General features: G+C 32.8%; 1 protein-coding gene across 1 annotated transcript; it reads left to right on the forward strand.

Annotated features, from left to right (window-relative positions):
* The first annotated feature begins 13,526 nt into the window (after nucleotides 1–13,526).
* LOC140450186 (uncharacterized) lies at nucleotides 13,527–52,986 on the forward strand. The gene is made up of 7 exons (XM_072543646.1): nucleotides 13,527–13,708; nucleotides 36,787–36,933; nucleotides 40,101–40,196; nucleotides 48,041–48,514; nucleotides 48,738–49,068; nucleotides 50,785–51,107; nucleotides 52,178–52,986. The coding sequence occupies exons 2-7, from the start codon at nucleotides 36,790–36,792 to the stop codon at nucleotides 52,439–52,441; spliced, it is 1,632 nt and encodes a 543-aa protein (XP_072399747.1). The 5' UTR covers nucleotides 13,527–13,708; nucleotides 36,787–36,789; the 3' UTR covers nucleotides 52,442–52,986.
* The last annotated feature ends 7,962 nt before the right edge of the window (nucleotides 52,987–60,948 follow it).

Here is a 60,948-nt window from a genome sequence, read left to right on the forward strand (position 1 = left end):
TGAAAAGCGAAATCAAATTTCCGAACCTTGATTTTTTTATTAAGAAATAGACAGCGTGGGATTTTTAAGGATTTTAAGCGAGGTATATTATTTACAAGGATTGTCCATTCGTTCAAGGAAAAGTTTCTTAATGAAAAACTTTCCAAGAATCAGAGGAGTTATCAACCCTAAGTGGTCATACATTTTAGCTAGAGTGGATAAGGCAATTCTTTTTGTAATGTGAGTGTCAGTTGGAGCTTCACATACTGAAATTGAGAGTGTGTCTGGAAAAAGGTTCCATGAAAGTCTTAAAACTTTATTAGAGGCATTTTCGATTTGGATGTCATATGAAGTGGGTTGATCATGGTTACAATATTTTTCAATGAACCTTATGGAATTAGAAACCCATTTGCAAGTTGAAATGCAAGCACTGCCTAGAACGGTATCTATTATCAAAGATTATACAGAACTTTAAATATTCCAAGTTTTTTAATAACATTTAAAGCAAAGAAAACACTACTTACATAAACTTTATTGACATTTAATACAATTAAAGCGCAAGAAAACATAATCTAAATAATTTTTAACAATTCTCTCCCTAAAAACCCTTAATAACGAGTATTTCCACCTCTACATCTAATTACTTCTTCAGAGCGACGAGGCATACTAAAAATCAAGCGGAGTATTTGGTCTTGATCAATTGCATCCCAAACTTCTCTCACCATAACTTTTATGTCGTCAAGAGAGACAGGTGGTGGTTGTCAGCTCATTAGTTGGCAATCAATAATGTCCCACAAATTCTCTATGGGATTTAGATCAGGGCTGCATGGTGGCCAGTTCATAGGGCCAGGGTTCATAATTTTCAAAGAAAATTATTTCCTACGTAAGGTGCAATTGGAACTACATGGTTTAACGAAATGTCTTGGACTTTTAAGGAACTTGTTAAGGAACCTCTCGTAAAGCAGTTACAGATCCTCCATTGAATAAAGTAATAGGTCGTAAATTGCACTGTGCGTAGTGTTCTCTTTGGCCGTCGAATAACTCTCACACGTCCATCTCATGGTACAATGAATACACAAGGTATGATACATAATGTTCCAAAATCGGTTCGCTTTCGCGCATGACATAGTCAAGATCACTTATTCCCGCAACATTTGAATGTAGTTGTATAGGAAACACTTTTAATTTTAAGTTTTTTTATATAATTTGGCTAATTTAATTATAGTCATTATAACGAGATGATAAAATTATGTTATTATAATATTTATACTTTATAAAACATAGATATCCTTTATAAGCCAAGTTTTAATTATCTTTTATTACACGTAGGTACAGGTTAATTAACTTATACTCCAGAGTTCGATATTTCAGATGTTTAAAAAGATACAGAAAAGTGGTAATGGAGGTACACAAAATTTGTACGTATATATACCTACTGAACTAAACACAAAATCAAAATAAATAATGACAAAGTCAACTTTATTTATATCGAATGAGCTAGCTGGCCATCGAATATGAGTGTAGTGAGGGCACACAATATTGCACAACATTTAAAATGACATTTTTGTAATATTCACACATAAAATTATCTTGGTATTGTTTATAATAATGATAACATTGTATATTTTAATAATGATAACATGATTTAACAAAGAAAAAATCGGTTGCCTGTAAAGTCGGTTTTACGGGCGAAGATTTTACGTGACAACGTCTTTTTCTCGGTAGAATATTTATTGATATGAATATTATTAAATTGCACAATAGGAACAAGGAATTGAATGAAAATAAGAATTGCACAAATTTTAACTATAGAAATATATTTTGTTTACTAAAACATTGTACATGTAAACTTAAACTTAACGAATTTCTATTTGAGTGATTTTGTTGAGGATAGGACGATGATAGGAGAAATATGAAATGAAAGGAAGTGTTTCTGCTGTAATGTGTCTTGAACGCCAAGAACGCTCGAGAAAGACAGAGACACAAGCACGCACCGATTCAACGCGCCTAATTCTCTAGTGCTGCGCGCGCAGCGGACCGATCATGTTTGAGTGGGAGAGAGACGCAAGGCATTCGCCGGTCCGGCGGGCCTCTCTCTCGTTCGGTGACTCATCGTAACAGACGTGAGCGGGCGTTACACTTTTTCATGAATGACTCCGAGCCACAACCTAATTTAAGACGTTGTCACGTCAAAAATATGTTATTTTGGAAGATGCTAAATTGATTTACTCCGAAACAGTTCTTATTGCAAATTGCATAGCAGGCTGAGGCTAATTTCCTACTTAACAAATCGATATGAAAAAACCATTAAGGTTTCATGACTAATAATTAATAAAAATAAAGATTTAGACTTACGTCGTTGACCTAGAAGTAGTAAGAAGCTGCTCAATATACTTTTTGGACTCTCTGTGTTCGCCTCCTTGTACGCGTTTCTTTTGGTTGGTTAAAAGGGTAGCCGATGTTGATTTAGGCAAATAAAGACTAGGTACTGCCTCAAGTTTGAGTTTTAGACCCTTTTGAGAAACGTAATTTAAAAATTCCTGTTGTAGATTTCTTTGGTAATCTTCAGTTTTAAAATGTGTATAACAAATTCTTGCAGTATTACAATTAAAATTATCCTATCTACAACAAGATATAATCCACAGTTTTCTGATCACGCTATCTTTAGGAAATGTATGAAACCTAAAGAATTTATCTTCATTGTCACTAATGCAACAAGCAATTGCACAGCGTTCTTTGAAAAAGGTACAAAACCAGATATACAATGGCAAATAACTACTATATACTATATACTATACAGTATAAATAAATAGTAACTAAACACCATTTGTATAAAGACACATATATAAGCATATATCAAAATTATTTTTCTATTATAAAATAGATGACTCAGTCAGTATTAAGATACTTTAAAATATATTTATTATCTCATAACTTGCAATTTGCAATAGTCACCATTGATAACCGATATTATTGTTGAACTTTTGTTTTTATACAAGCTTTCTGTCTTGCCGGTGTAAAGTCGTCTGAAGTCGATATTTATTGTGTTTTGCGTTTGAACTAATTTGTGTCTTATATTCATATAATTATATTGTTTGATAAGTAAATTTTGCATATAATAATCGGTAGGTTAAAGTAATGTGTATATTTTTTATTTTACTAAATTTCATTATAACTCATCTAAAAAACCATATTGAATTGTAAAACAGATTTTTTCTCTATTGTACTCTATTTTGTTTTTATTTCAGTAAAACTGCTTGGAAGTGAGTGACAGTAAATCAGAATAAGCAAATCTACTACTATTTACCTATTCACAGTATTTCATCTGCAGAAAATTTATAAATTTCAAGGGATTTGCATACAAAAAGAGTACTTATATTATTACTATATGTATGAAAACAAAAATAAATATTTTGCCTGAATCTCTAAGAGAAGTAAAGGTTTTACGCTACTGAAAATATATTTTTTATTCAATTATAACCAAAACAAAACATTTAAAAAAAATTAGATCACTTTTTAACGATAATTTCAAAATTAATGTGTACGTTAAGCTGTAATAATGGGTTCGAGGTGGTTCAGGCGATCTTAACTACGTCACACTCCTGGGCCAGCTGTCAAATGTCATGCGCAATATCATACCTTGTGTATTCATTGTACCATGCGTCCATCTGATCTATATAAGCAATACCTCGATTCATTAGTGAACAACACGTGCTCCCAGTCATCAACATTCCAGTTATGGTACTCTCTGGCAGATATTAATTTACTTCTACGATGATTTACGTTTAAAGCTGGTGCTGGAAATGCCTTTGTATAGTGGTTTTACTAATTTGAATATTATAAATATTTGTAGGTATTTATAAATGTCTCATTGTGACAAAACGTTCTCTTATAGCACGAAGCCTGATAAACTGATCTTGGTGTGGTGTTGTGAGTCTTCCTGTCCACGCTGTTTCGTATGGTTGTTTGTTTCTCGAAAAACATCAAATGATTCGTGATATTGTAGTGTGAGATATCAAGCATTTCACGATAACTGAACCCAATATCAGCTAAAGTAATTGCCTGAACACATTCATCTCGGCTTAGATTACTTGAAATACGATCCATGTCAACTAACTCACATACTCAAAAGAATTTATTGAATACGACTTTTCATCAGCCGCCATGTTTTTCCTACAGACAGATTTGACAATGACGTATAATATAATATATTATACGCCATACGTTTATAAATTTATAATGAAATATTTATTAAATAAATATTTTTTATTTAATACAGAAATATCCATTGTTTATAAAGAAATAAAGGGTTTAAAAAATTTATAAAATAATATATGTAGGTATTATCTTTAAATGATTTAGAGCGTGTATGTGTTCGTTTTCATATAGGTACAATAATAATCGATTAAAAAAATTGATTTACTAATTATTGTGATACTTTATTTTTTCAATAACGAGACATCCGTTGGTACTTTTTATATTAATAATCTTTATTATTTATACAGTATACTCCCTTTATAACGAACACGGTTATTACGAGGTTTCGCTTATAACGAGGTACATTAGATGTCCCGTGAAATTTCTATTGAACTATAACCCTTTATAGCGAGGTGAATTTGCTTATAACGAGAGAAAATAAGATTGCAAAACGTGTTTTTTACGTTTTGGCCCGGCCGTAGCTATAAATAAATACCCTTTTTAACTGCGGGCCGCTTACAATTTATGATTCTTAGTCGGAAATGTAAAATTTATGATTCACAAGTGTCATTGTATTGGGTTGACCATTCACACCTAATAATATCGGTCCTAATAGACAAGATGTGGAAAGTGTTTTAAAGGTTGTCAGAAACTTTATCCAAGGACAAAACGCAAATGAAGAAGCATAAAACTTATTTCACATCTTTAGAAAATATGATAGATAGAATACTGGACAATTTAAAGCAGTCAAAAATGACAAGATAACTTTATACGCTTTATACATATTTACAGAATACAGATTTTCTGTTTTAACATATATCATTGACAGTAAAAGTAAACAACTCTTTTTTGTTTTAATGCATTTCATTGACAATAAAAGTAAACAACTTTGTTTTTAAAACGCACATTCAAACAATATTTATTAGCATCTTATATTGCTCCGAATGGCTTCACTATAGAAAGTTAATGTTTTAGAAAACTACATATTCATATGTATGCACAATATTATTGTTGTTGGATATAACGAGATCCGCTTATAACGAAGTAATTAGTCTGCCATTTCAGTTCTCGTTATAGAGGGAGTCTACTGTATTACTAACCTAACATCTTTGTTTACAAAATGTCTGTTCGAAAAAAATAGCTAATTGTAAACAATATTGACAGTCTAAAACTGTCCTGTCAAATTGTTTGATTTTTCATAATATTATGCTTTTGAATATACTTTTCCTTTTTGATGTTAAAATATGTTGAAATAAGCTATCCAGAAATAATAATAAGATATAATGTTTGCTTTTAATAAATTCCACAGAGTGTTGTAAAATAAGATAAAACAACTGTTACGATAAATAATGACGCATAATATCTAAACTGTAAACATCCTTTCTCATTCAAGTCTTTTCTAGATCATACACCAGCCGTCAGAAACCCCAGGTAATAACCGACGGGTCGAAGTTTCCAGAAGCAGGTCGGATGAGAACCAGTCCGGGTGACCTTCTCGTCTGGCATTTTATATTTAAAGAGGGAATTTTGTTGAGAACCGTTAGTCTGAAAATAACATCGCGTCGAGTTTTTCAAATGTAACGCACGTATTGTAATAAATGTAAATAAATTATATAATTATTAGTGTGAAATAAATTAGTTATATTGTACAAATAAAGACTTTAAATAAATTTGTTTATAAGTGTTTATAAGTGTTATAAGTGTAGAACCTTTGATAATAATTAAAGACAATAAATTAGATTATTAAAAATATTACAGTGGTATCAGAAAAGTGCAATATACAAAATAACTTATGAAAATGACTACGATTTATGAGCTCACAGTTACGAATTTAAGAAGACATCTCGAGGATAGAGAATTAGCTTTTACCGGAAAAAAGGCTAAGTTAGTCCAACGACTAAAGAACGCTTTGGAGGAAGAGGGTTTTGACCCGAAAACATATATATTTGAAGATGCTGTCATCTCGTCGATTTCGAAATTAAAGTTTCTGGTGACATCGCATCATTAGAGAACAAAGTCTCCGGCGGCATTGCTTCTTTACAAGAAAAAGTTTCTAACGAGATTTCTTCTCTAGAAAGCAAATTTTCTGCTAACATCTCTTCGGAAATCTCTAAAGTCACTTCTGAGATGTCTGCCCTCGACGATAGAATGTCTTCGTTAAAACACCAAGTTGCTGCCGATATGTTGGCCTTCGAAGAAAAAAAGAGGAAACAATCCAATAACAGTATAGACAAAAGAAGACGAGACGAAATGTAAGTTGGAAATACGACCGAAATTTGAAGGAAGTGGAGGTTCTGTTCATGTGAAAGTCCCAACTTTCGACGGAAAATCGTCATGGAACGTCAACTACATGAAACAGTTCGAATCAGCTGCAAGAGCGAATGAATGGTCTGAAAAAGAAAAGGCTGTAAACCTGATTATCGCTCTTCGAGGAAATGCCTTAGATGTGCTTTAGACCACAGCCGTAGATGAGACGGATGATTTGGAACAACTTAAGAAGAGGTTAAATGTGCGATATGGCCACGAACATTTGGACCATGTATATCAGTCGCAGCTTAAACATTGAAGACAGAAGAAAGATGAGGCTATTCAAGAATATGAGGTAGATATTGCCAGATTAGTACGATATACTTATCCAACTGCTTCCGAAGACATGATGGAAAAATTGGCCGTTCAAAAGTTTATTGATGGTCTTCGTGATCATGAAATGCAGAGAACACTGCGATTAGCTCGTTACAAGACGTTGGTTGATGTGTTATCCGTCGCCCTCGAATACGAGTCAGCTACGTAGGCCTCTGGCGGGTATAGTAAAGTTAGGACTGTAAAAGAGGAAGGAGATGAAGATAAAATTGACCAGCTCGTTAATATGATTAAAAATATTACATACAAGAAAACGAAGACCATAAAATCAAGAAACTCACCATCAGGAAAACTAGAACGAGTCGACCTTAGGGGGCAGCTTCGACTCGGAACTTTTCAAAAGACCCTCTCATACTTATAGCTTTTTTGAAATGTCGTGAATATAGTGTATATGTAGATGGAGAAATAAATGGTAAAAGGCATACGTTGTTGGTGGATACTGGAGCGACCAGAACCATTATACGCCCGACAGTTATAAACAGCCGTAAGAAACTGTTACCAATGAGGTTGCGACTTCGAACCACTACAGGTGAAAATACCAACATCCATGGAGAAATTCAGGTACAATTGGAAATTGGAGCAGAAAAGTTCGTCCATACTGTTATAGTTGCTGACATCGAAGAGAATGTTATATTAGGAATGGGCGTAATAAATATGCATGAATTTTAATTGGATTTTAAGAATAAGGTAATCAAAGTTGGTAACGAGGAGGTATTTCTTCATCTACATGATGACAACACTGTGCAAGCAGCCGTTAAAGAAGATACAGTCGTGCCTGCGAGAAGTGAAACGATCATAGTAGCGCGGTTACAGGTAATTGTAGACGAAGGGACACCTGTTATGATGGAGCCTTGCAACCATGACGACGAGGTTGGCCGAGGAATTATAATTGGAAAGGAATTGGTGACCTCGGCTAAAGAAATACCTGTGAGACTTATCAATGTCAATGACTACCCATCGACCATCAAAAAAGGGACAAAAGTAGGAACTTGTATACCTGTGACATCCATAATCCGTCAGACGACAACATCCGATAATTCCAATGACAAATTCGACCAACTAAGTCAGATGGAGAAAGGGAAATTAAGGGAATTTGTTCGGAAGTATCATGATATTTTTGTTTCGAAAGGAGGAAATACGGGAACCACTACCTTTGTTAAGCATAAAATTGATACTGGTAATGCTAAGCCAATTCGTCAAACAGCTCGACAATTACCAAAAGCGAAAAGAGAGGAAGCTGAAACGATTGTTCAGGAAATGAAGAAAGACGGGGTAATAGAACCTTCTACGAGCCCATGTGTCTCTCTGGTGGTCCTGGTTAAGAAGAAATACAAAACGACGAGGTTCTGTGTGGATTACCGTTTGCTGAACAACGTTACCAAGAAAGATACTTATCCTCTGCCTCGGATCGACGACACATTGGACACATTGGCTGAAAGTAAATTGTTTTCTACTTTGGATTTAAAGTCTGGATACTGGCAGGTAGAAATGGACCCAGTAGATAAAGAGAAGACAGCCTTCACCACAGGATCTAGATTGTAGCAATTCAACGTTATGCAATTTGAACTCTGTAGTGCTCCTGCGACATTTGAGAGGCTTATGGAAAATGTGTTGAGAGGGTTATCTTGAAAAATATGCCTGGTTTATCTAGATGACATAATCGTCTTGGGGGAGACATTTGAAGATCATCTGAAGAATTTAGAAAACGTTTTTAATCGGCTTAAAGCTGCCCAATTGATGTTAAACCCCAAGAAGTGCCATCTATTTCAAGGTAAAGTCAATTATCTGGGTCATATAGTCAGTAAAGAAGGAGTGGCCGTGGATAAGGAAAAAATCGATTCCATTAAGGAATGGCCAGAACCAACGGACAAACATCAAGTAAGAAGTTTTCTTAGACTATGTACTTACTTGTTGCCATGATGATCGCCAACATTCGTAACGAATAGGCACATCAAGAAGAAAAATGTACTTACTACCGCAGGTTTATTAAGAAGTTTGCAAATATCGCTAAGCCATTAACGCGACTTACAGAGAAAGGAAGGGATTAACGCTGGGATACAGACTGCCAAAATGCCTTTGAGACCTTAAAAAAGCATTTAATCACAGCACCAATTTTAGGATATGCACTGTCAGAACGAGATTTCATCTTAGATACAGATGCATGTAATGTGGGAATTAAAGGAGTGCTATCTCAGATTCAAGGAGGACAGGAACGAGTCCTTGGATATTTTACTAAAGTTCTTTTAAAACCTGAGCGGAATTATTGCGTCACGAGAAGAGAACTTTTAGCGTGAATGGTAACGTAGTGAAATCAGTAGAGCACTTCTATCAATACCTCTATGGAAGAAAGTTTTTAATCCGAACCGACCATGCCGCCCTTAAGTGGTTGATGCAGTTTAAAAATCCAGAAGGTCAGATAGCCAGATGGATCGAACGACTCCACGAATACGATTTCAAGATTGAGCACCGGGCCGGAGTTAGCCACAGAAACGCTGATTCTCTTTCCAGAAGGCCATGCCCATCAGAGTGTTCTCACTGCAACAAAACGGAATCCAAGGAAGCAGCAGTGCTAAGAACAACGATGGTCAACGACGACTGGACGCCTACCAAGATAAGGGAAGAATAAAAGAGAGATCCAGTTGTACAGGATCTTGGAAAATGATGACGGTTCAGAGAACAGAAGACAGTTTGTGATCCCAAAGAGCAGAGAAGCCTAAGTAATTCGTCAGTTACACGACAATCCATCAGGAAGGTATTTTAGTGTAAAGAAGACCCTTCAGCGAATTCGGGAACCGTTTTATTGGATGAACAGTTCCGACGACGTAAAAGACTGGTGTAAGAAATGTACTATTTGTGCTACGAGTAACGGGCCTTACCGAAAAAGGAGAGCTCCTATGAGACAATATAATGTTGGAAGCCCGTTTGAAAGAATAGCTTTGGACATTGCTGGGCCATTTCCAGAAAGTGAAAATGGAGGCAAGTACATGTTGGTAGTAATGGATTACTTCACCAAGTGGGTCGATATCTACGCACTTCCATACCAGAAGGCCACCACCGTTGCAGATAAGTTGATCCAAGAATATATCAGCCGATTTGGAGATCCATAGTGACAAAGGAAAGAACTTCGAAAGCGATCTATTTCAAGGAATATGTGATAGACTAGGCATGAAGAAAACAAGAACTACCGCGTATCATCCGCAATCGGATGGTATGGTATGAATGGGACAGTTGGCAACTATTTTACAAAGATTGTGTCCGATCGTCAGCGGGAGTGGGACCAATATCTTCCGTTCTTTACAATGGCCTACAGAACTGCTGTTAACGAATCAACAGGCCAGACAACAGCCAGTGTCCTATTCGAACGCGAGATGCGACTACCTTGTGATCTAGAGTTTAGGTGTCGACCTGGAGAAGATGTAGCAGGTGAAGATTATGTGATCGAATTACGAGGAAGAATGGACGATGTACAAAAGTTGGTCCGTTCCCACCTTCAGATCGCTAGCGATCGAATGAAGAAACGGTACGATACACAAGCCGAAAAGGGTTGCTTTAAGAAGAAGGACAAAGTCTGGCTCCATAATCCCAAAAAGCGAAATGGTTGTTCTCCCAAGTTGCAGCAGTTTTGGGAAGGTCCATACCTCATTATGAAGAAGATCAACGATGTCATCTACTGAATAAGCAAGATTCCGAGTGGAAAGCCGATAATAGTACACCATAACCGGCTGGCGTCTTTCGAAGGTGACCACGACGTAGATGAAGATGAAGAAGTAAACCAAGTCCAAGATGTGTCTGAGCTCACAGGTTTGAGGAATCCATGGGGGCCTATGGAGGTACCGGTAAAGCAAGACATGGTGTTACCACTGAAGAAAAGCAAGATCTACTCGCGCTTCCCGATGACTACTCGCTGGCCCTTATCATCCCGGCCAGTATCAAAGACTCACCAGGGTTGGAATCCGTCTTTCGAAGGAAGTTCTTCTGTTTGAAGGCTTTCTGAAGAAAGCCTTCAAACTTTAAAATGCATCACGTTACCTTTCCTACCTGGTAACAAAAGACACTGCCCGTGACCAACCTACATACTGAGATGTATGGAAGCTTTACTTCAATTGAGAGAGCACGTACTAGAGTCCGACGTGCAAAAGTTAGCTATGCCAAAGTTAGAGTGCCGCCAATTAGATTGGAGGGTTATCCGAAGTATGGTGGAGAAGATCTTTAAAGACACCGAAATCCAGGTGTTAGTCTGCTGCAATTCGCATATTTACTGGTGCGGAGAGAAAACCGTCCCTTGTCATTTTTATACAACTGGAAGTTGTAAAAGAGGGTCCAGTTGCCGATACTAGCATACCGTTCCAGTTCCAGTCCCGACAAGGTTCCAGGAGGAACCATCTTTTAAGAGGGGGGCAATGTTACGATAAATAATGACATATAATATCTAAATTGTAAACATCCTTTCTCATTCAAGTTTTATCTAGATCATACACCAGCCGGCAGAAACCCCAGGTAGTAACCGACGGGTCGAAGTTTCCAGAAGCAGGTCGGATGAGAACTAGTCCGGGTGACCTACTCGTCTGCTCGAAGAGAATCGGCGGAATTCTCGATTAACGGCGATTCTCGATTAATATAAAATATATTTAAAGACGGAATTTTGTTGAGAACAGTTAGTCTGAAAATAAAATCGTGTCGAGTTTTTAAAATGTAACGCGCGTATTGTAATAAATGTAAATAAATTATATAATTATTAGTGTGAAATAAATTAGTTATATTGTACAAATAAAGACTTTAAATAAACTTTTAAGTGTTGTAGAACCTTTGATAATAATTAAAGACAATAAATTAGATAAATAAAAATATTACACAACTTTATTTTTACACCCCACATATAGATAAAACGTTGACATTTCCTAGAAAAAAATAATACAGGTAATTACTAAGAAATATCTAAAAAATTATCGAAATAAAATTAAGGATTCAAAAGAAAATAGCCTAAAAACTAGCTGACCAACTCGACATCGAGTTTTGATGTAAGTTTTGCTGATATTTAAGTTTAAATTTATTATCATTATATTAATTTAGCTTTAGCTGTTCAGTTGGCTTTTGCAATGAGCATCAACCGTGCTCAAGGACAAAGTCTCAAGAAAGTTGGGATCTATCTTACGAATCCAATCTTCTCTCATGGACAACTGTACGTTGCAATGTCTCGATCTCGACCATTTGATGGCGTCAAAGTTTACATCACCCCGAATTCCAAGCAAAAATTCGACGAAGATGGATCCATCTGGACTAAAAACGTTGTATTTGACGAAATATTCCGTGATATTTAGTGATTTTCTTATTCTTATGTGATTGATTGTGATTGTATTGAACTAACTTTGATTGACTTTAATTTTTGAACTTAAATGAATTAATAAATATTTTGTACTTGAAATTCGAAGTTGGTTTTTTTGTTTGCAATTTGGTTAGTTTAGTTTAGGTTAGATTAGGTTAGGTTAGGCTGGGATATCTTACCGGAAGTAAATACTTCCGGTTTCATAATTCTGAATTCAATCAGTAAGTATAAGAAAAAAGTAGACGCGGGCATATTTTAAAAATACATTGAAAATTAGGACTTTAAATTTTGAAGAATGAAACCCGTAAAATTGCTATACTTTACTATAGGAAAAAGTTCATTTTATGGCCGCCATTTTTAAACCGGTTCGAATTTTTTAAATTTTATAGGTACCTTAGGGGGAATCTACTCAACAATCTGTTTAATTAATTGAAAAAATTATTCTCCTATCTATCACCGTTTAGGAGGAGTATTGCGCACAAGAAAAGGGCTTAGCCTTTTAGTATATAAGATTATGGTACAGTTGAGTACTCAACTAATAAGATGCGTTTGTTTCTAATACATTCCATAGGGAGTTGCAAAATTAGATCAAAAAACACATCTTTATTTTTACCCCGTATCTAGGTAAAACGTTGACATTTCTTAACAAATATTCATATAGTAATTAATGAGAAATATACCTACAATGTGAAAAAAAATCATTGAAATCCAATTAAGGGTTCAGAAGAAATATAGTTACAGAATCATGGTCCATTTGACATGGTGCGTTAATTTTGGAGACTAATGAGACTTGAAAACATGAACATGAACATTTGCAGAATGGATATTCTGGAGCGTTTATTCTACACTTAAAAGAATATTTTTTGAGTATGAAAACAGAGTTGTACAGCAGAATAGGAAATTAGGAAATAGGTATCAAAAAATATACCTACTGTATTTTTGTTTTTAATTTAAACTAAGACTTCTTCTCCTCTTCTTAAGGTTAAACTATAACAGGTATCGTAATATAATGACTGCATGAGTTAATTTTTCGGATGTTCCTTCATTTCTCCCCGTCTATCAATCTATCTGAGAAAGAGTTGAATGGTTATTGTATTCCCGAAGATACCTTACAAGTTCCATAGCCACAAAAGTAACATTCCGATTCCGACTCTGGTATAATACAGTAAACACATTACAATTGATTAAATTCTCAGGAACTTTACTCTTACTCATCAATAACAATATTAGAAAGAAAACCATTTCCACGCTATCTATCAACCTTTAATCTTTTTCAGCGCTTAAAATTGCAACGTAAAATATTTACCAACAGAATCACGATTCTGAAACGTGAACAGAACGCCTGTGGCCAATAAGAGACGAGCATCCAAGACCCTGCGTTTCAAGACCGTACATAAAATCCGTCTATCGTCTACAACAGGTCACACAAAAAGCCCCGCAAGTTTATTTCTGTAAAGCGAACCGAGCTGAACAGACGTGATTGTACTTAGTGCTAAAAACTAACTGTGATTATTTTCGAATATATTTCCAAAGAATTTTTGAAGCAACTACTCTCTAATTAACTAACCGGTAAGTGAAAAACTAAATTTTGTTATTCTAACCTCAACTTTTATGAGCTTTGAATTATGATCTGTTTTGGCTTCCGTATAAAGTTACTGACCTTCGGTGGCAAAAATTTATTTTCTATAAATAGTTGACACATTTCTTAACATAGGCGTACTACTACCTGCTACTACTGCGGCCAGGTGTACATATAGGTACTACTTGAATTTGAAATAATAATTCTACTTATTCGATCAATTCATTAACTTCGTAAATTAATCAATAAAACTACAAGTATTTAATACATTCGTTACATTATTGTACAAGTCCAGAAAATTCTAAAAATTGTAAAGCTATTAGATTGGTATCACTGTAAATAACGCAGCAGGCGGTCGATAACGGTTGTAAATTCTATAAGTATATGCATGTTCAAATTAAATATTCTCTTTGAGTTTACTTTTACCCACATAGAGACATTTGTGAAAGTGTGTTTCTATTTTTAGATATGAATTTTTGCATACCAAAGGTTTTGTGCTTTCAAATTACGGAATTTTAGATTAAAGTAGAGAAAACTTTGGTTTTCTTTTTTTGCCATGTATTTATCGTTATACTTAATAAACATACCAATTTCAAAAGAAATAAACGAAATTGTCTTTTCTTTATTTTTCTTGTCTTCATTCTTTATTTTCTTTCTTGATTGTATATGAGTACAGAGAAAACTTACCTATCTAAGTACCTATCTATCTAAGATTCTGTTCTGTACATGTTTTACTTTCATACTTTGCACTTCATATTAACTTTGCTGAAAAAATGTAGCTTATAGCTTATAAGTATTTTTATTATTGTGAATTGTTCTAATTTTTGCACATTTTTATAACTTCAATTATACTGCTGTACTCTGGCTTTTAATTTGTGTAATTTTTCGTTTTTGATCTCATTCTAGCGTTTTAATATTCTGTACTTGGTTGAATCGCATAAATTGTACATATAATTTATTATAATTTGTTGTGGGCTGCCGCAAATTTGGATCCTTATTTTGGTCTGCTTTCGGTTTCAGGTTTTTCTATAATGTAGCTTTTATCGTGGCCACCTTGACGAATCTTATACATCAAATCTTCAAATTACTAGATCTTCTGTGCTGTAATTTTAAACATTTTTCATGGAATAAGTTTCCACTTTTCTAGTCTGGAAATTTGGTTTTACTATTTCTTGCTTTTTTTAGTGTTTTTGTGTAAATCCACAATTCAAGCCTCATTAGTATTCCAGCAGCATTGATTGATCGAGTATGTTTTTCGTTCCGATTAGTAATAACCGATTGTATGAGCCTTTTATATGGTAGTTTTTATGAAAGAATAATGGGATATATCTACAATTACAGTCCAAATAAACCTGTACAAATTTGCATATACCCGCGTATTCAGGTCAAACTCTTATCTGAATATTTTTAAGCATTTTAAATTTTTATAAGCTAATATTATATAATGTTATGCAATATTCAAATCACAAATTCCTATAATCTCTGTTATAGATATTTTTTTAATGTAATGTAATTAATGTAATTTTTATTAAAATAATTGGGTTTTATTGTCATATATAAGATCTTCATCCAAATATAATTATAGGGTATCCACATAAAACTCTATAAGTACTATAAATTGTATAGTCAACAAAATGAAGAAAATAAAAAAAAACATTTAAGTAAATTAAAATAAGTTTAAAAAAGATAGGATTTTATTATTGTTAAATTGCTGAAAAATACGTTATTTAATATAAAGAAAAGGCAGCTAAGATTGATTTTACGTATAGTGTCTCTACTATTCGCTTATACGTACTCCTAGCAGTACTCATCAGAGCGTCTGTGCAGAAGCCCTGAATGTGAAATCAATTCTCTTCCGTCAAAAGGAAGTAATATTTAAATAATATATCCATACAGATGCTAAGTAGAAATTAGAAGATTTCTTAGTTCTAGAAACCAGAATTCAGATTATTGTCTAAATCTGTGCCTTCTACAATTTTCAAAGCAAAAGAGATGATGAATGGACCGACATGGTAATCTAAATTTGCATTCCACGACATATCGATTCATCTAAGCAAGAACTTTTCGTGAACTGAACTTAAGATTTAATTTCACGTATAGTACCTCTACTATTCGCTTATACGTATTTCGTCCTAGCAGGACTAGTCAGGGTCACTGTGCAGAAGACCTGAAGGTGCAGGAATCCTGCTAGAACGAATTACGTAAAAACGAATAGTAGAGACACTATACGTGAAAATCTTAACTGACTCTGCATCTTTATTTACTCATTTTGGGTATAAAAAACCAGTTCACAAAAAGTTTTTACTTAGACGAATCGATATATCGTGGAATGCAAATTTAGATTACCATGTCGGTCCATGTATCGTCTGTTTTGCTTTGAAATTGTAGAAGACTCAGATTTAGACAATAATCTGAATTTTGGTTTCAAAAACTAAGAAATCTTTGGATTTCCACTTTTTGATTTATTATAAGTTACGGAATTGGCTCAATATAGAATAAATCAAGATGTCTTATAAGAAGGAAACATAAAAACTTGTGTTGAAAAAGTAATGAACTAGATACTATTACTAAATGAAATTTAAATTAAAGATGGATGGAAAATTCGTTCGTGGTGTAGTAATTCCCCTGTTCCATCCGCTCTTTATCGCATCTATTATATAAAAGAACTTTATTACTGGGACCCTCTGGATGCATACTTCCCCGCTCTCCCCAGCTTTTATTTCTCTTTTATAATTCTAGCCAAAAAAGTTTCCAGTCTTCGCATCAAGTGTATAAGTAATGTTTTTTGGTTCTTTCTTGTTCAAGTTGAGTCTTAGACACAGCAGCAGTTTTTCTGGGTCTGTTTTATTAGAAAACAGATTAATAAATCATCTTTTTGCGCTTTGTTATTCAAATATATTCTAAATTAATTCCGTTTTGCCAAATATTTGCAAACCACTCGAGCTTTTTATTGAACTATATAAATAGAATCTCAAATATTGTCGGGTTGACTGCCAACATAATTGAAGTGCATACGTATTTACAGAACGTGTTTTGAGTTTGGAAAAGTGATAAACATGTCAAAAATAAACGCAGCTACATGTATTTGTATTTCGAAGCGAGTAGTCGCAGTTTTGAAAAGCAGTAGTAGAATCACAAATGAATTATAATTACGTAATATTAAATATCTTGCGATATTGCAAGCTGAGTCTACTACTACTTATTGCTTTAATACTTTGGTTGCTCATCATGCCCTCAGCGTGGTTGACAACCATGCACCAAATGCCGATCACTTCCAGCGACACTCCGTTTTAATAAATTATTTCAGCTGACTCAGACAAGTACTTTCCTGATATAAGTTTGGCGTGTATTGTACGTGTTAAGAAGCAAGCGTTGCGCTGAATACTGAATTTAGTTTAAATTTTTTTATACTAGCATTTAAAGAAATACCATATTAGATCGCTTAAATGGGCTATTTCTTTCTATACAACTTTGCCTAAAACAAAAGAAAAAGAGAAGTACCAGTAAAAATTAGCATGAAGAAGCATTTCGATTCTGGATTTCACAAAACATATGCCGTTCTTGATCTTATGCCAGATTGCGCTAATTACGATGGTAATGCTGAGGCCAATATCCGTGTTTTGTAAGTCGCTTTGAACTGTTCTTAAAGCAATTCTTTCTTCGTCGTCTATTTAACCACTTGAACAGAATTCATTCATTTTAAAAGTGCCACAAATCGCAATATCGCAAGTACAGTTCTTACAGGCCTATCATCTAAACAACACTTAGAGTAAGCATTACAATAACCAAATTTTTGAAATGATTAATTTGATTGTTAATTAATGATTTGATTAATTTGATAAGGCCTCTGCTGTATTTGCTACTCCTGGACGTACTGTAGTCATTGTTGCCAATATAAAATATTCTCTATCTCATTTGAAATCATAGCATACTTATATACTATATAAGTTTTATAATACATATATTCATATCTTCTGACTTCCTACGCTTAATATTATATAGTATACATATATATCTAATATATTTTATCGAATAGAGACCTTTAACTAACGCGACGTCTGTGGTAGGTCATATTTCATATGTAGTTGTTATAAAAAAAAGCCTAATCTACTCGATCGCCAGCCTCTTCTTTTTATCTCTCCCTATAACCTCTCTTTGTGGGCCATATTGTTCCTAGCACTTAAACTCTTATTCATTTTTCATACACACATTTATCAGTCTCAAAAATTAAAGTTTGGAATTGATTTCTGTTGAAATTTAAAATGTTGCTGTTAGTTTTGTACAGCCCAAAAAAGGGATCCAAAAAAGATGCAAAAAGTTTGCCACTCCTATCTCCAGGCTTCCCCCAAAACCTCCCCTCATAGGGGAGGAAAACAAAACATCGATGTACCAAGAATTTGTACGCCGTAGCAAAAAATTTTTCAAACAAGAAAATGTAGTCGAGTTTTGAACAAAAATATTTATTAGCAGTTGTTATGTCAGTTACGCGCGCGAAATCAATTTTAATTAAAATTTGTATCAACTTAACGGTAAAAATTCAATATCAATTTCGATTGTTAGAGCCTAATCTTTAAAACCTATAACATGAAATTTCGACTTTTGAGAAACAAACATTGAATTTTGTCAACAAATATGAAACATTTGACATATGCCTAAAAACGCTGAATTTAAACTTTTACTTTAGAAACAATCTCGCATCACGAAAATGCTTCCACGAAGACGGCATAGAATGGAATTTGTAGCTGGAGTTGTGTAGTTTTGAAAAACATACTTGTGCAGTCGAAAAGAAGGAGTTTTAAACGTTTTAGATCGTTTGTAGTGTAAAAGTTTAAATTCGGGTTTTTTTGGGCATATTTAAAATGCTTCATATATATGTTCTAAACTCAAAATAAAAATTACATGTTAGAGGTTTTGAAAATTATGCTCTAATAATTGAAATACCGTAGTAACCGATCAATGGAAGTGATAAACTTTATTAATCTCATAAGAATCCTACAAAATGAAAAAATCGCGCAACTCTGATCAAAAGATATCGAATTTTTAGCGTTAAGTGGATTAAAATTTTATGTAAAAAATTTATTTTACTCGCGTAAGTGACATTCAAAATCGCTGGTCGCTTCAAGCGTTGTTTATGAGAAAACTGTTCATTATACAGAAAAAGTGCTAATTAACGTTTTTGACGTGACAACGTCTTAAATTAGGTTGTGGCTCGGAGTCATTTAAGAAAAAGTGTAACGCCCGCTCACGTCTGTTACAGTGAGTCACCGAACGAGAGAGAGGCCCGCCGAACCGGCGAATGCCTTGCGTCTCTCTCCCACTAAAACATGATCGGTCCGCTGCGCGCGGCACTAGAGAATTAGGCGCGTTGAATCGCTAAAGTTGAAAATCGTTGAAAGTATCGTCAGCTGTGTCTGTAGTGAAAATGTGGAGTGCTTACAGTGTCCTATTTTAGGGGGAACCACCAGTATCAGATATAATTTTAGGAAATTACCTAGGGACCTATATTCTTTTATAATATTGCTATGGATTTATCTATTTAATATTGAGCAATGATTGTAAACATTCTTTATAGTTTAAACTTCAATGAAAATTATTAACTGTCTAAAGACATATATGATATGAGGTATTTTACCCAAGAGTATTAAGTATAATGAATATACATAAAAACATAATTTTGTTTTCTTAGGATTTAACATTTTGTCAGCAGATTATCTCAAATTCACACTTAAATCAATATGTTTTTACTATTAGGTCTGTTGAATGTTTGTTCTTTACACAAAATTTAGTCTATACTTCATATTTATTAAAGGCGGTAAAATATACATTACAATTCAGTTGTTTATAAACCACTTTCAAAGCATAAAGAACCTTTTAAGCTTTGTTTATATTATTTTGTGTATATTAATTGAGTTAATTGGAGTAGCCCACTTTGATACAAAAATACAGTCAATTTATGAATATTTCAAGGTGACAATCTAAAAAAAGCTGATTTCCTCCCATGCATTTTATTAGAAACACTTGAAATTTAAAAAAAATTTAAAAATCGTAAGATATAAGACCTTAATCGTGAGATCGTGAGATTTGTCTTCAATTCGTGAGTAGATTCGTCATTTACAACAACTACAACAATAAAGGTAAATAATTGAGGAGCAGACTTTCTATATGCATTTTGTCCATTTTTTGTAATTTTGGCAAATAGAGAAAAACTGCTATGCGTTTGACAAGAACTTGAACGAAAAACTGATATACCTAAAATATGGATGAAAAATCATTCAAATATTATACCTATATGCTAAAAATCTAGTATTGATAATATTCCAAAAAACTTGAAAAAACTGTTGGACAAACTGCATTTAGATTGTCATCCTTGAACAAAACGCATTTTGATTGTCTACACCAAGCGGTATGACAGACAAAAAACTCAAGTAGCTTCATAAAAATAGTATTTTATTTTTAAATACAAAATAATGTTTAAAAATGAATGGAACAATAATGGCATTTTACATATCATAAAGGTCCCCATGGTCATCATCATTGCAATCACAGTACTCAGCTCCTTCGATAACGTCATCATCCTCAGTTTCGCCAAGGTTAACTTGATTGTCATTTTGCTCACCAGTGTCAGAAAGAATTGGTTGTAACCATGTTAGCTCAGGATCGTTGATGCAATTCACCCCTGACAGTTCCACTAATAGTTTCGAGAGGCTCTGGAGTTTTTTTGGTTTAATTTTGTTTTTCTAGTTCTACAGCAGGTAAGTGTAAAGTCGAAAGCTTCTTTCCACGTTTCAATAATGTTTGGAATTTTTTGGATGGACCATCATTTCTGTAGAACAGTTCGGTCTTAAGCAAAATATTGTTGTTGTTTTGTGATCTCTTAATAATAATTCGTTTGGCTGCACTGATTCCTTCAATATTTTTTAAACAGGTTAACGCAGTTTTTATATCATAAACAGTCCAGTCTCTACCATGTTGTTTAACTTCTCCCTTCTTGGAGTAATTGTCATAATATTGTGTAGGGGTTTTTATTGTACTGTAGGATCGTGTAACTTTTTCTATTTGCCCGAAAACACGGTCCGCTGGCAAATATGAACCCCGCGTACCGGAAAAATAAGTACCACAAATTTAATATTTTGTGGGGCATCTCTGTATAACCATAGCATGAGCATATGCATCATGTGTGCATTTTTATTCTGCCCCGCACAACCATCTGCGAATAGTCTTAACTGTTTTATACCTGATCCAAATTCAGATTTATTAAGAAAATCACGTAGAGCAGAACTTGTTTCTGCAGATCCCCTTTTTGCTTGATGTTCCATCCAGGTGTAGAAAACTGGCTTTTTAATATCCACGTCGGTTACACAAAAACAATCAAAAGACAACTGCTGGGCGTAAAATGCATCTTGAATTGTCACTTTCGGTAAGACTTGAACCTGTTGAAGGTCAAAACAGTAGGAAACAGTGTGTTCCGGTTTTTCCTTTATTAGTTTAAAACATTGTTTGGCCCGTATTTTATGTACACGTAGAGAAGTTCTTAGTTTCTCTATTTCAGTTTTGTCTTTACAAAGGCTAATAGAAGTTTGGGTCCTGACACAAAAACCACATACGTCAGTAGCAGGGCTTCCAAATACAATATTAAAATGACTATTAAAGATCCTACTAAAATACTTGTAATTTACTTTCAAATTCTCAGCAGTACTTTGATTGTACAGATTCCATAAAATAGTAATATTATTTTCAGATGATAGATAAATGCGCCGAGATTTAGCACGCCCGTAATGACTTTCATGTCCTTTCAAACTGGCTATAAATTTTTTAACAGCTTCAAATTTTTCAACATTCTTGAAAGACCGTTTGTCTTCTCCACGGTTCTCAATAATACCACTGCCAGATTGCATTTTTCGAGCAATAGTATTTACGGGTCTCTGACTGACACTAAATATGGATAAGAAGAATTTCTGGCAAATGTAAATTTTTTTTCCATTCTTCCAAACCTAAAATAAAGAATAAAACCTTCATATTGTGTTTTTCACCGTGTTTTTAAAATATCTAAACAAAACCTTTTAATGCTAAATAAGATTTTTTTGTAAGTAAAACTTACATGATATCTTATAAAGAAATTGTGGGATTTTCTTTTTATTTTTCGGTTCCGACATCTATCTGGTTTTTCGACATCCATAAAATGCCCCAAATGATTATCCTGTAGATTTTTGTTTATTGCTTCATAAAACATACTTCTAATTGTCCTAATATCGTCTTCGGATACTTTATTACAGCAAAAATCTTTTCGATTAGCGTGATTACAGGAAAATCAACAAAATGTTAAAATTAGGATAATGATTTGAATGCCTTGAAAAGAGAATGATATTAAAATATTAACGACAACAACATAAGAACTTAAGATGCTATTGTGTAAACAATACCAAAATACAAAAGTAACCTATAAGTCATTAAAGCTTACCTAACATTGCTTTTACGCAATGTTAGGTAAGCTTTACTTTAGAAGTTAGATATCTTTTTCTTTTTCTGCTACCGTGGTCCGTATCACCAACTACATGATCTCCTGTCACAACTACATCCATTGTTATATATTGTTTTGTTTAAAATCGGAAAAACCAACGCACATAAAACAAACTTAACAGTATAGACACCAACTATACAACGACAACGGCCGCCAACGACAAACAAATCGCAATTAGTCCATAGCGCACGGACAAACTTCGTTTAGTTCGTCTACCGTCAATGGACATACAGCACATAGAAAGTCCAAGGTATTTTTTTCATTTAATTTGCAGACAATAGAATGCATTTAGAACGTCTTTCGTGACACAAAATGGTGGCTATATACATAAGTTTGCGATGCCATCTTTGGTTGAAAATTTGAAAAAATGGACAAAATGCATATAGAAAGTCTGCTCCTCAATTGTACACTAATATTTCATTATCGTAAACTATGATTGATTGATTAATTGTTAGATTGACACAAAAGTTGAGAAACTGAGTTTATAGCGGCAATTCCTTTTTCCTATTGTGCAATTTAATAATATTCATATCAATAAATATTCTACCGAGAAAAAGACGTTGTCACGTAAAATCTTCGCCCGTAAAACCGACTTTACAGGCAATCGATTTTTTGTTTAAAATTTTCTCAGGTATATAACTTGTTTGAAAAAATTTTTTCTACGGTGTATAGATTCTAAGTAAATCGATGTTTTCCGTTTCCGTCCCCCACTTTTTTGGGGTTTTAGGGGAAGCCCGGGGGTTGTAGTGGCAAACTTGTTCGCATCATTTTTAGGGACTAAAATTGATATTGTTAGCAAATTTCAGCCTGTTCCTATGATTTTTAGAGGTCAGTGGAATTTTCATCTCTGACGACTGGAGTTTAATCTCACGGTCTAAGTTCAAATTTCTCGGTACGGGACTTTGATATGGAGAACGGATGACCATGTGCGGTGATCTCAGTGTACGTTTGTGGGTGTAAAAAATGTTAATTAAAGTCATAAAGTGCCCAAATACCCATCCAAATATAGCTAGCTCGAAAATCTAAAAATTCAGGGCAAAGTCTCTTAACTTTGCTTCACATTTTGTATGCCATTTTTAAAACCAGTTTGTTTAATTTTTTGTAAAATGCAACTAGTTCCTGTTCCTACACACCCATTTCCATTTTTCAAGACATTATATTTAAGGTCAGTGGAACCCGTCTTCAATGTCAACGTACCCTTTGAGATATGTGACTACGTTGTACATTATAACAAATAAAAGGACTATGCAAGAAAGTGCCCAGGGTCGTATTAAGTGCCTTGTCCTTCCACTGCATTATCATCAAAATATTTTAATCATACACGTTTCATAAAATAATAGCATAACAATAGGTATCCGAAAATATAAATTTTATGGTCAAATTAGCAATATAAAAGGTAATGTAACGCCGAAAAGATAAACTGCCGATACGAAGAATGGCGTAGCTATTGGAAGGAATATGAGATGAAGACTAAGCAATTTTTATTTTTGTAGTTGGGACCCACATCATTTGCTATCAAGGCACGCTCACCTCTGAATTCACTACCCAGGCCGCAGGAATACCAAAGAAAACTAAAATTCCAAATTTGACATACATATTTGACATATTATGTACATCGAAAACTGGCATATTATCCTAAAGGCACACGAGAGAGAAACGATTGAAATTATCAGAAAATAAATTTATAGTAGGGAAAATAAAGTAATTGATAGCGAGAAAATACAGCAAATGATCATGTCTTGATTCGGTACTTTACGATAATTATTGTCATATTTATCAATGACCTATATCTTCTCATAGCGTAACAAATTCTACAACCTTCCAAAACACATTAAGTAATTGCAACTAGATTAGATTAAACGTCAACATATTTTTTGCAACAGATACTTAAAATCGTTAATTTTAAAATAATGAACGTATTACCTATGAATTTACTTACCGAGCAGAAATTGTTCTGTTCTATTTATAAATTTGTCTTCCATCCCTGTTTAGCTAAAATTTAATATTATCATATGCGAAAGGTGTTTCTTAAATCTTAGAGAAACACAAAATTTTTTTTATAAAGGATTTAATTTTTCCAATTTATTAACTTTTTATTCAATTAAATACAGGGATGACCCCTCAGAAAGCCCATCTTGGTATTTGGTAATGTTCATTATATTGTATGAAACGCTGAGGCAGTTCGATTTTTAATTCAAATGGGTCATCTTTTAAGGATATAGACATCTATCATTTGTCAACTCTCCCTTCCAGTACTTCACACCTTCAATTTTAAATAAGGAATATATTATGTGTGACACATCATTAGGCATATATGTATTTTGCTGGAGAAGTCAGGCATCTACGATGTTTCTTTTCATATTAACTCTGATCTTGCGAAAAAGTAATTTATTACAAATGTTACACCTCTTAAAAACTAAACGTAACTCCTATGTTTTGCTAGTGCTAATGACAATTTTTTTGCGTCTTGTCAAAAACTACATTTAAAGAAATTTGTAAAAAGTTTAGTTGTTTGAACTGTTGTTGATATGATTAGAAATGGTCTTTTCTATGACAGAACGCGTTGAAATTATTTCCATGTTTTTTTATAATTTCATCCAGATAAGCAACTTCATCACTTATACTTTTTTAAAGCCCTTCTCTCTATTCGGATTGCCGAATATAGGCCTCTCCTAATTCTCGTCATTCATCTCTGTTGTTTGTGAGGCGTTTCCACATTGGTCCTGCAATTCTTTTATAATCGTTGCTACAGCGCATTTGCGGTCTTCCTCGTGGTCTTTTGGCTTCATATGGCCGCCAATTCCTGATTTTTTTATTCCATCGGCCATCCTTAAGACGTTCGTTATGTCCAGCCCATCTCCATTTCAGTTTAGCTGCCTGTTCGACAGCATCTTTTACTTTTGTTCTATTACGAATGTCTTCATTGGTTTTATGGTCTTGAGTGAGATACCCAGCATCTGTCGTTCCATAGCTCTGTGAGTTTTTCTGATTTTCTCCATGTTTACTTTAGTGAATGTCCAGGTTTCAGCTCCATATATAAGTACAGGTAGGATACAGGAACACTTTGGTTCGCAGTCATTGAAGTACGTATGAGAGTCTTCCGAATGCTGCCCATCCCATTTTTACACGTCTGCTTTTCTCTGCTTACCTTGACATTTTGACCCAGTTATGTATATTCCTCTACGTGTTTATCTATGTCCTTTGGATGTTTATCATAGGTTTGTCATCTTTGTTTGACAATAGTTTATTTTTGCTGAAATTCATTTTCAGTCCTTTTTTGAGGGATTCTCTGCGTAGCTCCTCAATCATATTATTCAGTGCATTCCACGTGTCGGCTATTAGTACTACATCACTCATATAAAATATATTATACTTATTAAATTTTATTTAAAAAAATTTCTTGAAATGGGATCAGACTGCGACTGATAAAAAAGGGATTTTGAAAAACGTGTTATAGACGGGACTAATTTGCATATTCTGACGTATCTACCAGTTTTACGTTCAGTAAGCTAAAACTAAAGCTATTTGATGAGACAAAACAATAATACCTTCGTAATACGTTTTACCTGAACAGATAAACTATTTTCATTGTACAAAAGCAATATTTAGTTCTGGGTTCTGGGTATTGATCGATTTAATAAAATGGATTTTTAAATTATAAATAGTAGTAAGTGTAGTAAGAATAGTAGTAAGAAATAATTAAATCTAACAAATAGGCCTAATCTCATGTACCTAAAACTTCTACCTGATTTAAGACTTTTCTATGAAGCGTTTTAGCCATATAATAAAGACGGGTAAAGATAAATATTCCTGTCTCTCGGAATGCCTAATCTCATGCACTTACCCGGTTTAAGATTTTTCTTGGAAGCAGTTTAGCCATATAATAAAGACTGTCTTGTGTTTTAATCACATGATTACATCGTTTTTTCCGCTTATCTGGGATTATTCCAGAAACTAGTTGTACCACCAGCTCTCACATATATTCCAATTTAAATGTATTATTTTGGGCGATATTGTTTTTAAGGATACTTGCTTTTCCCATATTAGTTCTGTCGGATTTAAATCCGGATAGAATGAAGGTAGAGCAGTGTGACCATATTCACGTAATAAAAGTTCGTCAAACGTTCACGTCGTTATTGAAGGCATACAATTCGGGTTTAAAATTTTGAGGATAGCATAAACGTACGGCAATAACTTAATGAACAGTTTGCTAGGCAATGGATTGAACGAAGTTTTATTGAATGACTAGCAAGATCCTCGATTTAACTCCATTCTACTTCTTCTTCCTTTAAAAGCAAGATTTATAATATCATTCCTGCTTCATTGAAAGAACTAAGACGACGAATAGTGTATGAATGTAACCCAAAAAATCTGACATTTTATAAATTTATAAGAATTTTGTTTTCCGGTTTATTGGAGTTATAATAAATTGACAAAGTTATCATGTAATCAATAATTATCATTTTGTTGATTCTATTTTTTTTGGTCAATCTATTTGCACTGCTGATCTTCTTGTTAAAACCACAAATTTGTGCCGCTTCTTTAAATTTTTCTTTTATTCAAATATTTGTCTTATCCCGGTTGTTAGTCTAGCACTATATGGTTCATTCGCCTTCATGTTTATATATTATATTCGCTCATATTCAGCATGCAATTCATTGTTCTCTAACAAAACGCAGTGTTTTTCTAACTTTATTTCAACACACTTTCTATTCGATTTAGTGTGAAGAATTATTAGTTTAAATCTTTCCTTATTTTCCTGATTTAAATACTACTTGTGACCATATACCTCCTTTTTTCTTGTGGATCCTTTCTTATTTTCATGCTTCAATTAGATTTCTGCCATCCGTATCATTAAGGTAGCCTTATGTTTTACTTGCATTTCCTACCTGTTATCAATCATTGTCTTTAACGTAATTGTGGCTTATTCCGAGATATGTCTTCCATTTTCTGTTGCATTATACCGAAGTTCTTCTGAAGATTATATCATCCCGAAATTCTCTTTTTTATCTTATTATTTAAATAAAGTGAAATAGTTTTGTTAAGTATTTTTGTAGGTTACTTTTTGGTGTTTACTGCATTATATAGAACTTATTTATCTCATTTCGACATGCTTATTTTTGCAAGTCATATATATCTGCCTCCAACTTTTTCTAAATGTTTTGATTTCTAGTAATTTTTTAACCAACATTCTTGTTTATTTTCAATTTCCGTACTCCATTATCACAAACGTATGCATTTAACGTTTTTGTTAGAAAAATAAATTCGTCTTGACGCAATCAAAATATATTATATCTATATCGATTATTTTCTCCGAATTGTCACCCAAAAATAATTATTGTTAAGCCACATGTAATGTAAGTGCTTCTGTTTTCTGTCCTAAGATGCTAATGTCCAATGCTAAATATAAGATCTTTAAATAAAAATTATTGAAATAACCCTTTGCAATAAATTCAGCTCATCCCGTTGACTTTTGCATTGGTTTGTTATAAATACTAATATTTTTACATGATACGCCAATAAAATTAAATTTATCTTAAAATATATTTCGTCATAACAAAATCATCATTATCACAATTTTACTAAAACAGCAATCAGCGATAAATGATCTACTTCAACATGTCTATAGTTCGTCTCCTTGAATGATTAGCATAAAATGTAATACAAAGTTCATCAAACAGAACTACCGATTATCGCATTTAAAAAATTCCATTCCTATTGAAAATCACGTGAGTCATGATACATGTGAAAGTGAAACCGATAAGGTGTTGTTTATGATATAACGGGTTATAGTTGCCTCCATATTTCTATCGCCCATCGAAAAAAGTGGTTCTATAAATGTTTAAGAAATTCAAGTAGCCGCTGTCCAGGGACGTATCGCGATATAGCTTGTTTCACCCACACAAATTTATTGATGTAAGTATTAAATTATAAAATACCGATTTGTAATATATGTTATAGAGTATTAGATTATTTGTAGAAAATCTGATTTTGGAAAAACAAATAAAACGTTATATTTCTTTGTTTTTTAAATGGTTAAAAGTGAAACATCGAAAAATTATCTGCCACTCTGTCGAAAAAAACACTAGTGATACATAGGAATGTTCTATTAGCGTTTAACGATGACGTCATATAAATAAAACTGCGGGAAAGTATTTTACATTTAACAAAATAATGCTTTTGTAAACAAAAACATTAAAACAAAAGTTAACAATTTGTAATGAAAAACTGAATGGTTTTAACTGAAATAGTCATCACATTAGCGTACCTTGTCTAAAATATTTCTTCCGCAGACTAGCTCTCATCATCGTCACTATCCAACATATCAATAATAAATTGTCCACTGTTTGAAGTTAATTGTTCTAGTCTGCTGTATTCATTTTCTACTTTAACTACAAGGTTTACTACTTTTTTTCAGTCGGTACTTGTGATCTATGAAAGTTCATATCGAATAATCAAATCACGTTCGCGTCAAATTTTGGAAAAATATTTTTCCCCAGAATTTGTTTTTTGCTTGTCACCAAATGGGATTCAAAATATAAAAAATTGGGGTAACCTCGAAACAGTATGGCCATGTTCTGTTTCAATCGTGTCCAGTATATATGTCATATGTTTTAGTAAGAAGCACTTCAAGTAATTATTTTTTCTTATTATAGTTCTCTTCAAAATACTCAGAGGATACTCAATTATCTCAGAGGAAATCTTATTTTATTTTTATTTATTCCTGTTGTGAAGACGAACTACTCGGAATTTTTTTGTCTGGAGTGATAGCTGGCATTGTCCATAATTCTCATACTGCTGGGTGTTATATTAGGAAGAAATGTATCCTTAAACCACTCTTCGAATGTATTAGAAATATATGATAATTTACAGTACATTTTCCTTTTTTTTTTTCGCAAAGCTTTAACTCATTTGGCACCCAACCATTTGAAGATCCATAGTGCATAATAATCATTAGCGAACCTTTGTTCGGACTCCTTTCAGCTGGCACTTAATTGAATTATCAGTCCAACCCTTGCTAGCGGTATTATGCGTGTCATACCATGTCTCGTCTAAAGAATAAATTGTTCGTTTTGGGTCTCGATGTTCTTGAATTTTTTTCTTAATAACGTAAACGCCAATGTACTATCCTGTTACTTTTCGAAGTTTATTAACGATTTTGTATTTAAATATAAGTTTTGTCAGCCGTCTGCGTACAGTGACAGGTTCTTCCCATGGTAACAAGCTTGGTGTATATAATTATCAATTGTTGGTATAACATTTTTATCGTATTCCTCGTAAACCAAATTCCTTAAACATTAAGTAGATATTAAGATGTTTAGGTTTTCCAGCATCCAGTCTTTCTTGGTTTGTTTATTCCAAACAATACTGCCGTTGTTTTTATAACACTTAAATGATTGTCGACTATTACACTTTCTCTACTACTACTTAGGTTCTCTTGCTCCCGTGGACGAAAAACTGTAGGTGATTTTTCCCATGGTCTAAACATTTTCTTTATATACAGATAGACAGTTTCAAAAACAATTAACAAAAAAATACTACAATTATAACGAACACATCAAAGCAACGAAATTTCAGCACAACTCAAAGTGAAGCAGCGCATATGTATCAACAACCTCGTTGCAAAAATAAACGAGAAATTTGGAAGTCCAGTCCTTTTAAAGATAGGCACTTGTCGATATTTTAACAATCCTTTTATCTATTGTAAATTAGTTATTTTAGAACTTAAAGTAAGCACTTGCATATTAGTACAGTTAAAATTATTAGACAATAAATATCAAGCAAGAGAAATTAAACTTTTTTTATACTTTTAACGACAAAAAGCAAGTTCTTCAGCGGAACCGAATTCAAAATTATTCTGCACATTATATTTAAAGCATTATTTGGTTAAAACATCTCATTCTTGGTGGTAAAAACGTATCTTAATTTGTCTGGGCTAAAAGTGGTATTTGTTTGGATTTGTCGACGAACGATAGATAGATGGAGGCAACTTTACGGTTGGAATCTTTTTGCATAATTAATAGACTAACGGTATTAAATTTTTTTAACGGTAGTTACCAAATTATTTTAGATGATGTATGCAATTGTTATGACAAATATTTGAGGTAAAAATAAATTCAAATACAAATACTTTTATAAGCACCCTTGAATCTTCTTATGATAATATCTTCGTTAAGTTTGGCAACCCTCTTAGCGAAGTAATGTCTATTTTGTACAGCTCGATACAGTACATTCAAACCAGCCCAACATCTTATGTTTTCCAACACAAATGCTTGTGTCTTCCCAGTCCCTCTTGTCTTCTATTTTCCATTCGATAATTAACTTTAACATTTTGTTCTACTGTTTCTTATAATATGGTGAAGATACGCAGATTTTCGTTTTTTATTTTACAAATCAACTCCACTTGCTGAACCTTCATTTCCAATCATCAGTATTCCATAAATCTACATTTTAAAGGCTTCTAAGCGTCTTAATATATTTAGTTTGAGTATCCAGGTTTCACAACCATATATGCATATCACTGAACGAAATGTATCACTTATAGAAAATTTTCACAAAGAAAACACTCTGTTAATTTTTTTGATGATGTGTTATTTTTTTTAACTGACTTTCTTAAATTATTTTAATCTTAATTCTAATCAATATTTTGCTTCTCCTTTTTTGTTGTGTTGTCTATGCTTCGGCAAATTACTTTTATCTATAGTAAGGTTTTTAAACAATGGTAAGGCTAATGATTGATATTTTCTTTCCATTCATAAATCCACAGTATTTTATCTAATAAAATTGCTTACCGCAAAGATTACTAGTTAAATTATAAATCTTATCTCACTTTTCTGACCTATAAAACCTTTAATATAATTAAATATATCATTTTGTTTTATTGTTTGTCTCAGTGGATGAAATAATAGCAATGTAATGAATTTTTTATCTTCGCCAATTGTAATTATAATTATTTTAATTTTATATCTGACTATAAAGTATATATAGGTTAAATATTATGTGTATATGGGTCATGCCGCAAGAAATCAGTTTCAGAACCTTTTTAAAGTATAGTTTAGGCATAATTTATAGTTTTTTGTTGCCCATTTTCAAATAGGCAAAAATATAATTATTATTATATATAATTATATTATCTACGAATAATAGTTTAAAAATTTTTCTAATTGTTTATAAGTTTAAAGTAACAATAGCTTTGCAAAACACTATTTGGTTATAAAAATTAATTTGTTTTAAAAACTTTTTTTGGTGCCATTAAAAGTAAGTCTTTTTCTTATTATGAGGTTATTTTTCATATATTAAAAATAACCTGTGGGATAAATAATTTAAATAACTTTAAACTAATTAATGGATCGAGCTGAAATATTGAGGGTTTGTTAAACACTATTCCCTCCTTTGAGAGCAATCACAAACGTGCAAGTTAATTTTTACTAAAGCTATAAACAATTATAATCTATTTCTAATGAGTGTAGAGTAATAAAATCTCATGAAGTATTCAAAAGCGCTACAGGGTAATCCGTCAATAATCCGTCAATAAATTCCGTCCGCATTGCAAAATTCTGTCGTTTCATAAAGAGCAGGTAGGTATCACCCTGTTTTAAGGGATTAGTCCATTGTTATCGACAGATAAACACTGAGCCAGAGGCGCGCTAGTGGGTTAATTGACAAAAGAATATGCATTCTTAAAAATCATATTAAAGGAAATAAAAATGTAATACAGCAGAACAGTGTTATTAAAAAAATATAAAATGTAACAATAAAATATATACGAACCGAAATCGGGAAATACTCACAAACACACACGAATGAACTTTACATATTGAAACACTTGTGGGGAGTTTAAATCAATTTATTCACAAAAACTACAAAAACTTTACTGGATACGTTATTACAATTCTACATCACTATAGTCTTCATCCGAAGAACTGTCATCATCCCCTGGTGTTATAATTATAGGGTCAACCACCTGATCGACCAAGTTGTCCAGTTCCCACATTTTATCTTCCTCTTTTAAAACATGCTGGATTGCTTTTTGCCAGTTTTCTGATGTGATTTACATAATGGCTTGATCAAACAATACCTTGACATCTTTCATTTTAAATGTGGTATTGTGCCTTGCAACATATCCTTTAACTTGTGCCCATATAAGTTCTATGGGATTTAATTCGCAATGATATGGCGGTAGGCGTAGCACAGTTACTTTATACTTTTCTGCTACATCTTCTACGGCATATTTTATGAAGCGAGATTTATGTTGTTTTACTACGGCTAGTAGTTCCTTCTTTATTGAATTCGTCTCAAACTGAATACCTTTATTTGACAGCCAGTTAATAATTTCTTGCTTTCTCCAAGCTGAAGTTGGTACCTTCTCTATGCGCCTTGAATGGTAGCTTGCATTATCCATAACCACGACCGAATCAGCTGGAAGAAATTTTAACATTTCCCCGAAGTAGTCTTCGAAGACATCCGAATTCATGTCCTCATGATAATCTCCCGTCCGACACGACTCAAAGCTTAACAAACCTTCTTTTAAAAATCCTTCTTCGCTTCCAATGTGAGCAATTATAAGCCTCTTCCCTTTTCCCGAAGGCACTTTAATACCCGTCGAAAGGCCTTCTATGAAAGCTTGGCGAGCACTTGTTACATTTTTATCTTGCCACATTTTTTGGACTATATAACCTTCGTTTATCCACGTCTCATCAAGATAAAAAATTTTCTTGTGCTCTCTGCGGTACTGTTTTATAGTTCTCAAATATTTTCGTCTCCAGCAAATGATTTCATCACTTTCCAGTAATAGTGCCTTTCGATTGTGCTTTTCCCAGGAAAAATTCATGCTTTTTAAAGTTTTCCATAAAAGTTTTCTGGATATCAAAGGAATATCGTTATCTTGGCTTATCTCCATTAGTATTTTGTCAAGGGTGGGTATTTCCTTTTTAAAATAAAACGAATGAACTTTTCTTCGAATGTCACGTTTGGTGTCTTCACCTAAGATTTTTATTGGTCTTCCTGATTTTCTCTTGCATGGAACTGGCCTGATATCTTTCTTTCTCGCAATAATTTAAAAATCGTGGACTGTCCAATTCCAGTCATTCGGGCACATCGCTCAACACTTTCTTGCACAGACAAACTAGGGTGATCGTGTTTTATGCAATCATATACATTTAAAATTATAACTTTTTCACTAACAGATAGCGGAGAATTTTTTACACCTCTTTTCTTTGGAGTAAATGTCGCCATTTTATAACTTTTTCACTATTTCTATATCACAATATTACTGTACGTTTAATTGGTGTAGTAACAATTACTAACTCGAATGTCGAATGATAATAATAAAATAAAAGAGGGATTATAATGAAAGTGTAAGTAAAACCTCAATACGCGTTATTAGTCTTCATGTTGATTTATTTTAGTTCTTAGTAATATTAGGAGGTGCGTCATACCCTTATCAGTTTCTTCTAATGCTTTTATTCGTTCAGTAAGGAAGTGAATTTGTTTTTATAAATAAAAATGTAATTAGCTTTAATGACCATATAATGGAATACGAGTTTGAAGAATAAGTTAATCGAAAAATTAAATAAAATTGGTTATCACAAAATATCCAAAATATGATATTTTGAGGTACATCAATTTTTGACGACGAAGTTGACATCCGTCCATTTGCCTACGCCCATGACGACACCGAAATTCAGGCAAATTTTATGACACTTCATGATTTATTACTCTACACTCATTTGAAACCAATTATAATGATTTTGTCTATATTGCTGTTTTTAGAGCAATAAATTATTTAAAAAAAAATTAAACGTGATTTTGAAGGCTTTTCCATCTCTTAACAGATAACATACCTTTTTCATGGTGACCGAAAATTTGAAAAAAAGAAAACGCATTTTTCGCACTAAATTGTTAATAATTCAAAAAAATTTTGCAGTAAATGTATAGGTGTTCTTACTATAGGTACATATTACCTAAGAGAAAAACTTAAGATCTGGTTATTTACACTATTGCGATGTCCTCAGGACAAGTTATTTGTCTGGACTATTAGTATTTCACATTTCAAAGAAAAATAATCGTGGTTTTATCTCGCGTCTAATTATTTGTTCATTATATATTATGCACCAGTTTATCTGTTAGTTCTACGAATGTATTAAGTAATGTATTAATAATCGCATACTATTATAAGCTCTTCAACAGGCAATATTGTTGGGGCGCTCAACTTAGATTACCTATATGCAGGAGTAACCCTTTCTTTTCTGTTTATTCTGATTTATTTTGTCATTGTTTTTCATTTCCATTGCAAATCGTTTTTTGATTTCTAATTAAATATGAATTAATATATTTTCCATAATGTTCTAATATATATATATATATATATATATATATATATATATATATATATATATATATATATATATATATATATATATATATTAAAGTTTATTTAGTTGCAATTGGCAGCTCATTACAAATGCAAATCTTGTAAAGCTGTAAACAGCAGGTAAGGATGGCCACCCTTGATAACATCGATAAAAACATAATAAATATGGGAATACGTGCTGCGGCGGAGGAAGGCGATTAATAGGGACGACTGGAGAGATATTCTTAGGGAGGCTAGGACTCACACGCAGGGTTGTAAAGCCATAATTATAATGATGAAATCATCATTATCTTGGTTGGACTTATATTCATAGGATCAATGTGAGCTGTATAAAAAAATAGGTCAAGAATTGCCTTGTACTCGTAAGAACGTGTGGAGCAGCCAATGACAGATCACACAGTGAATTCTCAGGACCAACAAAAACAGACTTTCCTCTTATACTATTTATCACCTTAAATATGTTAAATAAAATAAATGTTAAAGAAGATAAATCGTATTGATTTTTATTTAAATGTATGACTATTACTCAATGTAGATAAATTAAAAACTTACTGATTAACTTATAAATTATGAACTTCCGTTTCTCCTTCTGAATCGTATTTGTAGTCCGGCCTGATAGGAATGATTATAGGTCGACAAACTTCTTTAATATTATTATTAAAATTTCACAATTTTTGACGACATTGGTCCAGTTATCTTTCGTTACTTTTTTTAAGGAATTTAATAAAAGTTGCCGGACTTTCGGTATAATCGAACCGTATAATCGTATGCCGAACCTATAAACGCAGTGACACATCTGTGTTCAGTAAATCCTATATACTATATTATGTATCTATGAGTAAACCAATGCGTAAAGATCAAGCAATAGTCAGAAATAATCTCTAAGCAACCACCATTACTTAATTGAGAAATAAACGGTTCGTAGTCTATTGTAATGGACAAGGGACCTGAAAGAGTTAAATGGCCTTAAGATGTGACATCCTTATGGTTCCCTAATTCTCGAGGACAATAAACAATGTTACCAACATTTGCCTAACAAACGCTCTTCATAAACATAAAGGAATATTAGCAGAATACATTCTGTGTATTATAATGAAGTGACGTTTTTTAAGTCAATAAATTTTTTGTATTTATATCATGGGGCTATTTTTGAAAAGGTAAACGTTTACAACGGCGTATGTGTGTAAATAAAATACTGATCTATTTTGTACTCTCTCAATTGTTTACAAAATGTTGGCAACGATATTGATTTTATTTTTAGCAAAAATCTGAATTTACTCCAACGATATTTCTAATAAAATATATAAATGTTTACATAAGGCATGAGACGTAAGTTTTTAGAATAAGTTTGCTCTGGTATTTCTACTCAATTTTGATGTCTTATGTTTACCATGACACAGGTAAACATTTCGTGGTTGATGTCATAAATAAATGCCAAATTGTTTGAACAAAATTATTAAGTTTACATAAAATATGGTTTAGAAATTCAAATGTTGAAAACCGGTCATATGACAAATAGACACTGCAATAAAGATACTACAAATATTATTTTGATACGTCTTAATACAAACTAGTTAACAAACTTATAGAAAAAGCTTGAGACATAATTGAAATATATAACCAATATTTATGGTTGTCGTTTTGGAGTCTGTCCAAATTTGTACAGCGGATTTAAACCAGAACTAACTTTAACACCTAGAAGAAACTCAAAGGAATAGACAGTGACAACGTTTTAATTTTGTGCCTTATTTCTGGAATTGGATTTTGGCAGTCTATATTGATGAGTTCGATAAAAAACTATGGATGTCGAGCCCTGACTTGATCTCGTTTCATGTAAGGAAACAGTTGTAACATACTTTGGTATGTTAATTATGCGGTCCGCTTCAATTATCACTATATTCTTGATCAATTGGAAAATATTTGTTGATATTCTTTCGAAAGCTGTATCACGAACAACGCCTTTTTAAAAGAAATATGTAAATGAATTTAAAACATAATCAAATCCAATTGTTTTATTGGATATTGTTTTAATCCAACTGCGACCCGATTAGTACTGATTTCTTTAAAATTAACCGCCATTATTAAAATTTAAAAAGATTTCATTATGACCTTTATTCAGACTTCATACTTTTTAACTTTTGTAAGCGATAAACAATAATTTCTTGTTTTATTTTCAGAAAATGCTTTCCCAAAACATTCAGGAAGAAGCAAAACTTGATGCTATGCAACGTCACTGGCAAATACTTCGCCGTGGACCCTCTTCTTCGACAGCCTTTTTTGAAGAAGCTAATGAGACTGAAGATTTATTAACTTTACCATTGCAAGTAAGTATTAAAACAAAAATTAAGAGGCTATGTTTTTCTATTGGATAGTTTATAATTAAAATATATTTTTGAAATTTTATCAATTAATCCAAAGTCTCATAAGTTTTTTTTATTTAAGATATTTCTTAGAAAATGCGTTGTGAAAAATACGGGATATTTTTATACAACTTAATGAACATTGAGCCTCTATGAGTCATTGTTTGAGTATTCATCAATCGTAAACATAATTCGTTCAACCTCCACAAAAATATCAAAGAAGCAACCAAGCCTCTATAAATCAAAAACGTCGTAACACTTAACAGACCTTCAAGGAAATCCAAGAGTTAATATTGAAGAAATAAAAACAACATGGATGAATTATGTGACAAAAAACATTTGAAGACACTAGCACACAGAATAAAAATGACGATACCGGACCACTTATTCTCGAATAGGAAGTAGAAGCTTCTAGAAACAGTATTAAGGAAGAAAAAGACGCAGCCCTACACGAGTTCCAAGCAGAATTCTTGAAAATAATGAACAAAGACACAGTAAAAAGACTTACCTTAATATTCAACATACTTAAGTTTTGTTGTTATTTTAGAACAACAAAATTTATATGCCATGAACACATACTTTAAGAAACCAGCAAACCGAAAATGAACGTGGATATCTCCCGATAAAAAGAAGAAAAACGAGATCAATTACTTCTTGTGTGGGAAGAAAGACATTTTTGAAGATATAGCTGCTCTCAATAGATTCACAACTGGCAGCGATCATCGCCTTTTAAGAGCAAAGATTCTTGTTAAACAGACGAAAACCAGTAGAAACAGGCCACATAATTATTATAATTAGATAGATCAAACTAAAATGCGACATAAGGGAAATGACTACAGAAAAGTCGTAAGAAAAGAATTTGTAGAACATTATCAACAAGAATATTCCGACATGAATACAATTAATAAAGAAATGCAACGAAAGATTTGAAAGCAGGACTGACTGTGGCAAAGAAAACGAAAAAAAAAGAAGACAGAATAAGTGATGGAACAAAAAGGTTGATGGAAAAGAGACGCACATTTCTAAGCGAAGGAAAGCGATACACCGATGGTTTCGAAGAATTGAATAAACAAATAAGGAAGGGAGTAGAGGAAGATTTAAGGATTTACAATGAAAACAAGGTAGAAAAAATAATAGAAAAGAACCGAGGCCTGATTTATATTCCTCAAACAAGAACCCAGATAACACTGCAAAGGAAGATCTTAAGAGAAAGATAACGAATGTCAACTCAAAGATGCTCCCTAACATAGAATCCGTCAAAATAAAACAAGCTATGAAAGCTACAATGAAAATATAAATAGATACGAAAACCAAAGCTATACCAATCAACAGAGAAGTTCGCCAGGGAGATGTTATCTTAGCAAAGCTATTCATACTTGGACTGGAAGACGTGTTCAAAGACATTAACTGGACAGATAAAGGAATAAATGTTAATGGAAGAAAACTGAGTCATTTGAGATACACTGATGGCATTGGAATATTAGCTACACGTTTTGAAAAACTACGGACCCTGAAAAAAAAAAACAAAAATAATTACAAATACACCGAACATTGGAGAAATAACGTTGGACGACATAAATTTAGAAACAGTAAGCGAATACATCTACCTGGGACAGATAATGAAAGTTAACAAAGAAAATCAAACTGCTGAAATTACCAGAAGAATAAGGTTAGCGTGGGCAGGATTTGGAAAACTGAGTTGGATCTTAAAAAGCACTAAAATAGAACAATATTTGAAAAGTAGAATTAACGATCAGTGTATCCTCCCTATACTGACGTATGGTTCACAGACGTGGACACTCACCAAGTCTAATATGAATAAAATAGTAAAGGACAAAGAACGATGGAAAGATCAATGCTCGGGGTGAGACTTATAGACAAAAAAAAAACAAACAAATATGGAACCACGAAATACAACAATGGAGACCATGGTTAGGAAAGAGAAGCAGAGGAAAACCACAAATGAGATGGACTGATGACATTAAGAAAATCGGAGGACACAAGTGGAAGTAAGTGGCATATGTCCAAAGTTGGATTACTTAAGGCTGAAGAAGAAGATATACTTAAGTGCAAAAATACCCCAACTGTGGTTAGATCCACTTTCATAATACCTAAAAAACGCAAAGCGAAAAAGCGAATAAGATGCCTTATGCTTCATCTCCCGAAAATATTATTAAAAATAATACATAAAAGAATAATAAAAAGTGTGAAGAATACTGGCAAACACACAATTTAGATTAGAGAATGCATTAGGTACTAGAGATGCACTTTTTGCAGTACAAGTTCGCTTTCAACGATGTGAAGACGTTAATTGTGATATATTGATTGTCAAAAATCATTTGATAGAATAAAACATATAAACCATACAAACAATAAATCTTACGAACAAACTGTCGCTTTTAGAGTTTAGGATCATTTAACAGACGACATAAAGGTAAAAAGAGATGTTTGACATGGATCTACACTGCCCCCGTTATTATTTAGTATATATTCAGAGCACATTATGAACCTATCGCTAACTGATATAGACAAAAGAATAGTTATAAATGGAGAACGACTGAACAACATAAGATACGCTGACTCATTTTTGCAGACAGAAAGTCCAAAAAGAAGTTATATACAAGCTGTACAAGTTCTATAGAAATACAAAATAATAATAACGTGCAAAAACAACAAAACAAACAAAAAACCAGATAAAAAGGAAAAGACAGTTAAGATTTGATTTCACGTACAGGGCGCTTCGCATCCGTTTATACGTATTTCGGCCCAATAGGCCTCCTCAGAACGGCTTTCGCAATCGCTCTGTCTTAACGTCGTCTCTCTTAACATCTTTATCAACGTCTGTTTTGCCTTGCAATTCTTAGAAGGCACACATTAAAGCGGAATTCTTGAATTTGGTTTCGAAAATTAGTCTACGATTTTAAAAAACCAGATATATATGATTAACAAAAAAAAACGCATTTTCTTGATATGTCTTTTTGTACTTGAAGCTAATAATTTGTCAATTTTGTATATTAAATAATTTATGTATAAAAAATATAAACATTCCAATGTATTTGTTACTAACATTGCTCTACAGCCATTTAAAATGTATTAACTATATGTTTATATAAATGTTTTTTTCTCCTCAGAATTCTCATGTTGATGCTCAGAGAGGTGCATGTGTGCCACTTCTGAAAAATTTAAGCTGTGATTTGGAGAGTGATTCTGAATTTCTAGATTTACATGTAAGTTTCTAGGTAAAGAGGTCTCAATATGCAAAGCGTGTAAAAACTGTAATCACAAAAATGTTTATTAATATTATCTAAATAGTTCGTATACCCACCTTATTGTTAAAAATAACAGCAAGCAGGTGTATTATTTAAACTTTAATGTTTAATGATTACAATTGCCCACACATATTGACGTAAAAATAACAGTTTTTACTACCAAGAAACGAATAATCAAAACTTTATTACATTTCAAATGATTTTTACATTAAACCCACTAGATTTAAAAGTATTTCGTAATAAATAATGATTATGTACTTTAGAAAGGAACTACAACGTTAAAGGAATTTTATTGTTTCATTACAACCCTTATACATATACGTATATGAAAAAACCACCGAGTGTGATTATTTTTTAGTCATTTTCTCCATTTTTCGCAAATATTGTTCTCTAATTTTTTTCTTCGCAGTTTTAGGTATTTTCCTTGGTATTTTTAGTAGAAACAAAAATCAATTACCTTTAAAATGGTCTCTTGTAGAAGATTCTGGGACTAATTTTAAGCTAGATACGGTTCTTCAAAGTTGTCTACTTTTAACGGTTTTTGCGACTATTTTTCAAATTTCTCGTTATAACTTTTTTCTTGTATATTTACATAGGTATATGCATTACTAAATAAAAAAGCTTATTTTCTGTACTTTCAAATAGTATATTGTAAAGTATTCTAGGAATAACAGTAACCAAGATATGGTTCGTCAAAGTGTAATGCTTGTGCGATTTGTATATACATAAATGTAGAAAGAAGTCATTACTACAATCCGTAAAGGTTAATAAAAATCGTTCCAAGCATTACACTTTGACGAACCATATCTTGGTTACCATTAGTCCTATAGTATTTTTCAATAGACTATTTTAAAATACAGAAAATAATATTTCTTCTTTATTTAATAATGCACATACCTATGTAAATATACAAGAAAAACGTTATCATGAGAAATTTAAAAAATGGCGGTAAAAGTTACCAAAAACCTTTAAAACTAGAACATTTTTAAGAACCATATCTTGCTCATATTTGGTCCTAGAACCTTCTACAATAAACAATTTTCAAGGTAATTGATTTTGATTTCTACTAAATGTACCATTGCATATAGGTGCCTATAACTGCCTAGAAAAAAAGTTATAGAAAGAACAATCTTTGCGAAAAAATACGAAAAATGACCCAAAAATGGTGTGAGTGGCGAATTTTGAAAAATAATATCTCGGATACTATGAATCCTAAAGACTTCTACCGAACGTCATATTACTAAAGAGGAAGGATATAAGCTTTTTTTCTTTGGAGCAATGTGTATAACTATACCATTGTGCAAATAATTTATAGGCCAAAAAAACGCCTTCATTCGTGTTTTTTGCTTCGTTTTTTGAATATATTTTTGTCACAAAAATTATCTTCGACTTTAAAAAGTGACATTTCGATAAGAAATTTAATTTTGAACAAAATGTAATCACTACGTACTTTTCTGTGGATGTATATGCACGAAAAGTACCTAGTGATTAGGGACTAATTCATCACTTTCTTAACGTACCCCTTTAAATGGTAGCACTGGTGGTTTTTTCATATTTGGGGAGCCATTGACCATATGAAGCAATAAAAAGCTCTTTTAACGTTTTAGTTCTTTCTAGCCTTCTTTTTCGCACATAATCAATGGCCTATATATTACGCAAAGCCTGAATTTGTTTATCTTTTTTTTTTAATGTGCCATACTCAATTTTACATCTTCTCTATCGATCTAAGCATTCTTATTTCATCATTGAATGCCACTTTGACTGAGTATTATTTTGTTGCCATATGATAAACTTTATTTACTTGCATTAGTGTTTTCCTTCCGTTTTTTCTATGTAAAGACAAAAGGCTCTACAGAAATTATAGTGGTATAAAACTTTTAATTGTAATGTCTATAAGGTATTATTAGGAACTATATACCGTCGCCTAGAGCCGCTTTCTTTCATAGGAAATAATAGGAGAATAGCAATGTGGTTTTAGACCAAAAAGATCAACTGTAGCCCAAATACCTATATTAAGATTCATACATGAAAAATGTTTTGAATATAACATACCAATATACAACCTTGTATATTGTTCAAAATTCATTGAGCCCCATGCTCTTCAATTTGATCATGAATGAAATCATCAAAACCGTTAACAAAGGAAGAAGATACAGAATGGGAAACAAAGAAATCAAAATACTCTGTTACGCAGACGACGCAATATTGATAGCCCAAGATGAAGATAGCCTGCAAAGACTGGTCCAAAGATTTAACAAGAGCAAAAGAATTTAATATGACTATCTCATCTCAGAACTCAAGAAACTGTCTAGCTTTGGAGACCTGGACAAAGAAATGAGAAATCAAGTACAAAAAGCAAATAAACTGGCAGGATGCCTTAATAACACTATATGGCGAAACATACACATTGACACTGAGATGAAGTCAAGAGGACACTGCTTATAAAGAGGAAGAAGAAGAATATTCAACCTAACCTTTATATCTATTTCAAGCAGGCCTTCGATGGAGTAGTAGCAAAAGATGCTAAAGCACTTATCCATGCTAGGTATACCCAAAAAGTTAATCACTTATACAAATTATCTTGGACGGTTTCAAGGCAGTAGTGCGAATAAACGGAGATCTGACAGAGGCATTTCTTCGGCCTTCTACCTTTCCTTGGATAATTAGACTTTCCATGTTTTGTGTGTTTGCTCTCATTACATGTCCAAAGCATTTTGAAAATTGAGAATATTTGAGTGCAAAATATTAAGAAAGGTATTTGGACCAATACATTGTAGCGATGGTTCGTGGAGAATTAAAATGAACCACGAGCTGGACAAAACAATGCAGATCGCAGAAATTGTTAGATTTATAAACTCACAAAGACTAAAATATCTTGGTCATTTAGAAAGAATACCAGAAAATAGAGCGGTCAAAGTAATCCAGAAATGGAAGCCACATGGAACTAGGACAAGAGGAATGTCCCTTAAAAGATAGTGGGATAGTTGGACCTTGAAACTATGAATATCATGCAGTGGAGTAGAAAAGTAACCGACATTGGAAGAACATTGGTAGGCAATTCAAAACTCACAAAGGGTTGTAGCGCCAGGAAATAAAGAAGTATTTTTCTACCATACCTTGGATTATTAATTTCAAAAGTACACATCTGCATAATCTTGGTATTAAAATTAGAATCATAATTAGCATGAAAGTGCCAAAATTTACTGTATTATGTAAGTAGGAAATAAATTCTTCCTGGTATTATCTAGGTATATAAAATATTTTTAGACATGGAATAGCGCCAAAACTAACATTTTACTCTGCAATAAACATTTTGGTTCAGTTAAAACTAGCCAGAATGTGTTTTCATTTACAAGCTTATTTCAATATAAACGCATCGGCTTATTTGATAACTTAAAATGACGTGCCAGCATTTGAACATGAATATGAATCCATCGTATAGGAAAATGGTAATAAAATTCCCCATGTAGTGACCCTTCATTAGCATTTTTATCATTTGACCTGTTTTCTTCATAATATCCAATTGCTGGTTTTTCATTTTGTGATCTTATTACATTTAAGTAAGTAAATCAGGCAAAATTCACATGTATTAGTCCTACATTTTGAGTTTCATCATAGCACACGTATTTTTTATATATTTCGATTTATTTTATCATACTCAGCTGTATTTTGAGGTGTGGTGTTATCTTTATTGATCAAATTAGTTTTTATTACATGTCATCTCTATAGTTTATTTACTTTGATTACTAAATCGCTTAGCTTTTACTGATTACACTTCCACTGCTTCTATTTTTTTTAAATATTTTATATCAATATTTTAGCAATCTATAATCAAAATAGATATCTTTTTTATTTTATTTTAATCATCTGCATCGCCTAGCTAGGTAATTAGCGGCAATGTCATTTTTTTAAACACTTAACTATCATGTTTGATATGACAATCTTATTATTAAGATAGGCAATCACTTTTATTTTATTTCAACTAATAGCCAATATTTGAACAATCACTCTTCACCATCTATAAATGTATCATTTCGATAATTACCCTCTTTGTCTTCATTTCTATGTATGATCAGCTTTTTAGTTACATTTCTCCACATTTTGTCCTACTAAGCTCTAGAAATTCGTTTATAAAAGTTTGCTTCACTATTTTACTCCAATTCTCTTTCTCTTTCAGTACTTCTTCTTCCTCTTTATAAGCAATTCTGCTTGTTCATTGGCGGATTAATATCTCTATGGAAGATTGCCAGTCCATATTTTGCGTGGTCGTCTTACACTTCATCTGTCGGTTGGTGACTTATCTCTTGCTATTTTGACAACACAGGTCTCCTCCATTCTGCTTATGTGGTTATTCCATTCTTTTTTGCTATTTTGTGTCTACTCATTTATACACTGTACATTACATTTTCGTCTAATGTCTTCACTTCTCTTTCGATCTCTCAGCGTATTTCCTCTAATTCTATTCTATTGGCTTTTTGTTCTTGATCTCTCACTTCTTTCAATTTCTACTACTACTATTGTTTTAGTTTTCTGAGTTAGTTCTCTTTGTTAATATATATCTATATTTTTTGACAAAATAAAATAAAATTATATTAAATTACTATTAATAGATGTATGTAGAATTCACCGTTACACGTTTTTTTTAAATGATCCGGTTTTTGAGAAAATAACAATTTGTGCCCATTTGGGAACATTATGTATAAAATCTTTTATTAGAACTAATTGTCATACACATCAGATCGATGTATTGTCAGTATCAAACTATTCCAAATTGTGAAAATTCTTAAAATAGTTACTACTTTTAGAATGAAAGCATAAATACACCTTACATTTCTCGCACTGGACCCTTGATTTTCCCTTACAGTTTATCATCTTACATCTTTACCTGTTTACAGTCCAGTTTTTCCAGTGTGAGAACTGATCTGTTTGTACAGATATATTGGATCTAGGTTCAATGCATCTTTTTTGGATGGTTGTTCGGGTGTGGAACTTCTAGGCCGACCTACTTTTCTTTTTTTGTAAAACACCACTGCTAGTTAGTTGTTCAGCTAGAATTGTTTTGAAATTTAGCATTGGTATAATCTCTTCCATTTTTCCAATTTATTTTTTGATTGGCCTGTCTAATAGCCAAGCATTGTTACGAATTTGTCAAACTACCTCAATTATAAAATCTGTTGTCAAAAAAAAAACAATTTGAAAGAAGAATTGAGCTGCAATATGTTGGTTGGAAGTAATTCACTATCTTCAAAATGCAGTTCATCTACATTTCGCACAGTTTTTGAAGCACACCATGTAATAGGACTGTTTGATAGATTTTTGTTTCGTAGGTAATTTAGTATCCGATTCTGATGTTGATAAATCATCATCAGAATCTCCTTTACTGTCAATGATTACTCTAGCCCTGGTGGTTTGTGCAGCTAACGGCTTAACGTTATCTTCATCAGATAGTTCCGAATCTTCACTTTCAGAAGGAATCTGTCGTAACTTATAGGACTGAATAGTTTTTGCTTTATTGTTGCAAAACAATGTTGGAATACTCTCAAATTCATCAATTTTTTTTTCTGAAAAGAAAGTTTACTTCAGGTTTATTAAAATTAATTTATTTAAACCAATGATGCGTTAAAGAAATCTACCAACTTGCAAAAAACAAACTATAAAATATTTCCTTTTGTCAGAGTCAAAATTTACCTTTAGCGCACAATGTTCCTGTATGGGAACAGTAACAATTTGATTCAACTACTAACAACACAGTAAATTTATTATTTCAATATATCAGTAGATCCTTACAACACTTATTTTTATTTATCAAACTTACCTTATTTTTAGCTAATATTCAAAAATAAAATACACGTGCTACACTAACAACCTACTCCAAGGTCACTTCAAACAAAACTGGGTATATTAGCAACACACAATACACATATAAGAACGAATGTTCCCAAGAGGGAATAAGATGTGTATGGGTTAAAATTGTCGATAACAAATACTCACGGAAATTTTATATTTTGAGTTCCCATTTGGGTCCTTTATGCAATAGAAGAATATATTTTTAAATATGAATGATGTTTCTATTTTTAATCAAATATCACCGCCACACCTTTTTTGTTGAAAATCGAAAGATCTTATTCTCTTAGTAATCAATCGTTCCATGTTTTTGATGTCATGCAATCATATAGCGTTTCACACTCACAAACGTTAGTCTTTTTAATGGCTGCGTTATTGCTTATACTGATAGTAGTTTTCGGCAGGAAAATGTTTTTGTATATCTATCAGTTTTCTAGTTTCAGTTTTGTCTGTACATTCAATTTTATATTATTTTTTGGGTATAAATAAAAGTTATAATAACTTTTTAAGGAATTGTCCAAAGGAAGAAACCACTTTTTTAAAGCCATAAATTTTGACCTTGTTTACATACTAAATATTCTAATCAGTAATCTGCGTTCTGTAAATTATTATATAATCACATTTAAAGGAACAAATAAAACTATTTCTGAAATATATCCTTGGCAGATAATTATCAGTGATAAATATTTGATGCCCACACAATTTTTATTGTTATTAATGCGCAAATAGCTTTGAGTGTTAAGATATTTGGTAAATAACAGCAATACAATTGAATAATATTGGAGTTTTCAAGAAGTATAGTAATCTGCTCAAAATAAAAGTAGAATCTTACAAAATTCTTTATTATTATGAACCAACAACAAAATTTTTCGTAGAGGATAGAGTACCATTTTCATCTCTATTCAAATTTTATTATACAAAATTTTTGGCACAAAATTTTATATTGTGTATACAAATTCAAACAATTTGAATTGTTTTTAAATCTTTTTTATTTACAATCAATTTAATAAAAAAAAATAGGCAACATTTATCCGAATTCGGATCAAAATATTTTCATAGTCGAGTCTTATATATTATACTATGCTGACCGTTGTGATTTCCTTTTGCATCTTACTTTAAGTCTCTCTCCCTGTACACTTTCTTTCAAAAGTTTACTTGGTGTTTTTTTGGATTTGTACAATAAGTATTCGAAAGATTAATCTAAATAGTAACAGTTTTAACATGTTTTGCAAACTGACATAAGTTGAAATTATAGCTCGTTAAAGTACTTCATATTACAGTAGAACATTGATAACTGCATTTACTATATATATAGTACCGTAAATTGCGAAAAATCCCACTGAGGTTATCGGAAAGTCTGCATAACTAACAGTATGAAAATGTTGAAGATTTTTCACTAAATGGTTTAACATCTGGCCCGAGAACATTCGAAATACTCTCATCGAGATTTACCAGCGAGATAAAAAGATGAAAAAAGTTTTTTCGACCGAAACATTAAAAGGTTGTGACACAAAACAACCTGATGTATAGAGCGATTTAGCACATGGCATTAAAGTTGATGACGATAGTGGCAAAAGCATAATTAGTTGATGGAACTAGCATTGAAAATGCATTGTTTTAAGTCGCACAGCAACCAGAAACAACTTCAGTAAATCTTTACCGTCTGAAAAACGTAACAACAAAAAAAAATTATTTCGGAAGCAAATGCAGATAGTTATTTTTCAGTTTCTTAGTGAAAAATGTGGCATTCAACAATTACATATTAGAATAGGAATAAAGAAACCTCAATAAACTATTCAAAGCATGTACGTGTCTAATATAATTCTAATATTGGTGGTTAATTTAAGTTCTACTGTAGTCAGTATTTTATATGTATAACTATAATTAGAATCAAAACAAATACAAAATACAATATTTTGTCTTGAAGTTTATATAAAAGTATTTAATTTGATTTACAGGAACGTTGTTTAACACCCAAGCCATCGCAACTTCCCGAAGTCGACGAAACGCCAGTAAAACCTTCATTGAAGTTGGATGCCGCCTTTCTGGGAGATATTCCAGGACAGTACACTATTTGTGCTGTCGAACCCCATCAACTGCCGGTTGTTGGGGTTTACATTGACCCAAGAGTGGTCCCTGGTTTTAAATACCGCATCAGACCCCTTCCAGAGGTTGGCCGTCCTTCTACCATTAATAAATGCCTGTTTGATAACAAGGCTTTGACTTTGCAGTCAATTGGTAGAGGATATGCTAGACGCTTTACTTTTGAAGCCGATCAGAATCGATTGAACAATAACGAAAACTATTTCTGGAGTGACAACAGACCCGAGGGTTACGCTTTTGAGCTGGAGTTGCTGTCTGAAGGAGATAAATTCACGTTCTTCAATCCCAACGGCGAAGCTGAAGGAATCGTAGAAGTACTTACTATCGAGGTGAGCCCCTTATCCTTTATAATACTTATTACGTTTATTTTTTTCGATATCCTGTTATGCATAAATCCGGAACGATTTTTATCAGAACCATGGACTAGAAGGAGAAGAGCGGTTCCGTGATAAACGACCTCCCATTGCACGCCAAACGGTGCTTCGTAAGTCTTTATAAAGAAACATTTTTTATAGTTAGTTTTACCTTTACTTATTATACTCACTCTTTCAGGCCCCTCAAATTGAAATTTTTAGCTCTTTATCAAAAGGTGTTATTGAAAAGAAAGCCACGGTTACATTTACAGGTAAAGTTGAATATTATGAGACTGGTGTGGCTAAGCCTATGAATCTTACTGGCACTGTGTTGTCACGTAAAATAAAAGGCAAATCTTCCGCCGAGATCGCTAAAATCACCAAAGTTAGTATCAATAGGCGCAGGTGTTACCTGTTACCTGGTATGCAGAAGATTCATAGAAGATTTACTGTTAGAGGACAAGATATTAACGATGTTCCTACAAAATATACTATGACTGGATTGGAATCTTTTGAAATTCCCGTTGTAGGTAAGCTATAGTTTATTTTATATATACTTCAATAAAGTAAAAAAACAGATATATAATATGAGGTCTGGGTATCAATAACGTTCTACGTGTACAATCAATTGTATTGTTTCTTTGTAATATGTGTCTAGGCATCTTGGCGGTATTTAGATAAGGACCAAGTGCTACGCACCTTTTACAGATGATCATGATGCTTTTTCTGAACATCTTTGTCTCATAACTGTATTGCTTATAATATAATAGGAATATGGTTATTGGACGATTATAGGAAAGTCTAGCGACATATAATAAATTTTCATTAATTGTCAGGTGATGGGAATTTTATTTCAAATGAGATACTTACTTTCCGTGTTCGGAACACCAACAGCTTTAAATTTTGTGTTCCCAATGGTTGGCCACATAGATGGCCCTGTCATTCGCTAAGAATAGGTCTTCTTTTGTGCAGGTCTCTCTCATCTATGTGCATGATAGTAGATGGTGACTATTTTGAACCGCGCCACAGTCGCAGGTATCGTCTTCCTGATATTCCCATTTCTTCAGGTTACTAGCACAACGAGAAACGCCAGTTCTTAGTCTGTTTAGCGCTTTCCATGCGGGATACAGCAAATTGTGTCCAGCGGCCATTTCCTCTGAGAGATGCTATGAGATCATAGCAATCTTTTTTCTGTTGGTATGCTCCAACCCGATGAATTTGACGTGTTCAAATAAATAACCAATAATTCATACATAAACACAACACAATTAGGTATTTCGTCGCCGAGTACGAAATACCTTAAATGTTAAATATATTGCGAAATTTGTAAACATCTCGATTTAGAAAGTTATGCCACATTGAAGGTATTGCACGCCATGTGACGATTTCAGAATGCAGTTAATATGAGTTCTTCTTTTTTTCTTTTAGAAGTAGTGTTCCATCTGTTTTGAGAAGCTCTGCCAGTGTTCCCTTTTTATTGGTTTTACTTAAGTATTCGTTTGATTTCTATCTCGTTTATAGTGGTTGTATGCCTATTGTGATTGTTGTGTTCTGTATTATTGTATAAAGGCTTTCTCCTTTTCTTCACATTTTGTCTTCACTTCCTCTCTAAATCACTTTTCTTTCTTGATATGTTAGTGTTTGTTACTTTCCTCTCTCCAAGTGATTCTGTTTTCTATCCATCTTCTCTGCTATTCTTTTTCTGTATAAGTATTCCGTGGATTCCGTATTTAGTCCTTCGATTCTGATTTTTGTTTGTGTTGGCCCCACTCTCGTAAGTGTGAAGTATTTCATAATATTACAAATACAACTTCAAGCTCGACTTTTGTCACTACTTATGAGTTTGCTCTAGTACTTCCAAATGAAATAAAGCCACAACATCTACGTGAAAACTCTGATAATACTTTAATGTTTCCATAAATCCAGGAAATAGGGATACTCCAGAATAACGAGAAAAGAAGAAGCTGACAGAACAGCACAACAGGCAATTTTAAGCGATTATTCGGAGTATATAGACAAATGTGTTTCCAGTGAGCTAAAAGCTTATTTTAAAAATAAAGTGTTGTGCTTGTGACGGAATGACTCAAGTCTCATACATTATTAATTATTTAAAGGACATGACTAACAATATTTTTACTGTCCTAATTTGATATTATATTGTAAATGTATGGTATCGATGAAAACTAATCAAAATCAAACAATACCTGTGTTAACAATGATGTTATACATGTTCCATTTTATTTTAGGTACTTACGTTGATCCAAGAATCATCCCTGGATTCTGCTACAAAGTCAGACCAAACGACAGGAAAGATCATCTGTTTGGAGGAAGAGCCTTAAAACTGCTTAGTATTGGAATGGGATATGCGAAGAGACTCACTTTCCAACCAGATTCTCTAGTCGAACCAGATAACTATCTATGGTCTGATAACCATCCCGACGGTCTAGGTTTAGAACCAAGAGCAGTACACAAGGGTATGGAATTTATTGTCAAAGCTGGTGATATTGTACTAGGCGAAGCTCAAGTGTTTAGAGATGATCTTCCTCAATTTGAGCAACATATGGAAAAGGTAATTATCTTTTAGTATAATATTTTTAGAAAATTTGATTCAATGCTGTTTTACCGTAAACAGTTTGATATTTCATTGTCATCACTTATAGAAATATCGTTCGATAACTACGTGGTCTAAAACAGATGGTGCAAATTCGGAAAAATATTTACCACTTATATAAAATCATCTGCTGATCAGTCAATTATTCAAAATAGAGTTCAAAAGATGAACTCTAGTGGCTGTTGAGTAATAGTATTTGAGGCAGCAAGAGATCAAATAGCAGTGATCACATATTTGTAACTAAAGAATTGGGCATAAAATACTCGACGCATTGGGTGTCGCAGTTGCTTACGCCGGAGCAAAAGTGCAATCGTTTAAGTATTTTCCGCAGCTGTTTGACGTGCTCAGAAAAAACCATAAGATTTACGGCGTTTGATTTTAATTACCATTTAAAGCAATTTGGTATAATGAGGCTCGTGATAATTTTTATAAACAAAAAGAATTGTTTAAATAAGCAGATTTTTTTTGTGACATGAGTTGAATATCTCCTTATTATAGCGATATTTAAATTACTCAGCTATTCAATTTCTGGTATCTTACAGTTGCGAAGATCTCAACAGAATGCGCCAAGCAAAAAGCAGGGATTCGTTCTTGACGTACACTTTTTTTGCGTCATATTGCATAAGCATTACTTTATTTATTGTACATTTTAAATAAAATTACATTGATATGTTATCTAAAGAATATGGTTCTAATCAAACGTTGTATTTTCAGAGTAGTTAGGGTATGATTTGGCTAAAACATTTATACCAAAAATTTTTTACTACCAGAAGAAGTAATCTGTTTGATCATTGTTTCACAATAGCAATTCGGATTGTTAAGATATTAAAACATTTTAATTTAATTTATTTTTTGAAAGCTTAAAATGAACAACTAGCGTTCGAGCAAGAGTGTTGTGCCCGTGCTAACAGATCCTCTGCTAGTGCTGATTTTATGATTCCAGAACATATTCGAATTGCATTCTAAATATGGGAAAACTATATTATTCAATTTTTATAAAATCATATCGAACTTTTTATTGTTTTCAGATACAGACTCCCTCTGGTGTAGCAGTTCAAAAATACATTCACGTGGATGTTTTCTGCCATATCCGACTCGCTATAACAGTTGGAGCTTCAGTAGAAAATGACTTACATCTTATGAGAATATCAGGATTAGCGGTAGTTCGAAAAGAACCGAAGGCATCTGAAGCCCACGTTATAAGGGTAGAAAATGTTGGTTTTGACTCTCAATTAGCACTTCTCTTCACGCAAACTTACATGGAACTGATATTCGTTCCTAAACATTATTAAATGATGATTCTATAGAGAGAATAAGAGGTATAGGCTCTACTAATACATTTTTAATTTTAGATAAAGATGATTTGTCAATGTTAGTGATGTGAGATAGTTATTGATCTCGTACAATGGAGATATAAATTTAAATAATCGAAACACCGCAATCTACTCACATCACTTGTTAATACTAATATTCTTTTTTCAATTCAGTAGTAGTCAAGTACTTAGTCTTTATTATTTTATAAGGGTTATACAATTTTATGTACCCACAAAAATGTAGAGGTAATATCTCTTATACAATACTTCTCTATATTTGATGATCTTTGGTGCTTTAATGCACCATTTGCTTACAGAAGTCTGCTTGAAGCTGATGTAGCTTGATTTTATGAGTATTGATTTTTTAGACTATTAGTTTGTAGTTATTTTATTTAACAGTAACTTATGTAATCTACGTGATTGTTATACAATTCTTTATACAAACTATATGACATGTTTACATATTGTTTTTATTGAATTGGTTTATATTTTGTTATATTTTAATAATAAAACTTTCTGATATATTCGAGGTATTTTATTATTTAACCCAATATTTTATTCATTTACTCAACTAGGATTGTATTGACTACAGGAGAATAAGTGTTGTGCCTTCTTTTGATAAACTGTATGGACGACTACTAAAAACTAGAATAAAAGGTTCGAATAAAAGTAGAACGTGTCTACAAGATATTCACGTGCAAACAATAACAGAAAATATAGTTCCGAGAAATTATATATCATTTTCATAGATTTTCGAAAATCATATGATAGTAGTCTGTTAGTTTAGCTCAAATTAGTCTTAAGGTTAATGTAGGGCTTAGCCAGAAGTGTCTGGTTAAGCCAGAAGAGCAGAGTCTGGTGAATGAAGTTAAATACCTTGGGGTAATATTAGACTTTGACTTGAGGCTTACTTAGAATTAAATAGAACGAGTCGCTAAAAGAGTGGTTAAAGTTAGACGAGAGAGAGATGAGAGCTTTAAAACCAAATCAAAATATGTTATACTGGATTATAACATGTTGGTAAAACCAACAATTACATATATACTATTGGTACGGTGGCCAAAGCTACAACAAAAAACTGTTCTTCGTCTAGCCATTCACGTCCACATCTGAACATAAGCCTCTTCAAGTCTTCCTTTCCATTGTTTTTTATTATACGCTACTTGTAGCCAATTTTTCCCGGCAGTCCTTTTCAGATCATCTGCCCATCTCATAGGAGGTCTGCCTCTGGGTCTTTTGTGTTGGTATGGTCTCCAGGTTAAAATTCATCTGTGCCATTTGTTTAGATCGCTCCTAGCTACATGTCCAGCGTATTCCCATTTCAACTTTAGTGATTTTTGCACCACATCGGTGACTTTGGTTTTCTGTCTTATCCATGTGTTTGTTTTCTTGTCCTTAAGTGATATACCTAGCATTGCTCTTTCCATATGTGCCGCATAAGTTAATATCGGAATAATGCATGCATCAAAAACTTTAGATCTAAGATGTAATTGAATTTGTTGATTTCTGAGTATATAGTTCAGTTTACCGAATGCTGTCCAAGCTAACTTTCTTCTTCTTTTTATTTCTTCAGTTTGAATTTCCCTATTTAGTATTATTTTTTGTCCTAAGTATATATATTCTTCAACTTTTTCTATAACTTTCACGGTGTCTTCGGAGTGCATGACTTTTGTTTTGTTTAAATTCATTTTCAGTCCTAAAAAACTGTTATTTAGAAATTAAACAAGGGTACAAAGACTTACGATCCTTGAAATCACAGTGATTTTCTGGCGGTCGTAGATCAGCGTCTAATATAATGGATTTCTGAGCCAGAGCTCACGAGTTTTAGTCTCGGCACAAACAAGAATCTTTATTTCTAAAAATTATGCGAGCCGCCACAGTGCTTCGGAGGGTAGGTACGTAAAGCAATCGGTTCCCTTGGGATAGTGTACTTCGACACTATAAAATATCCTAGTTACTCTGTAGAGGCTAGGTGCATTGACCTGAAATAGGGTTAAACATGCCACACGATATTATTATTAGACGGGGGTTGTGAGGGCCACACTAACAGCAGCTAGGGTGGCCCTACTGGACTTCCCTCGGCTGCACGTCGTTATAAGGATAAAAACAAAAATGGAATATTATAGACAGAGAAAACTTGAGCAACGTAATAAAAGGAAACAAATAGATCAGTGATAATCTATAAGATAATTATTAGACTTCGGCAAATATGCAAATAAAAATGTAGAAAATATGCACGTGTTTACCCGAAAATATGCAAATATTTTACAAAATATGCATACAAATAAATAAAAAAATCGTAAAATAGTAACAATTTTATTTAAAAAAAAAAGTGTACATAACTAAATATTTCCTACTATTCATTAAGATTTACATTTATTTTAAGTAACTACATCATTTTTAAGTATGAATAAACTTACTTAGAATTATGGTAACAATAAATGACCAAGTGGTGTTCAAAATTTTCTAACAAAAACTTGTGGCTTCTGTCTGAGTACATATATTTATATATGGAAAAACTTCGTTCAACATCAACTGATGTAACGGGAACATTTTTCAAACTAACCAAAATGGTACATAACTAAATATTTCCTACTATTCATTAAGATTTACATTTATTTTAAGTAACTACATCATTTTTAAGTATGAATAAACTTACTTAGAATTATGGTAACAATAAATGACCAAGTGGTGTTCAAAATTTTCTAACAAAAACTTGTGGCTTCTGTCTGAGTACATATATTTATATATGGAAAAACTTCGTTCAACATCAACTGATGTAACGGGAACATTTTTCAAACTAACCAAAACATTTGGTTCTAAATTAATTGTTTCCGAAATATTTCCAGCTAGAACACTGACTACTTCAGAAAGAATATGGTAACCTTTATTTTTTTCCATAGTAGCTTCAAATTTTTTTAAAATATCTTTTCCAATATTACCTCTAACGTTCCGACAACATGACGCAAATTCTTTTATTAATGCTGTACTTTCGAACAATGACAGTTTTGGTGATTCTAACTGAGTAATTGTTTTTTGAACAAAACTAAAATTTGATTTTATAAATGAAAGTTCTTGTTGAAGCAAGTTACTCTGAAAAGTTTGTTTAGAATCCAAAAGAGATTGGGAACTTTCATCTGTTAACGTATCAATTATGTTCTTTATTTTAACAAAATGATCTGCATAAAAATTAGCTGCTTCTAACCATGTTCCCCATCGCGTTAAAATAGGTTGTGGTGGAAGAGGAATGTTAGGTAGCATTTCTTTATAAAGTTGAATTCTTATAGGAGATTTAAGAAATACTTTTTTGACACTGGATATCATGGTATTTACAAGAGGAAACTTTTTTCGTATTTCCTCTGCAACTCTGTTTAATCCATGCGCTACACAAGTAACATGTATTAAATCTGGGAAAAATATTTTTAAATTTTGTCCTGCTTTCACCATATAAGGAGCAGCATCCGATAAAATAAGCAGTAATTTATTAGAAGGAATAGTTGTCGGAAGAAAAAAAGTTGCTAATGTTTCTTGTATAAAACGCGAAATTGTTAAAGCATTTGTTTTCTCAAGTTGCTGGCATGAAATAAGATGAGATTTTGGTAAGGTATCTTCTTTAAGAACACCAATCAATAAATGAGCAATATACTTTCCTGAGGAATCAGTGGTTTCGTCTACAGATATGTAAAAATAATTATCTGCAATTTCTTCCTTAATATTAATTAACACCGACGAGTATAGCCCGTTCACATTATTTCTTCTTAGAGACCCATCACTTGGAACATTAAGTTTGCAATATTTTTTTAGAAACGAACTAAAATTTACATTTGCTAATTTTGAAAGCGGTATGTTTGCAGACACTAATGCGCGACACAAGTCTTCATTAAAAGTTTCTTGCTCATCTAATTTTTTTGAAGTAGATTGGAAACATTTAGCCATTGAAGTTTGATGTTTTCCTCCTATTTTTCCTTTTTTTGCAATGTGTAAAGCAGTTCTCACATGTTGGTCTATCTAAAATTTCTTCTCACATGCTATCTATAAATAAAAATAAAAACCTTTATTTTAACCCAACCTTTAAAATATAAAAATATACAAGGTGTTTTTGGTTAATCAAATAACTGGTTTGGAAAAAAAACACTCGCTAAGTGTTTTAAATGCAGTATTAATCCACAAATTAGTTTTTGTTACTAACCATTAGTACATCATATAACTTATTTTAAAATTCAACAAAAGTTTTTTTTTTGTTAATTCAATTACAATAAAAATATTTGTGTTTTAGAATAGCTGACTTCATAAAAAAAAGTAAAGGTGAAAAATTTTTCTAAATACACACCATTGTATTGTACCATGGACAATTTTTTCTCACTAAAGGAAGCTATTTTTCATTTAAAAACAACCTACGAGTACTAAATTTCAAGTAAATACGTTTATTGGTTTTAAAGTTATTGTTGTTATTAACTAAAAGAATTTAATTTTTTTAATTTTAACACCCTTTATCTCGAAAAGTAAATAAGTTTGACCCCTCATTAACTATATCGTTTTGTTCAATTTTTCGAGAAGTATCTACAGTCAAACGTTGTAAGTGTCATTTGGAAACACCCTGTATGTATGAAATATTAGATATTTAATAGAAAATATTAGATACTTACAATTTTGCCACAGACTGAACAGTAGATTTTTCCCATATCCATAGACAGCTCTTTATAAGGTTTAATCCAAGTTGAAGCACTGGTTGTTTTAGGCATTATAAAATCACAATCTTCCTTTTTGTTACGCACAACGAGTGTTTACGCTTTGAATATCAAAACAAAAATGATTTACAAATCTGAGCATCAAATTAGAAATGTTTAGGTACCTAATTCAATAATCTGGGAGATTTTGGAAAATCCCTAAATTAGGAACAAAACTATTAGCCGTTTACCTGCTGTTAAGATACAATAAATTGTAGATAGATTTGGGGATTAGATCATAAAATGCAAATGAGCGAACCCTTAGCGATTATCCAATAACTGAATGCCTCAGTGACTGAGACTTTCTAAGAATGTTGAGGGCTACTTAAATTGATCTTCTTTGAAATTGTAAATGTTTTGTACCTGTAGAGATTACGTACTTAGATCATTTCTTGATTAAAATGACTACAAAATTTTATACAAGAATTGAAATAAATTGGTATGTTTAAAAATTTTCATTTACAGTATAAAAATCTGAACTTTTATGCACTTTATTCAAACTTTTATACAAATATGCCAAAATATGAAATATTTGCATAAAATATGCACAATATGCAAAATATGCAATATCCATATTTGCCGAAGTCTAATAATTATAAATAAATATTATATAGAAATATATATGAGGAAAACAAGAATGGGATATTAAGACAGGAAAACCGGAGCAACGTAATGGGTCGATCAAGATGTAACAAAAGAAATCAGGGATACAGAACTGATCTCTTTTTTGAGCATGAGGAAATCGGGGTTATACTTGGTACATAGAAGAGTCTAAAACTGCAAAAGGGTTGAGTGTAGGAACAGTTAGTAGTAGTGGTATAAAAATTTCTATTCCACAAGTAATTATATAGATATATATATATATATATATATATATATATATATATATATATATATATATATATATATATATATATATATGTTCGGATAAGTTTCCGCGGTCAGATAAATGAAAATTACTGAGTTCTCGGGAAGAACCGCGTTGAGAATTTAAAACTCGACGTTTCGGCACCCATTTTGGAGCCATTATCAAGAGGGATACGGTTCGGTTCGAGTTCGGGGTCTCAATCTGCCTACTCCCCTCACTCGAGATTGCCCACTTGCCGCCGGATCAACCCAAAATCTTTCTACCTTTTATTAAAGGTGTTACTGACAAGATCAGTAGAACTTTTATCCCTCTTAATATCAAAACCATCTTCACCACTCACTCCAAATTGTCCAATCTCGTTAGATCCGTAAAAGACCAAATCCCCAATGAAGACCATGGTGTCTACGAGATACCTTGTTCCAGTTGCCCACGTACATACGTAGGACAGACAAACCGACGAATCCGTAACCGTATTTACGAACATTCTCTATCAGTCAAACATTCCGATACCACTTCAGCCCTAGCCCAACATCATATTCAGACAGGCCACAAAACAGATTTCGAAAAAGCAAAAACCATCGCTCCCATCCGCTCATTAAAAGCGAGAATCATTCGTGAAGCTATCGAAATCGAAAAACGGCCTCACAGCTTGAACACGCGCGATGACGCGAAACGATTGCCGGCAACATGGCGACCCCTTCTTCAGCGACCTCCCGCCCACACCGCTCAGGCCACGTCAGTTCAGACCACGTCAGCGCATACCATTCCCGCGCATACAGCGAGTATAAAAGCAGCCACACAGGGTAAGACCGGTTGTCACTCGACACTGGGGAGTAGGCAGATTGAGACCTCAGTGCCGAGAGACAGTTCTTGCAATATAGAACACGATACTGGTACGTCTCGAGTGAGGGGAGTAGGCAGATTGAGACCCCGAACTCGAACCGAACCGTATCCCTCTTGATAATGGCTCCAAAATGGGTGCCGAAACGTCGAGTTTTAAATTCTCAACGCGGTTCTTCCCGAGAACTCAGTAATTTTCATATATATATATATATATATATATATATATATATATATATATATATATATATATATATATATATATATATATATATATATATATATATATATATATATATATATATATATATATATATATATATATATATATATATATATATATATATATATATATATATATATATATATATATATATATATATATATATATATATATTATACGTTATTGGTGCTGGGAATAGAGTAAGGGTCATTTATACCGTCGATGGTTACGTGGCTTGGGTGGAGGTTGGCGCGAATATTTCTGACAGTGGGGGTTGATAAGAGGTCTCCCAAGTCGAAGGTAACCGTATGCCGTCATGTCTTTTATGGAGACAATTTGGTCTTTTTTTAATTTCCATGGTTTCTCAGATAATTCTTGGTTTATAGAAGCGGGTGGGACCTATGTTTCTGGAGTTTCAAAGTCAATTTTATGACCTGTATGAATATGGTGTTGACCTAGAGCTGAAATTGAGTCGGAATTTCGAACAGAAATGGAATGTTCATAAATCCTATTTTGGATTCTACGATTTGTTTGGCCTATATACGATCGGGAGCAGTCTGCAGAAGGAATTTCATAAACTCGGAATGTTGTCTTTGATTGATCGAACAAGAGATGAAAGTTTTTTTGGGGCGTAAATATTATCTTTATTTCTCTTGATTTTAAAATTTTGCCGATTTTGTCAGTGACACCTTTGATGTAAGGAAGAAAAGCTTTCGTATGATGAGGGTCTGAATCTTTGGATTGAGATTGAGTGGGAGATTGATGTCTGTGGATATTCCTTTTGATGTGATTTTCGCGGTAACTGTTTTGAATGAGGACTTGTTTTAAACTACAGAGCTTAGTCGGTCTACTTGCATCATCGCAAAGACGTATTGATCTGGAAACAAGCGTATTAATAACTGAATTAATTTGTGAAGAGGTATGATGAGAGTTGCCATGCAAGTTGCAGACTTCGTAGCAGAGAACCTGAAACAATCAATCATACCTTTCACGACTACAAGATACTAATTCGCAGATGGCAAACACTTTGGAGACGATAGAGTGACTTAAGAAACTATGGTTTCCCTCCACTACCTATACAAACTTTTACAGGGTTCCAGAATTTTGTAATGGGTATCGTGAATGAATGGAATAATTGGCTACCGGCTACAGTTCTATCGGCTTGTATAAGACGGGTTCAAAAATATTTTTTAGTTTCATTAAGCCTTTTATGCATTTTAAAGAGCTTCTTGAAAAAGTGTCAAAAATAAAATGTGATATAATACATTTAACAGGAACTAGAAGAAAATGTGAAAATATGTTTTTTTTTCTGAAGGTGGAGATTTCTAAAAACCGTAACAGGTTAACAACACTTGTTCAGTTTTTCTCCACTGTCCATGTATTACACTCCAGTATTTTGTGAGTAACAGTGTCGGAGTATTCGCAGTATAGGCATTTCTCTGTATCTCCCTTTCTGAGCATGTGAAGATACGCCCTAAAACAGCCATGTCATAAGAGCACTTGCATCAGGAAGTAATAGTCCATCCATTCCCTTAGGGTCGGGATCAGCATCTTGGACCACTGGGCAACATCTTTCGTGTTGTTCCACTCTTCTTGCCATTTTTCCATTGATCTTTCACTTTCTTCTTTTTTTATGGCTTTTGTCAAATGTTCTCTTTTCTCTTAAATATGTCTCCTTTCTACTGCTAATACATGCAAAGGAACACCACCCGTGATAGTCCACAAGCTCGCCGTAGATACAGTCCTGTAGGCGCATGCTACTCGCAACAGACTCGTTCTTTCTACTCGTGTCTACGTCATGAGCCTCTTGTAGGTCGGTATCTCTACC

The sequence above is a fragment of the Diabrotica undecimpunctata genome, chromosome 9 (genome assembly GCF_040954645.1).
Source record: "Diabrotica undecimpunctata isolate CICGRU chromosome 9, icDiaUnde3, whole genome shotgun sequence".
NCBI classification, from domain to species: domain Eukaryota; kingdom Metazoa; phylum Arthropoda; class Insecta; order Coleoptera; family Chrysomelidae; genus Diabrotica; species Diabrotica undecimpunctata.

Coding starts and splice junctions, on each gene's coding strand:
- LOC140450186 (XM_072543646.1), top strand. CDS start 36,790: ATGCTTTCCCAAAACATTCAGGAAGAAGCAAAACTTGATGCTATGCAA. Junction 48,515..48,737: donor TAGAAGTACTTACTATCGAG/GTGAGCCCCTTA, acceptor TCACTCTTTCAG/GCCCCTCAAATTGAAATTTT. Junction 49,069..50,784: donor TTTTGAAATTCCCGTTGTAG/GTAAGCTATAGT, acceptor ATTTTATTTTAG/GTACTTACGTTGATCCAAGA.